General features: G+C 37.9%; 3 protein-coding genes and 2 long non-coding RNA genes across 5 annotated transcripts; 3 read left to right on the plus strand and 2 right to left on the minus strand.

Moving 5' to 3' along the window:
- The first annotated feature begins 16,812 nt into the window (after nucleotides 1–16,812).
- On the plus strand, nucleotides 16,813–18,072 carry LOC110882362. Its single transcript, XM_022130403.1, has 3 exons — nucleotides 16,813–17,368; nucleotides 17,423–17,550; nucleotides 17,692–18,072. The coding sequence occupies exons 1-3, from the start codon at nucleotides 16,813–16,815 to the stop codon at nucleotides 18,070–18,072; spliced, it is 1,065 nt and encodes a 354-aa protein (XP_021986095.1).
- A 6,041-nt stretch (nucleotides 18,073–24,113) lies between these two features.
- Nucleotides 24,114–24,634, plus strand: LOC110882383. Its single transcript, XR_002560078.2, has 3 exons — nucleotides 24,114–24,309; nucleotides 24,400–24,475; nucleotides 24,552–24,634. It is a non-coding gene; the product is annotated as an uncharacterized LOC110882383 (long non-coding RNA).
- A 3,100-nt stretch (nucleotides 24,635–27,734) lies between these two features.
- Nucleotides 27,735–30,793, plus strand: LOC110885560. Its single transcript, XM_022133262.2, has 2 exons — nucleotides 27,735–28,187; nucleotides 30,286–30,793. The coding sequence occupies exons 1-2, from the start codon at nucleotides 27,833–27,835 to the stop codon at nucleotides 30,606–30,608; spliced, it is 678 nt and encodes a 225-aa protein (XP_021988954.1). The 5' UTR covers nucleotides 27,735–27,832; the 3' UTR covers nucleotides 30,609–30,793.
- A 537-nt stretch (nucleotides 30,794–31,330) lies between these two features.
- On the minus strand, nucleotides 31,331–33,138 carry LOC118483073. Its single transcript, XR_004869543.1, has 2 exons — nucleotides 32,370–33,138; nucleotides 31,331–31,740 (listed from the first exon to the last, which is right to left on the minus strand). It is a non-coding gene; the product is annotated as an uncharacterized LOC118483073 (long non-coding RNA).
- A 276-nt stretch (nucleotides 33,139–33,414) lies between these two features.
- On the minus strand, nucleotides 33,415–36,090 carry LOC110885561. Its single transcript, XM_022133263.2, has 4 exons — nucleotides 35,944–36,090; nucleotides 35,041–35,496; nucleotides 34,666–34,975; nucleotides 33,415–34,581 (listed from the first exon to the last, which is right to left on the minus strand). The coding sequence occupies exons 2-4, from the start codon at nucleotides 35,484–35,486 to the stop codon at nucleotides 33,958–33,960; spliced, it is 1,380 nt and encodes a 459-aa protein (XP_021988955.1). The 5' UTR covers nucleotides 35,487–35,496; nucleotides 35,944–36,090; the 3' UTR covers nucleotides 33,415–33,957.
- Between the last annotated feature and the right edge of the window lie 35,999 nt (nucleotides 36,091–72,089).

Consider the following 72,089-nt stretch of genomic DNA (forward strand, 5'->3'; position numbering starts at 1 on the left):
ATTCTTGCTTCTCCTCCTATGGTGCCAATCGTCGCACAAAGGGAGTGGAATGTTGTGCCGGAAGTCATTATTCCGACCGAGTGGTATGTCATGCCCCCGGAACCCCCTCTAGACATATTACACTGGGTCTCGGTAGCCGTCGCACCTCCTCCACAGACCATCGTGGAGAATGAGCCCGCGGTCTTCCTTCCTAAGGAGATAGAGGAATGGCTCAATGACATTTAAAAGACATCCCTCGGTTCCAAGTTCTACAAAACCCTTAAGTACCGAAAAGCTATTTCCGGGTTTTTGACATTCCTACAATAAGGGTAGAACTCCTTAAAATGATTTTCTGCATTACTTGGCCTATCTATCCTAGGAGCTTTTTAGTTTTTCATTTTTAACTTTATTTTAGGATCCTTTGTAATTGTCGTTTTAATGATGATGGTTTTTAAGTATTAAATGGTATTTGAATGATGTTGTAATGGTTGAACGCACTCAAAATGGTGGATGTTACCAAGTGAACCTTGAACCCACACCCCATGCACAAAAACAGAGCCTCCCGACAATTCTTCTTCATTACAGCAAGTTCAGCACGGGGCCGTGCTCAGCCCAACACGCCCACGTGCCCGAGGTTCTGCAGAAAATGCCCAGTTCAGGTAACTGGACACGGGGCCATGCTCACTGAACACGCCCTCGTGCCCAACCTTCTGTTTAATATGGTACTGGCGATCTGAGCACGGGGCCGTGCCCGGACCAACACGGGCCTGTGGCCAGACGCCCAGTAACAAAAATTTTGTTTTTCAACACCTTTTTACACATTTAATCAACCTAAAAACTTATTTTTGGGACACATTGAGGACAATGTGTAATTTAAGTATGGGGGGATGCTAAAACCTTGAATTTTGCAAGTCCTAATAACAAGCCTTACACAAAACTCTATTGGAACCACTAATTACCCCAAATTTTTTCGAAAACTTTTCAATTTTTTTTACTTGTCTTGGTTTAATTTGGGAATAACAAGTTCTAAAAAGGTTATATTTTTACAAATTTACAACCGATAGCGTCGTGATAAAAAGAACCAACATAAGAAAATTATGAAACGGCATAACAAATCTAGTTAAAATTTGATTATACATACTTGATCACATTATAAACCCATTCCCACAATAAGTGAGTTTTGAGCCTTTATTGAGCATACAAGCATACATCTTTAAATTAAATGCTTAATATTCGTTTCTTGTGTGAATAGCCGCTTGGTTCTTACGACTCTAGAACTTGCCACGACGATATATTCCCGGTCCTTACCAAGTTAAACCCAAGTAAGTAAACGATAGAGGCATTAGGACTAACCCTTTTCCTTTCAACACCATTATTTTTTATTTTTCTTTATCACCTACCCAAAATCCCCCTAGTTAAACCCTTTAAGCCTAAACATTTTCGTTTCTAAACCCACAAAACAAACACCCTTTACCCACCAAAACCTTTTTCTTTTCAACCCTTTATTTTAGTAAAAAGCTCAGTTCTCTCGTGACATTTCTTTATCAAAAAAAAAAAAAGAAGTCTAGCAATAAACAAACAAATTCCTTAAAGAAACTTTGTTTGAAAATGCTTAGTTTGAATAAAAGTCACAAAAACAAAAGGTTTTATGACGATCGACGCTTTTTACGCTTTTAGCCCTTTTAACTAACCACTAACCCAAAACCACCTACCTTTAACCCAAGTCCTCTTGATATTTACAAAGGTTTATAGTTAAAAAGGAGGAGGATTGATTGCTTGGCAAGCATATGGTAGAAGTAAGTTCCATACCGGTCTCGAGTGTTTCATAAAAATACATCTTCAGCCGAGTATTGAGTGATCTCCCGTGAGGTATGTGAACTTGTATAAATGGAATTTTAAAGAGGCATGTTATGCCCAAATAAGTAATTTCTCTTATGAAAAGTTGTAAATATATCATAACGAATAGGATTGTAAATATTATAAAAATAAAACCCAATAAAGATCTTGGATTCTCGACACTCAAGACAAGCCCAAAACACTTCTCTTCTACCCATTCCATTTGGGTGTGTAAGCCACATAATAAAGAGTTTTGCCTGAGGACAAGCAAAGATTCAAGTGTGGGAGTATTTGATGTGTGTAAAATGAAACATATAAATTACATCAAATGAGGCACAAAAGTAACCCTTTTTTTAGTACTAATGTTGGAAAAATGTGCTTTTGTCTTCCTTTTGTATTTTCAGGACCAAATGAGCTTAAATGAAAAAAAGGAACAAATATGCAGCAAAAACTAACATAAATACAAAGAAAAGGAATAAACGTGGCATGCCCAACCCCTTGACAGCATCTCCCCAAGCAAAAACAAGAAACAGAAGGATGAACACGGCCCGTGCCCAGCGGACACGGGGGCGTGGCCAGGTGTCTACAGAAATGGACAAAGCTGTAGAAGCTTATATTCCTACCACGGGGGCGTGCCCAGCTTAGCACGGAGCGTGGTCAACGCTAAGATTTGCAGAATCTTGCAAATCTTGATAGTACAGATACGCTTCTGCACACGGGGACGTGCCCAGCGAACATGGGGTCGTGTGGAGCCTAATGCAGATAATTGAAATTAATAAAGAAAGAGAAAGAGGATGGCCACGGGGGCGTGTCCAGCGGACACGGGGCCATGGCCGGGCTTATGTTCAGGCTATAAATAGAGGTGCTTGGCTCACTTCAAAGGCATCCCTTGGCAAACCACCTCTCTCCCACTTCACCACCACTCCACCACCACTACAACACCCACATCCACCACCATCATCCATCATCCACCTTAGAGTGTGTGTAGTTGTCTCGAGATTCAAGATTGATCGTAAGAGTTCTTGTCAATCAAAGGTCATGTTTGGCTAAGTCTCTTACATCACTTGGTGAAGACAAGCATTTAATGTATTATTTTGATTTTTTAAATTTTCGCACTTTTTTGGTTTTCTAAATTCTTGGAGTTGATGTGCTGGTTTGTTGGTTTGTTGTTCGTTTTCAAGCCGAGGGTCTCTCTAGAAGCAGCCTCTCTATCCCTATGGATAGAGGCAAGGTCTGTCTACATCCCACCCTCCCCAAACCCTATAAGTAGCTTTGCTATTTGTGGGACTTACTGGGTATGGTTGTTGTTGTTGTTGTTATTGCACTTTTTTGGTTTTGTATTAATGACTTTAATAACTAGTTTCTTATGTTGAAGGTGAAACTTCCTTATCATTTGTCCGTGGTGTCTTGACATTACTTTACTGTCTATATAAAGTAAAAGATTTTCACCATTCATATCTCTACGGTCTATATAGAGATATGTTGGCTTCCTGGTCGGGGGTTAAAGGAATGGTTTGGTAAGGTTCTTTCCTTGTTCAGTGTATAGATCCTGCAAGGACCTGGGTCAAGCTTACTAGGACCTCCTTAATACCCACTGGTATTGGATGGCGAGGGGGTGCGAATGGCTTGATCCCCTCATATGTAAACTACTATTAATACATTAAACTGGCTACTTGGGATTGTATCCCTGCTGACTCAAACCACTTAGCCGAGGGTAACGTCACCTTCAAAAGAGGGGCCTAGCACTAATTAATTATCCTTCAATATTCCGACCCTTTGGGATTGTATCCTTGCTGACTCAAACCACTGGGTTGAGGGTAACGTCACCTTCAAAAGAGTGGCCTACTACTATAACTAAGATAATCTCTTAAAAAGTGCAAAAGTGCGGAAATCATCAAAGGTTACATTAAAGGCGAGTCGGATCCAAGTGATTTATCTTGTCTATCTGTTTTTATTTTATTTTTATTTTCTGCATTTTAGTTTTTATTTTTCATCTTTCAAACATTTTCTAAAAATTTTGATTTGATTACGTTGAGAATAAACCAGTACTAAAAGCTCTTGTGTCCTTGGACGACCTCGGTATCTTACCAACGCTATACAACGCTCACGATGGGTGCACTTGCCCATGTGTGTGTTTAGTGTTAGTAGAATATCGTGTTTTATAAATTTAAAACTTGACTAATGTGTAAAATGGGCTTAAAATATCAATAAAAATATAACACACCTTACACACACCAAGAGTCTGCCAAACAGGTCCTTGCGGACCGTAAGACCTAAAAAACAGAAGTTTCAAAATTGTCACTTTTAGTCCCTGTAGTTGGGTTGTTTGTCATTTTATGCAATTTCTTCAACATGTTGAGTGTTAAAGTATTCTAAGCCTTGTATGAGTATGTGTATTGTATGAATGTGTATGAACATTATCCTAAACATGAATAAACGTCAATTATGATTCGGTTTCATATACAAAAGGTGCATTTAACGATTGATTGCATATTTAACGATTGAATGTAAATGTAACACGTATGTATAAAAGTATGAATTCCATTATGATCATAGCCCCAGATTACAATATGGGAAATGAAATACGAATACAAGTTTCCAGAAATAGAAATACGATTATATCTTTCTAAAAATAGAAATACGAGAATATGAGGCGTTACAAAGATCTTAAAGAAGAAGTTTATATGGAAGCGCCACATGGGTTCTTAGAAAATTTCAAGGATGGTGAAGTATGTCATCTGAAAAAGGTCTGTCTATGGCTAAACAGTCCCCTAGAGCCTTGTTTGGAAGGTTCACCTTTGCCACGAAGAATTATGGGTTCAAACAAAGTAATCCGGACCATACTTTGTTCCTCAAACAACGGTAGGGTCACACGCTGTAACAACTGCCACTAAAATCCATAATTAGGATGGTAATTAGCTATTAAGAAAACCCTAATTGAGAAACCCAAGTAATTCTGCACTAACCCTAAAATTTCCAGAACAATCAGAATCAGGATCAGGGCCCCTAAAACTCAGGGGGGGCAAAACCCTAGTTACGATTATCTAAATAACTTGCTGGCCGTTTTGAATTTTACAAATTTATCAACTCAGCTAAGTTACTTAGACACGAAGCTACCTATAGAAAATAGGTGACCACTCGCGTAGCGCGACACCTATAGGGGTTACCCCTCGCGCTACGCTACAGGGACAAATTTCGCGTAACATAGGTTACCACTCGCGTAGCGCCACGCCTATAGTGATACCCCTCGCGCTACGCGACGGTGTCAAATTTCAGGTATAAATAGAGGAGTCTGGGACTTGATTTCTAGCACAAAAACGACGAAGAAATTCGTTGTACACGCTAAGTTATAGCTAAAATACTACACAAACACACACTAAATCTCGAAACGCTGCCGCAATCAGGGTAATAACTCGATCGCTATTACGATTCAACGTCCGATCGATTATAACTATCCAACGATGGTCCAGGTGCTGCTCAATTGAGCTTATACTTTGATTATTCGTCATGATTTCGACTTGAATATTAGAGTGCTGTTCGAATTCGGACTATGCTCTGTTATTCGTTGTGAATCCGATTGAATTATCGAGTATTGCACTGATTAATCGCTGTGAAGGTTTAATCTCGTGAATTGACGTAACTGCTGTATTAAGTTACCTACCTAGTTGTGTGCACTAGATTACAAAGCTAACTCAATAGGCTAAGCTCTACCTGTATAAATCTGCAATATATCAAGGCTTATCTGTAGACTAAACTTTGGCCGTATGAATCTGCATGATTATAATGTGAGTCATTCTTCTTTTTAAACTGTTTTCTCACCGTTTGTGAGTAAGTATTACAATACCTCAAATTATTTTCAAGGTTATAATTACAGGGATTAAGTCTTTGTAATCACCAAATTACAGTTGGTATGTGGGGTATTGTGCACATTACTGTTATTATCACTCTATGTGAGTGAATATTACTCTATGTGAGTTATTATTACTCTGTGTGAGTACACCGTCACTATTTGGGCAACGGGACCCAATAGTGGTATGACCACAGTCACAGAAATGAATCGAGTGACAAATACCCATTCTTGATAATTGGTTGATAGAAACATTGTAATCGCTCTTAATACTGTAAATTATAACTAACGGGTCGTTTTAGAAAATAGGATGAACTCACTCAGTATTTCCCGCTGACAAAAACCTTTTTAAAACACGTTTCAGGTAATTACAGTATATTGGAGTAAGAATTGGATCCGGCACCGAAGGCATCAAGAAGTGGCTTATTTTATTAATTAAATCAAATTAAGAAATATTGTTTTTATTAAAAGCTACCTTTGAAACAATGGAATTTATTCCATCTATTTAAATAAAATCCGGTGTTTTCTAAACTCTGATATTTTTCCTAACTCACGGTCCTGATGAAATTTCCGCTGCAATGTTTTTCAAAATAAAAATAATCACCGGTACCACGGGACTGCTCGCGGCTCCCGATTCCGTCCAGGGTGGGTCGGGGGTCGTGACACACGCCCTGTCTGATTATCTACGTCGATGACATAAACGTTAATGGGGATGATAAAGAAGAGATAGCTAGACTAAAACAGAACCTTTTCAAAGAATTCGAGACGAAAGACCTTGGCAAACTCAAGTACTTTCTTGGGTTAGAAGTACTAAGATCAAAGAAAGGTATCTTCATGTGTCAAAAAAAGTATGTTCTCGGTTTGTTGACTGAAACAGGAATGATTGACTGCAAACCAGTTAGCACACCTGTGGTTGTAAATCATAAACTCCAGATAGAAGAAAGTGGAAAGCTAGCAGACAAAGAAAGATACCAGCGAATGGTGGGAAAGTTGATATATCTCTCCCGTACCCGACCAGAGATAGCATTTTTTATACGGTAGTAAGTCGGTTTATGCATCAGCCTCAAACCGCCACATGGAGATAGTCTTAAGAATTATAAGATATCTCAAGGGAACGGCAGGTCATGGAGTCTTGTTCAAACTAGACGGGCATCTAGCAACACATGTATATACCGACGCAGACTGGGCGGGTGACAAAATGAGCTATAGGTCAACATCAAGCTACTTTGCATTAGTAGGAGGAAATCTTGTCACTTGAAGGAGTAAAAAGCAATAGGTGGTTGCACTTTCAAGTGCCAAAGCTGAGTTTTGAGGTGTAGCACGAGGATTAACTGAAGTATTATGGATATGAAAGTTATTGTTAAAAATTGGGTTCCCTCAAGAGAAAACAAGTGGTATTGTGTGTGATAATAAAGCAACCATTCAGATCTCATAAACTCCAGTCCATTTCCAACATGATCGAACAAAACATCTTTAGGTGGATCAACACTTCATCAAAGAAAAACTTGAAGACGGAACTATTAATGTACAGTTCGTTCGGTCAGAAGATCAGCTCGCTGATATCTTGACAAAGGCGACCAACGAAAAAATATTGTGCACATGCTTAGACAAGTTGAATTTTGGAGATCCCACTATTCAATTTGAGGAAGAGTATTGAAAAGAAAAGAATATTACGGGATCAGCACAAATCAAGGACATCGTTTCCCGTTTATTTAGTTTCCTTGGTTAACCGATTCTGTAGTAATTTCCCATTAATGTATTTCCTTTCTTGACCAATGTATTCAACTTTAATAAGGGGATACGGAGTGGGTGCGGCAAAGCAGCGGCAAACGAGTTTGCCGAGCGGCAAACACCGCCGCCGACCAACATGGGTCGCGGCAAAACTTGAAAAGCGGTAACCCTTTGCCGACTCGGGAAAACGAAATGGAACAAGGGGGGGGGCCACCTCCAACGGTAATATTACCGTTTAAAAAATAATAATTTTTTTTTAAAAATTAAACTATATATATATCACAAACCATTTAACCATATACTTTCTAGTTTATACTCATACAAACCAAAAAATACCACCAATTCCTTCTAAAAGTTTACCATACAAAATGGCGGATGAACTCCCGTTATGGTTCCCACCCATGAGTAGCGACGATTCATCCGATAGTAGCATTCTTTTTTTTCAAAATCTCATCGAAGAAGCCGAACTTCAAGATACCGGCACATCTAACCGAAGGAGATATATTGAACGTCAACGTGAGGAGGGGCATGAGACACTCATGGCGGATTATTTTGTCGAAGACCCGAAGTACAACGAAGATATCTTTCGGCATAGGTTCCGTATGTCGAAACGTTTGTTTCTAAAAATTGTGTCCGATGTGGAAGAGAACGACCCATGGTTTGTAGAGGCCCCCGATGCGCGAGGTAGGAAGGGCTTTACGCCCTTGCAAAAGGTGACATCGGCTATTAAACAGCTCGCAACTGGAAACACTCCAGACGAGAACGACGAGTACTTGCATATGGCCGAAAGAACTTCCCGCGAGTGCCTAGAATATTTTTGTGACACGGTTTGCAAAATATATGGTCCAGAGTTCTTACGTAGACCGACAAGCCACGACATGGCACTTTTATACCAAGCTCATGAGGAAAAACATCACCTTCCAGGTATGTTCGGTAGCCTTGATTGCACCCATTTCGTTTGGCGTTTTTGTCCGACAGAGTATCGAGGCCAATATATGCGAGGAGATCATAGATACCCGACTATTATGCTCGAAGCGGTTGCTTCTCAAGACTTATGGTTTTGGCATGCTTTTGCCGGTCCACCGGGTTCTCAAAACGATATCAATGTTCTACAACAATCTCCGTTATTTTTAACGGAACGAAATGGAACCGCGCCAAAATATATCAAGGCTTATCTGTAGACTAAACTTTGGCCGTATGAATCTGCATGATTATAATGTGAGTCATTCTTCTTTTTAAACTGTTTTCTCACCGTTTGTGAGTAAGTATTACAATACCTCAAATTATTTTCAAGGTTATAATTACAGGGATTAAGTCTTTGTAATCACCAAATTACAGCTGGTATGTGGGGTATTGTGCACATTACTGTTATTATCACTCTATGTGAGTGAATATTACTCTATGTGAGTTATTATTACTCTGTGTGAGTACACCGTTACTATTTGGGCAACGGGACCCAATAGTGGTATGACCACAGTCACAGAAATGAATCGAGTGACAAATACCCATTCTTGATAATTGGTTGATAGAAACATTGTAATCGCTCTTAATACTGTAAATTATAACTAACGGGTCATTTTAGAAAATAGGATGAACTCACTCAGTATTTCCCGCTGACAAAAACCTTTTTAAAACACGTTTCAGGTAATTACAGTATATTGGAGTAAGAATTGGATCCGGCACCGAAGGCATCAAGAAGTGGCTTATTTTATTAATTAAATCAAATTAAGAAATATTGTTTTTATTAAAAGCTACCTTTGAAACAATGGAATTTATTCCATCTATTTAAATAAAATCCGGTGTTTTCTAAACTCTGATATTTTTCCTAACTCACGGTCCTGATGAAATTTCCGCTGCAATGTTTTTCAAAATAAAAATAATCACCGGTACCACGGGACTGCTCGCGGCTCCCGATTCCGTCCAGGGTGGGTCGGGGGTCGTGACAGAAGGTGGTATCAGAGCCACTGCTTTAAGCGTATAAGTGTTGTGATAATAATACTTAAGCTTAAATAAAAAGAGTTAGGAGATTTCTATTAAATGGTAGCACAGCTGATAGCAGTTAGACTTGAACATGAGAAAAGATGCCTTAGTATAAGCTAAGCCACTGGTTTACACAATTAGGTATTATAATAATACCTAAGTGAAACGGAGAATTAGAAACTTAATATTATCTGATGGCACTCTGGATGGTATTTAGACTTGAATTTAAGAATTTTGCCTTAAAATAAATTTTAAGGTAAATTACTTATATAAGTATAATGTAATGGATACTGGTATGACGGTTAGTAGGCAATAGCACTTAATTGCTATTTATTCTTGCTTATTGATATTATTTGGTCTAGAATAAGATATGTTATGGGAATACAAATTTCCTTGATTCTGGATAAAAGCCCTAATGAAAAAGGCACTTTTTGAAAAGATACTATTTATGGGAAATAGAAAATTTTCTCCGGCAAAAACTGGGTATAGAGTAGCAGACTCTCCAGCTTGTCCGGACATATTGAGATTACCGCTCCGGCGCGAACCGGATAAGACGGGGTAAATGATATGTCAAATCAGTGACAAGATTTCCCTAAAATAGTATCATGACCAAATACCTGAGTGGTTCTTGGAAATATGAATCTGTTAAATACATTGACCTGATAAATGGTATGTTTATTTCAGCATGTGAAATATGTGATTATATAGATAGGTATATCTATAAGCAAATTTCAAAAACCCATAAGGATTGACAAATTGAAATAAAGCACAAGTATCCGTGTCTAGAATTCTCTATCAGGAATCTCTTTTCCAATATCAAACGTTATTTTGTTTGATCATTTACCTCGTAACTCATATAAAGAGAACCCTTTAAAGAAGGGATATCATCGAAAGTATAAAAATTTACAATGCACAAGTAAGAAACATATAAAGTTGTGCTAACGCACAAGAAAACACATGAAACTTAAAATATACGTCCACAGACGTTGAAATATATCACACACGACTTTCCAAGACAAGAACTTTGAAAAGTGTAAATTGGGCACGATGACACCAATACTAATTCTGTCAGTAGAAAACTACTAATTAGGAAGAAACACTCTTGCCATATGATTCTACCAACGACACAGATCTCGCTAAGGTACGTTCCATAATCACACTGCAAAAAGGAATCACATACCTTTGTAAATTCTCTATTTTATTTTTTTCGACATTCCATAATAACATCACACTAGTATCACACGAAATCCAAGTAAAGTTTTTATATTATTAAAACTCTGACTTCTGCCTATAGTAAGTTAACTCTCGTGTTTCTACTCCTTCTAATAGGCATCATACCATGAGGATTTCTTCCATAGTAGCAAATTTTTACATTTCTTGGTAAAACCACACGTTCATTGTACGTATGGTTCATTCAAATTAGGAAGACCATAGGAGGACATTATACCAATTGTTGTTTAAATCAAAAGTTCAAATATCATTTCACTATAGTTGATCTTTGCATAGTAAAACCTCGTTTTACAAAGCAATGACTCTTTAATATCAAATCAATGAATTTCTTGAAAAACTCAATTTTCCATGGTTTCTGTTATAAAGATGTCCGAATTTCCTTATTACCACTCATTTTGTTCAAACCCAGTTAAATTGCTCACAATTCATATTCAATTCCAGGTCCCATATGATATTTTAAGCCATCATATTCAAATTCAAAATAATCCCAATAAGCACTTTGATTCTCTTGAAACTATAACATGTTTTTGGCCTTCGATTTCATTAAAATATTTCTTTAATCACGATCACCCTCTGGTGACATCTCCACAAAATCTGAAGATTACGCTAATCTCGGATTTAATTATTTATTTATTTAAAATTATTTTAAGTTTGCCTTATTTATTTATTCAATATAAGCAATCTTAAAACAATCATATACTCAGATAATGATACACAAATTCACCTCCTATTCCGATTTAAGTTTATGATAATATATCAGTATTTTAAATACCCTGGTTATTGTCAGGAGCAGATATTGAGTAGCCTAGCCTTAGTTAGGCATGGACTGATCACCTATGCTTAAACAAGGCAGCACTAACCAATATCCAACCATAATAATAACCATTTAATGTATATAAATTAAGTTATCATACTTATTTATTCCAACAGTCAAAAAGAACATTGTAAGCATTTGCATGCACTCTTAACTTTGTTAAGAAAAAGAAAAATTGTACGCCAAATTCTCGAAGTATGAATTCTGGCTACAGGAAGTGCAATTCTTAGGTCATGTGGAAAATCACGAAGGTATCCATGTGAATCCTTCTAAACTAGAAACAATTACTAAAAATAGAGGGTTCCGCAAACAGCCATAAAAGTTTGAAGTTTTCTAGGTTTAACTGGATACTATAGACAATTTATTAAAGATTGTTCCAAGATAACTAAACCCTTAACTAAGCTAAACCTGTAAAATAGTTAAGTTTGAGTGAGGACCTAGACAAGAAGAAGCTCTTAAGATATTAAATCAAAGGCTTTAATTTTAGCATTGCCAAAAGAAACTAAAGTATAAGGTGATACTTCAAAATTAGGAATAGAATGTGTGTTGATGCAACGCAAAAAGGTAATTGCGTATGCCTTCAGGCACTTAAAAGCACGAGGAAAATTTTACAACTCATGATTGAGAACTAGGAACTATAATTTTGCCCTTAAGATTTAGAGACATTATCTGTAGATACAGATCACAAAAAGATAAAGATACGTATTTGGACAAAACAAACTAAACATTAGGCAAAGAAGATGGATGGAAATCCTAAATGAGTACAACTGTGATATCCAGTATCACAAAGAAAAGCAAATGTAGTTGCAGATGCTTTAAGTCATAAGTATCATAAAAAGCAAGAGTGAGTCCATGCTCTTAGATTAAGATCTACGGTTAGATTTAATAGCACAAATTAAAGAAAGTTCAAGAAACAGCAATCGAAGACGATGCTGAAAGAATGAAAGGACAAGCCAAAGAATTAAAACAAGGAAGTAATAAAAATTTGGAGATTCCCTAAGAAAACAATTGGGTACCTAAGCAGGGTAAATTAAGAAATAAGATTCTAGATAGATCTAGGTATACCATGTACCCAGGTAACAATCAGATATACCAAGATTTAAGAAATAACTTTTGGTGGATAGGAATAAAAATAGACATAGCCAGTCATATATCTAAGTGTCTCACATGTTCACAAGTTTAGGCAGAGCACTAGAAACTTTTAGGATTACTCCAACAATTAGAAATGCCTATATGAAAATAGGAACTCTTAACAATAGATTTTGTTACTAAGTTACCCAAAACCAGAAAAGGTAATAAAGCGATTTGAGTAATCATGGATCGATTTACCCAAATTAGCTCATCTTCTAAACTATGAAAGAAACCTTTAGCATAGAAAGGTTAACCAAGTTGTACATAGATAAAACAGTATCCTTACATAGAGTTCCACTCTCCGTTGTATCGGACAGAGATAGTCGTTTCACTTTTCATTTCTGAAACAAGTTTCCAAATAGCAATGAAAACACGACTAAATTTAAGTACAGCTTATCATCCCCAAACAGACGGACAAAGTAAAAGAACCATTCAAAACCTTGGAAGACATGCTGTGAGCATGTGTGATAACCATTCAAGTAGGATAACCACTTACCCTTAATTAAATTCTCCTATAGCAATAATTATCATTCAAGTATCAAAACTGTCCCATTCGAAGCACTGTACAGACGCAAGTGCAAAAACCCCAGTTTGTTAAGCAGAAATAGGAGAAAATTAATTATCAGATCCTAAAATTTTACAAGAAACCCCTGACAAAATAACTCAAATCAATGAAAGACTGAAAACAGCTCGAGATCGTCAGAAGAGCTATACAGATAATCATCATAAACCTTTAGAATTTCATATAGGAAATAAGGTACTTTTAAAAGTTTCTCCTTGGAAAGGTATAGTGCGATTCGGTAAGAAAGGAAAGCTAAGTCCGAGATACGTTGGACCATTCCCTATGATTCAACGAATAGGACCAGTAGCTTATCAGTTACAACTACCAGAAGAATTGGCTGGAGTACATGATGTATTTCAATCTCAAGAAATGTCTATCAGACAAATCCCTGGTAGTACCTCTTCAAAATATAGAGATAAATGAAAAAAATTAAAATTCATAGAGAAACCATTGGCTATCGAAGATCGAAAAGTCAAATTCCTCAAAACATAAACGACTGGGTTGGTCAAAATCAAGTGGAATTCAAAGAGAGGGCCAGAATACAATTAGGAGCTGGAGTCCGAAATAAAGCGAAAATATCCACATCCCTTCCAGTAAATCTCAAGGACGAGATTTTTCTTAAGGTGGGGAGGATGTAACAACTGCCACTAAAATCCATAATTAGGATGGTAATTAGCTATTAAGAAAACCCTAATTGAGAAACCCAAGTAATTCTGCACTAACCCTAAAATTTCCAGAACAATCAGAATCAGGATCAGGGCCCCTAAAACTCAGGGGGGGCAAAACCCTAGTTACGATTATCTAAATAACTTGCTGGCCGTTTTGAATTTTACAAATTTATCAACTCAGCTAAGTTACTTAGACACGAAGCTACCTATAGAAAATAGGTGACCACTCGCGTAGCGCGACACCTATAGGGGTTACCCCTCGCGCTACGCTACAGGGACAAATTTCGCGTAACATAGGTTACCACTCGCGTAGCGCCACGCCTATAGTGATACCCCTCGCGCTACGCGACGGTGTCAAATTTCAGGTATAAATAGAGGAGTCTGGGACTTGATTTCTAGCACAAAAACGACGAAGAAATTCGTTGTACACGCTAAGTTATAGCTAAAATACTACACAAACACACACTAAATCTCGAAACGCTGCCGCAATCAGGGTAATAACTCGATCGCTATTACGATTCAACGTCCGATCGATTATAACTATCCAACGATGGTCCAGGTGCTGCTCAATTGAGCTTATACTTTGATTATTCGTCATGATTTCGACTTGAATATTAGAGTGCTGTTCGAATTCGGACTATGCTCTGTTATTCGTTGTGAATCCGATTGAATTATCGAGTATTGCACTGATTAATCGCTGTGAAGGTTTAATCTCGTGAATTGACGTAACTGCTGTATTAAGTTACCTACCTAGTTGTGTGCACTAGATTACAAAGCTAACTCAATAGGCTAAGCTCTACCTGTATAAATCTGCAATATATCAAGGCTTATCTGTAGACTAAACTTTGGCCGTATGAATCTGCATGATTATAATGTGAGTCATTCTTCTTTTTAAACTGTTTTCTCACCGTTTGTGAGTAAGTATTACAATACCTCAAATTATTTTCAAGGTTATAATTACAGGGATTAAGTCTTTGTAATCACCAAATTACAGTTGGTATGTGGGGTATTGTGCACATTACTGTTATTATCACTCTATGTGAGTGAATATTACTCTATGTGAGTTATTATTACTCTGTGTGAGTACACCGTCACTATTTGGGCAACGGGACCCAATAGTGGTATGACCACAGTCACAGAAATGAATCGAGTGACAAATACCCATTCTTGATAATTGGTTGATAGAAACATTGTAATCGCTCTTAATACTGTAAATTATAACTAACGGGTCGTTTTAGAAAATAGGATGAACTCACTCAGTATTTCCCGCTGACAAAAACCTTTTTAAAACACGTTTCAGGTAATTACAGTATATTGGAGTAAGAATTGGATCCGGCACCGAAGGCATCAAGAAGTGGCTTATTTTATTAATTAAATCAAATTAAGAAATATTGTTTTTATTAAAAGCTACCTTTGAAACAATGGAATTTATTCCATCTATTTAAATAAAATCCGGTGTTTTCTAAACTCTGATATTTTTCCTAACTCACGGTCCTGATGAAATTTCCGCTGCAATGTTTTTCAAAATAAAAATAATCACCGGTACCACGGGACTGCTCGCGGCTCCCGATTCCGTCCAGGGTGGGTCGGGGGTCGTGACACACGCCCTGTCTGATTATCTACGTCGATGACATAAACGTTAATGGGGATGATAAAGAAGAGATAGCTAGACTAAAACAGAACCTTTTCAAAGAATTCGAGACGAAAGACCTTGGCAAACTCAAGTACTTTCTTGGGTTAGAAGTACTAAGATCAAAGAAAGGTATCTTCATGTGTCAAAAAAAGTATGTTCTCGGTTTGTTGACTGAAACAGGAATGATTGACTGCAAACCAGTTAGCACACCTGTGGTTGTAAATCATAAACTCCAGATAGAAGAAAGTGGAAAGCTAGCAGACAAAGAAAGATACCAGCGAATGGTGGGAAAGTTGATATATCTCTCCCGTACCCGACCAGAGATAGCATTTTTTATACGGTAGTAAGTCGGTTTATGCATCAGCCTCAAACCGCCACATGGAGATAGTCTTAAGAATTATAAGATATCTCAAGGGAACGGCAGGTCATGGAGTCTTGTTCAAACTAGACGGGCATCTAGCAACACATGTATATACCGACGCAGACTGGGCGGGTGACAAAATGAGCTATAGGTCAACATCAAGCTACTTTGCATTAGTAGGAGGAAATCTTGTCACTTGAAGGAGTAAAAAGCAATAGGTGGTTGCACTTTCAAGTGCCAAAGCTGAGTTTTGAGGTGTAGCACGAGGATTAACTGAAGTATTATGGATATGAAAGTTATTGTTAAAAATTGGGTTCCCTCAAGAGAAAACAAGTGGTATTGTGTGTGATAATAAAGCAACCATTCAGATCTCATAAACTCCAGTCCATTTCCAACATGATCGAACAAAACATCTTTAGGTGGATCAACACTTCATCAAAGAAAAACTTGAAGACGGAACTATTAATGTACAGTTCGTTCGGTCAGAAGATCAGCTCGCTGATATCTTGACAAAGGCGACCAACGAAAAAATATTGTGCACATGCTTAGACAAGTTGAATTTTGGAGATCCCACTATTCAATTTGAGGAAGAGTATTGAAAAGAAAAGAATATTACGGGATCAGCACAAATCAAGGACATCGTTTCCCGTTTATTTAGTTTCCTTGGTTAACCGATTCTGTAGTAATTTCCCATTAATGTATTTCCTTTCTTGACCAATGTATTCAACTTTAATAAGGGGATACGGAGTGGGTGCGGCAAAGCAGCGGCAAACGAGTTTGCCGAGCGGCAAACACCGCCGCCGACCAACATGGGTCGCGGCAAAACTTGAAAAGCGGTAACCCTTTGCCGACTCGGGAAAACGAAATGGAACAAGGGGGGGGCCACCTCCAACGGTAATATTACCGTTTAAAAAAAAATAATTTTTTTTTAAAAATTAAACTATATATATATCACAAACCATTTAACCATATACTTTCTAGTTTATACTCATACAAACCAAAAAATACCACCAATTCCTTCTAAAAGTTTACCATACAAAATGGCGGATGAACTCCCGTTATGGTTCCCACCCATGAGTAGCGACGATTCATCCGATAGTAGCATTCTTTTTTTTCAAAATCTCATCGAAGAAGCCGAACTTCAAGATACCGGCACATCTAACCGAAGGAGATATATTGAACGTCAACGTGAGGAGGGGCATGAGACACTCATGGCGGATTATTTTGTCGAAGACCCGAAGTACAACGAAGATATCTTTCGGCATAGGTTCCGTATGTCGAAACGTTTGTTTCTAAAAATTGTGTCCGATGTGGAAGAGAACGACCCATGGTTTGTAGAGGCCCCCGATGCGCGAGGTAGGAAGGGCTTTACGCCCTTGCAAAAGGTGACATCGGCTATTAAACAGCTCGCAACTGGAAACACTCCAGACGAGAACGACGAGTACTTGCATATGGCCGAAAGAACTTCCCGCGAGTGCCTAGAATATTTTTGTGACACGGTTTGCAAAATATATGGTCCAGAGTTCTTACGTAGACCGACAAGCCACGACATGGCACTTTTATACCAAGCTCATGAGGAAAAACATCACCTTCCAGGTATGTTCGGTAGCCTTGATTGCACCCATTTCGTTTGGCGTTTTTGTCCGACAGAGTATCGAGGCCAATATATGCGAGGAGATCATAGATACCCGACTATTATGCTCGAAGCGGTTGCTTCTCAAGACTTATGGTTTTGGCATGCTTTTGCCGGTCCACCGGGTTCTCAAAACGATATCAATGTTCTACAACAATCTCCGTTATTTTTAACGGAACGAAATGGAACCGCGCCAAAATGTCCATTTTACGTTAACAACCATTTATACAAACGTGGTTATTTGCTCGTGGATGGAATCTACCCTTCGTGGTCCGTGTTTGTGAAGTCGATCCCTTACCCTCACGAAGTAAACGAAAAGAAATTCAAGAGGCAACATGAGGCGGCAAGAAAAGACGTCGAACGGGCTTTTGGTGTTTTGAAGGGGAAATGGGGTGTATTGAGTCGACCGATGCGAGCAAGATCGGTTAAAAAAATTAGGAATGTCGTGTACACGTGTATTATTTTACACAACATGATTTTGAAAGACGATGGAAAGGCGATAGCACCGGTGCACATTCGGGATCCTCCGGTCGAGCCGGCTCTAGACGATACGGTGCTGGGCGAGTTGTTGAATGAAGACACCCATTGGAGACTCAAACACGATCTCATAGATCATCTCGCAAGTCAAGATTTACCCCATCTTTTGGCCGATTCCGACGAAGACTAGTTTAAATTGTTTCATGCTAATGTAATTTTATTGTTTTTTAATTTAGTGTAACTTTGATGTTTTTAATTTAATTTATGAAACTTTATTGTTTTTTAATTTAATGTATATATCCTAAATTTATTTATATTAAATAAATTATTGCAAAAAAAAAATAATAATAAAAGTTTACCACTTCAGCAAGTGTTTAAACCATTGCCAACACTTTTCAGCAAATTTTAAACACTTTTGCCTAATTGACATGGCGCGCTCTGATTGGTCGGTTATTTGTTTTGCCACTTTAAAGTGTTTAACCACTCCTTATACCCTAAGCCCTTTGGTACTTGTTATGAGTTTATGTTGACTCTATTGCCTCTATCAGTTGACTTAGGATTAGTTATATATCGTGAAATGATCTTTCATGTCTCAAACTTTCGTTGTGGACTTGGTCAATAGACCTACTTACATCTTCAGGATATTTTTGCCTTGTATATATATAACATACTAACGGTTACAATTATAAAATGTTGACCACTTGATGTAATCTTATGTAAATAGTTATATACTTGTATCTATATATTTCCTAATAAAAACATGTTTTACGTAACTCTCCTTGTTTAATTTGTTTTTGCAGGAAGAGATTAATTATCCTTGTTTGCTTTAACACATAATCACAAGCTAAGGGCAGATTTCAAGGCTTTTTTTGCTCACATTGAAAATAATCACTTGTAACCATTACAAATAATGATTAATTTCACGCTTTTAAGAAACAATAATTTTACCACTAATTTATATCCACCTTGTAAAAATTTAACGAGAATCTTAGTAGATAGCAGATTATGGGTTAATTTATTCTATAAAAGCTCTTAAAATTAAAAAGTGGAAGAAGACATTATAGAGTGATAAGTGTACAAAAACCAAAAACCTAAACCCACTACACCACCACCCAAAACCTAAACACTCACCCCATCACCACCCAAAAACCTAAACCTCACGCCGCAAAAAAAAAAAAAAAAAAAAAAAAAAAAAAAAAAAAGAAACCTATAACTCACCAAAAAGCCCCCCAAAAATCTAAAAAAAAAAAACCTAAACCTGCACCCCCGAAAACCTAAAAAAAACCTAACCCCCCCCCCCCTCCCAAAATCTAAAAAAAAAACAAGCTAAACACCCATCACCACCTAAAAACCTAAACAACCCCCCCCCCCCTCAAAAAAGGGGGGGGGGGGGTGGGTGTTTAGATTTTTGGGTGGTGGTGGTGGGTGTTTAGGTATTTTTTTTTGGCGTAGTGGGTTTATTTTTAGAAGCGTTTGTACACTTCTTATTTTTAGTAGCCGTTGTATTTGATCCTAAACCGTGAGATTATATATTATGTACGTTGTGTATTTCAATAATTTGTTGCCGTTGAAACTAATCTGAAATAATGCCTGGAAAAGTAGAAAGCATTTGATAAGGAATTTATGGAGAAAGAATAAGGTTGGTATATGGTGATGAATTAACTAGGGCACATGACATCGACAATGGTTTGTAAGTTGGGCAATTGCTTTACTCAACCATCCAAATCTGTGACTCCTAAAAACAAAATATGAAAGTTGGTTGTACCATAAATATTGTACATCTTGTTAAACCCTGCATGTCACATGCAATGTCTCAAATGCAAACTACGGTTTTATGGTAAAAGAAACGATGATAATGTATAAAGGGGTCATCCAATAATTCATCCTTATTAATTAAGATCATTAATTAGACTACTAAAATTAGTTAGTTGATCAAATTATATATCAAGTTTTAATTATACCATGATTGACAAAAAAAAAAAAAAAAAAAAAAAAAAAAAAAAGACCGTTATGATAGACATTTCTTTTAAATATATTTGATTGTTCCATATTTCTTTGTTTTGGGAGTGTGAGAAAGTAACAAAGGTAAGCTGTATTAGATATAAATGAAAGAGGAATTTATGAAAAATAGCCAAGAATTATGTTGACTTATTAAATTGGCCAACTCATGTGTCCTTCGAACGAGGCATCACGGATCCAAATGCACGAGATGCGTCTTAAAACTTGAAGCGTCTGAGATGAAGATGGGATGCGTCTAATATGAAGATGGGATGCGTCTTGGAGCGGGATGCGTACTTCAAGCACGGGATGCGTCCTTCAAGCTCGGGATGCGTCCTTCAAGCACGGGATGCGTCTTTGGAGCAAACCCCAATAAAAAATGGACACGTGGCCACGGGATGCGTCCTTGGAGCGAGGCATCATGCACGGGATGTGTCAGGCAAGTTTCCAGCGATGTTTTCTGGCGAGTTGCAGGTTTCCGCCAAGTTTTCCGGCGAGTTTTCCTGAATATTAGTTTCCAGCAAGTTACGTAGGATACAAGATGATAAAATGTTGGTTAAAGAAACTATAACTTGGTTCACTGCGATGCTGAATGCTCCTGAGGCATTTGTTGTGTTTGAGGTTACCACAATTCCACCACATACTAGTTGGACACTAGCATCTATGAACAAGGAAATAAGTGGGTGGTGGTGCGGAGGACGGCGATGTGGAGGTAGGAAGTGGTGGGTTTTGAGAGGGTGAATTTTGAGGGTGAGAGCCGATGAGGTTCCTCGTGGTTTTATTGAGAATGATTGTGGGTATGCATGCCTTTATAAAAAGCTGCAGACAAGAAAAGGCTACAAGCCTCAATTATTGAAATGCCACTTGTCCATTTTCTATTGGGTTTCAGTGACACTCTGCAAAAAGACGCATCAAATACTTGAGGAGTCTGTATATGGACGCTTCAGGTGGCTATTTTCGTAATTGGTGTGAGTCAATGGCTATTTTCATAAATAGCTCTAAATCAAATCTCCATCTTTATACTTATGAAAGAAAATGATAGTACACTTGGTAGGATTTCAGCCCATCTCTTTAATTTTCTCCTACCTATATATCATAACCCGCTGCCATGTAACAATTTTTTACACGTGTCATGTTTACTTCTTTCACCATTATTCTACGCATATCCTTGTTCTAATTAGGTTACGGCTAACCACAGCCCTCCCCACACTTCTCCTACCTTCAGCCGCTGCTCCATAAAGAAAAACCTAAATCGATGTTCTTTCCATCTTTATCTCGATCCCTTCAGTCAATGACAATGATTCCACCCTTTTCTTTTCATCTGAATCTCGATCTCTATTTCTACAAATTCGCACCCTATCTGTTTTTTTATTTTTAACGATCTGTTGAAACTCATTAATATTGTATTAATAGGTATTAGTGCTTATCAAGTTGCCTCTAGTATGAATGTAGTATTGTTCAAATTTGGTAAGAAGTCAAAGTGCTTGAAACTGTAAGTTGATTCAATATGGTTTTATCACAGTTTTGAAAGAACAATGAGCCCTAATTCTGGTGGAATAATGTATGTTTATATTTTGAAGTCAAAGTGCTTGAAATTATAAATTGATTCAGTAATGTAATAATGTATGATCAAAATTTTGAAGGAACTAATCGCCCTAAATTTGATGAGGTAGTGTATGTTTATATTACGAATGCTAAATCGGAGGTTCAAATCATCTTTCTCGAACCAAACAGAGGTGCCCATTGAATTACACCCATTGAACCAAACAGAGGTTCAAAGAATTTTGCAGACCTTTTGTCTAAAGAACTAAAGCTAGGAGAAGCCGAAGCTTTAGAAAGCCAACAACGTGCTGACATGGCACTTCTCGAGGCCAAGAAGCTGACATCACAGTACCAGAAAGAAGCTGACAAGTGTAACTTAGATATGGAAACTTGTGAAGAGGCTCGCGAAAAGGCCGAATAAGCTCTAATTGCACAAAAGAAACTAAGTGAATTGTGGGAGTCGAGGGCCCAACAACCAGGGTGGAAAGATGGTTGCAAGAAGGCCGTAAACACGGCCTAAAATTAGAAAATTTGGTGACAGATATAGCCGAAGAAGTAGAAGCTCTGATAGGGACAAAGAATGTGTTTATTTTTACACTTGTATAGCAACATAGTGTAAATACATCACGAGTGTGATCATACAATACTGAATTAATGACTTGAAGTATTTTATGTGTTATCCATACATACATTGATATACCACTTTATTTTATCACATAGCTGAATAAATTTGTCTTACAAGTAGAACTGTGCTTTTCAGGCGAACTTGAAGCACTATTATAACAAGAACTAAATATTTTCATTTTCAAAAGTAGAGGGAAGTATTGTGCATATTCGGAAGTCATTGGCAAGTAATCTTGTAGCTATTCGGAGTATAATCAAAGACAACTCACTTCAATTTCTCTTTCAAATGGTTGCCAATGGATCTTCAGTTTTATTTTTAATATATAAAGAGGTCATATACCCTGCACAATATTCAACTCTATAGACATGTAATGCATGTTATCTTTCAACTTAATAATTTCTTGTATATAAATTTTATGTTATACAAGAGGAACTGTCCGTGCTATTCGATTATTTTAACATTATTGGTTGTTTTGCGATAGTGTCACCATCATTAAGTGAATCTTATATAGTTTTCTTGCAATATATCGTCCTTGTTCTTCTTTTGTGTTACTGTCATGAATAAAACAATAAATGTTGTATACAATGAAGTATTTAGAGAGTTATAAATTACTATTACATTTGTTCTATTTGTAAATACTAATTATTATGAAAAATAGAAGTTTGTATTGAATCAAGGATGCTTTCTCAATAATTTACAACACAATATACAGTGGTACAAAGATAAATACAATGATACACAATAAATACAGTAGCATGATTCTTGGGCAAGAATAATGTGCAGACAATCATCTTGATTGATTTGGCAATCATCTTGATTGACTAATTAAATGAGGAGAATAATATTCAATTAATGGGACTTAATTTGTGGTGTTGATACGCCCCCGTAAGATGGAGGATCCATTGGAGACTCCGATCTTGGACCGAAAAGACAGGAAAGGTGCCCGTGAAAGCGGTTTGGTAAGAACATCTGCAAGTTGGTCCTTTGAGCTGACATGAAGAACTTTAAGTTGCCCAGAGTTAACTTGTTCCCGTACAAAGTGATAGTCCAGGGCGCGATGTGTTTCATGCGTGAATGGTAAACAGGATTGGCACATACATAAGTAGCTTCTGTGTTATCACAGTAAAGCAAAGGAGTGCTCACATTTGGTAGACCCAGTTCACTGAGTAAATTTTTAATCCATGAAAGTTCAGCTGCGGCATTAGCAAGAGCTTTGTACTCAGCTTCGGTGGATGATCTAGAGACCGTTTTTTGTTTTGTAGATTTCCAAGAGATGATATTGGACCCAAGGTATAAGATGTATGCTGTAGTGGACCGTCCCCCGTCATTAGTACCACCCCAGTCCGAGTCCGAGAAGGCTTGTAAGGTAAGGTTGGTATTGCGCTTCGAGAACAACCCGTGATGTACCGTTCCTTTCAAATATCGGAGTACCCGTTTGAGAGCTTGCCAGTGTGATTGTTTGGGTGAATGCGTGAATTGAGATAATTTATTGATGGCCTGAAGTTTATTTATTGAAGTTTATTTATTGTTGTAACATATTTGTTATTTTGTGAAGTTGGAAACTTTTGATATCAATGCCATCGGGTGAAAATTTGGATACACCTCAGGCCATGTGTAGTCATAAAGCCCTTTTGTGGGCGTTATGCGACACGTGTCGTGCTACATCATACAGGGGCTTTATGGGGCGTTATGTCACTAGAGCCCGTAGTCATAAAGCCACTACCTCATCATTACTCAATTAATTAATTTTCGTTTTTTAAATTAATTTCTAACTTTATAAAATTAAAAACCATTTCATTAAATAAAAAAAAAGATTACAATAAAATAAAAAAAAAAAGCCTTAAAATAAAATAAATAAAAAAACCTTACACTAAATTAAAATAATTAACTCAAATTTTGGTGGAAAACCAGAGCCCATAAAAACAAAACACAAAACCATCCCAAAACCAGCCCAAAGCCCATAAATTAAAAACCCTAAAATTCCTCTTCTTCCTTGTCTTCCTTCTTCTTCGATATATACCTGCAACACAAAATAAAAACAAAGCATTATATATATGAGGGGAACAACCAGAAAATAAAAAAAAATCAAAAAAAACACACAGATCACGCCGCTAAAATCATCGCGCCACACCCCATTTTTCGTTTGATAGCGCCCGGAGTTTTGGTGTTCTGGGCGTTTTGCCGGCGCCATGCAAGGGCATACCGCCCCACTACGTATGCTCTCATTCTTTGAAGCAAACAGAGGAGGTTGTTCTTGATCAGGTTTGTAAAATATAATTTCCTTGATTAGTTATAAAATTTTTCAGGGTTTGTGTTAATTAACCGTTATATGTACGTTTTTTCTTTTGGCAGGATGTAGATATTCAAGGGAAGTTAGCTGAGAAAGTTTCATGCTATCAAGTAGTGTTCTATTATTATTTCAGCAAAGGTATTTTATTTTATTCGCTTTGGGGATTAATACATATTATATATTTAAATTTAATTATTATTCAATCTGTTTTTAGGAATCAATGCTCAAGTGGCTTATGGTTTCCATCATTTAAGGAACGAGAAACATTACCTTGCTCAAGATCCCATTTCAAACAAGGTTTGATCTTTAGTTGACTTCTCAAGAAACATCATACATTCTTCTTGTGTCATCTTGTTTTGAACATTTTCTTTTAAGATGGGAAAATGGGCCCGTTATATGTGTTGTAACGGGCTCGGGTTAAAATGGGTCATTTAATACCGATCCAAACGGGTTAGGTCATCTCAGGTTATGCAATTAGAGAAGTTACAAGTGTTTTACTACACTTAGGTTCATTTTCGACCCATTCGACCCATTTCATTTTTAGTTATGTTTTTAAACTTTAGCTATTTGGACTGTGATTGATAAAATGCAAACCAAATTAACCATTTAAAAGAAAATGGGTCAAAGTGCCCACCTCTGATCTTTCTATGCTATATGGTCGTCAGCTACGTACATGATTAGTTTGTGCCTTGTGGTATATTTATTATTTATGTTGGTGTTTTTGTTGTCGCAGATAATATACTATGGTTTCTTAAGTCATCTGCTATATTTATGAAACGTGTGGCCTGTAGAGGGTTACTTGCGGGTTTCTTAAGTCATCTGCTATATTATACTCCTCTACGAGGCAGCCGCAACGAGCGTAACTGCAACGATTGTTTTCAGCCGTTCATCTCGGAATGGGTACTCCAATGTCACACTTCTTGCTGAACAGGTGACTAAATTAAATGATGTAACTTTATTATTTCTGCAAGATTAGTTTGACCTAATAAACAGTTTAGGGGTATATGCAATAAAAGTGGTTCTGATTATTAGGGGTCATTTGCATGTAATATTTTTTAATGATTAGCTGATTTTGATTATTCTATTACATGAATACTTTCTAAACACAAATTAAAACACCATTAAAAGCTAAGATCTAGAAGTGTCATTAGGTTCTATGTTATAAGAACCTGCTGCTTAATATTTTAAATTTTTATATTATAATCATGGTTGTAAAAGTCCCGCCTAGGCTCGGAGTACTCCCCGAGTACTCGCTACTAGGTAGGTTGCCGAGGCCCGAGTACTGTTCATCTAGGCCAATTATTCCCCGAGTAATCTCCGCCTAGGCCGAGTACTTCCCGAGTACACCCGAATCCGACTAGGGAGCGCCTAGCGACTTTTGCAACCATGATTATAATAATATAAGATTTATATAGCAGGTGGTGTATTTTGTCAATTCTGGAACTGAAGTAAAAGAGCTGGCTATGTTGATGGCACGACTGTACAGTGGTAATCTTGCGATGGTTGCTTTGAGAAACGCTTATCATGGTGGAAATGCTGGTACTATTGGAGCCGCAACGAGCGTAGCCACAAGATAATAATAAGAGTGAATTGCAAGTTTTGTCCTTTATCTTTAGGCCATTTTGCAAGTTTTGTCCTTTATGTTTAAATTTGACGAGTTTTGTCCTTTATGTTTAAAAATCAAGCACGTTTTACCCTTTGGGCCTTAAAAATCAAGCACGTTTTGTCCTTTATGTGTAAAAATCAAGCACGTTTTGTCCTTTATGTTTAAAAAATCAAGCACGTTTTGTCCTAAAAAATCAAGCACGTTTTGCCCCAAAGGGTAAAACGTGCTTGATTTTCAAACATAAAGGACAAAACTCGTCAAATTTAAACATAAAGGACAAAACTTGCAAAATGGCCTAAAGATAAAGGACAAAACTTGCAATTCACTCTAATAATAACAAATAAGATCATCCTGTCCGGTTCTGCGTAGAAGAATGAAACAACATTAAAGCAGCACCCATTCCGAGATGAACGGCTGAAAACGAGCGCAGCCGCAGCGATGGTTTTCAACCGTTCATCTCAGAATGGATGCTGTTTTAATGCTGTTTGATTCTTCGACGCAAAGCCGGACAGGATGATTTTATCGTCCCAATGGTAAATACGTGATCTTTTCCTTATGTTCTTGTTTATTTTTGTCTATTTTATACATTAATTTATATCTTTTTTTATTCTTATGTGGAATCTTTATTGTAGATTGATTTCGATATCTCGAAGAACTGGTCAGATCCTATAACATACGGCGCTCAAGAGGACTGGTTGTCTAACTTAAAGAAAATTCTTGAATGGTCACCCTTCGCTTCAATAGATGACCTGATCCAACATGTTTGTTTTCGTCCTATACTGAATTTGTTCGATGACGTATACTATATCAACTTGCTATGCAACACTTGTTTGCTTGTATTTTCACTTTGAAGACATCGGTTCACATGGGACAAAGATAATAATATACAACTTATGGCTCAATGACAAAGGCCTTCTTCATACCGCCTTCTTCATTTGTTAAGGGTGATTATTTTTTTAAAAAACTTACATCTGTTCAACATGTTTTTAATTTGGTGTAATCACGATATATAATGATTCTTTTCTGGCATATGCTTCTATGTTGTACCTTAGAAAGTTCAACAACTTCAAAATCATCTTGAGGAGGAAGGTCGTAGAGAAGTATACTATAGAAGATGGCTTAAGAAACCCGCAAGTAACCCTCTATAGGCCACACGTTTCACCTTTGTAAGGGAAAGATAGGTGCTTCTCTCCTAGGGCATACAATATTGGCAGCAGCTCGCCATATTTAATGTATAAAAGAAAACTTTATATGTTAAACATGGAGAACTCCCGCCAATAACCTGTGTCTTGTATGCCCTATGGAGAGAAGCACCCATCTTCCTCCTACAAAGTAAATAAAAATATAAAAAAACATTATCATGAGATTAACAAAGAAACAAATCGTTGTAATTATTGTTACAAATTTATAATGTTTATTTTTTATCGATTAATATTTATCGTTGTAATTTTGTTAGTAATTTTATAATGTTCAGCATATTGCATTTCGTATTTGTATCGATTAATGAATTATGGTTAAAGCATTATATACATATGATTGATTTGATGCAAAGATTGATAAACTAACAGCTAAAAAAAATTAACAATAGTATATCACCAAAAAATCGATAAACTAACAGAAAAACGAGTGCCAACATATCACGAATAAAAAGACTAACTTAAATACTATACAATATATCACGAGACGACTGATAAACTAACGGTAAACGAGTATTTTATTGTAAATCGCCACTCACGTTGCATCGCACAGGTAAATAGCTACTAACTTATAAGTTTGATCTCTCATACGAGTCCCGTTATATTATTGAACCTAAATAGATAGATATAAACGAGAAGGGACCAAAACTAAGCATAATCCAAACTACCTTTCCAGATCCAACACACACACACATGAGCACAAGAGAATCAGCGACGGTGGAATCCGTCAACGGAATCACCCTCGACGCTCGAATCTACAAACCACCGACCGACGACAACAATTCAACTTCAAATCAGCAACAAATTGTAGTGGTGTTAGTCCACCCTTATTCAGTATTAGGCGGCTGTCAAGGCCTAATGAAAGGCATCGCTCGCAATCTTGCCGAACACGGTTTCCCCGCCGTCACGTTTGATATGCGAGGCGTCGGTAAATCAACCGGCAGACCCTCTCTCACTGGGTTTGCTGAAGTTGCTGATGTGGTTGCTGTTTGTAAGTGGAGTGCCGAAAATTTGTGTAATCGGGTTCTGCTTGTTGGATCGTCTGCAGGTATCGTCATATTTGTTGTTTGAAATAATTGTTACGGCTTCATTTGCAATTTTAGACCTAGGGTTTCTGATTTAGTAACTGCCACATGAGAATTTGTGTAACCTGTTTGTTCGAGTTCGAAAAAACGTGTCTTTAGGCTTTAATGAAATTGGGTATTGGGCTCACACTAAAGTAAAAGTAAAGGTGTACAAAAAAACCGGTTTTAGAACCGAAACCGAGAAAAAAACCAAAACCTCTCTTTTTAACCAGTTTTAGAATCGAACCGATTTTAAAACCGGTTAGGGATATTTATCTTCAAAACCGGTTTTAAAACCGAAACCGGTTATAAAAAAAACCTGTTTAAACCGGTAAAAACCGATTTTTTTTAGGAATAAACCGGTAAAAAACCGACCCTAACCGGTTGGACCGGTTATTGTTTTGAGTAAAAGAAACTGGTTAGTAACCGAAACCGGTTACAAAAAAAAAAAAAAAAAAAAAAAAAACGGTTTTTGTTTTTGATGAAAAAAACCGGTCCTGTTAATAACCGGAACCCGTTTTTGAAAAAAACCATTTTGTACACCTCTACACTAAAGGTCTAAACCTAATGCCATTGGCTAATAACTAATCTAAACCATAATAATAATTTTGTAAGTGTGCCTATGTCGGTGTTTGTATGGGTATAACATGCCCTTCGAAATATCGGGCCCTGGCCGGTGGTCGTCCCCACCCACCCTCAGGGCCGCCCATGCTGCCACTGTTTTAGCTTTATCTAACGCCTGTTGAATAGCCCGGAAAGTTTTGGAAACTTGGTGTAGCGGCCATAGTTGTCAATAGCGGCTATAGCGCGCTATGTGGCAAGGCGACCAAGTGTCGCTATTTGGGTCATAGCGACCAATAGCGTGAATAGCTACCGTTGTTTTTTTTTTTTTGATGTAAATAGCAATTAGATATAGCTATAAAATAGCTTGATTTGTAGGTTTTTTGTTAAATATACATGTAAAATAGCATATATACCAAGGTATTTGATATATATAACATACATATAAAAATTTTCAAAATTCTTTTTCTAGTGTATCGCTATTTATAAAATAGCGGCGCGGTCGCTATCTGTCGCTATTCGCTATTAACAACTATGGTAGTGACTTGTAATTTAGGCAGAACATGACATTACGCTTGCTGTAGCCTGTAATTTATTTATATATATATTCTTTTATATTTCTCGTAAGTTTATAGCATTATTTACCTAAAAATTTGGGTTTGATATCTAAATAACCAGTATGTAAAAACTAAAAAGCTTGTACGACATTTTGACGCAAAATCATCTCATGGTACAAAAAGCGTGCATCAAGACAGTGCCCCATGCCTTTTTTCGGTGTGAAAACCTTGGTTTTAAAATGTGTGCATAATGCACGCATCACATGATGCGTACGTGTGCATCAAATGATGCGGTCTAATGTGGCGCCTTATACAGTTGAACAGTATTTGAATATGATGGACCTTGATTGCAATGGGTTTAAGTATCTGAGCATGTTAGACCATCGGTTGAACAAATTTGACGAGAGATGTTGAGAATATCGTGCACATTAGCGTTTTGTGATACGCTCGCTTCGTGCATCCTATGCAGTTATAGCGGTTCAAAATCGAATAGCGATCAAGGTCCGCCATATGATATATAGGTTATAGCGGTAATTTTATACCATACATAATTTATGTATTTTTATATATATATATATATATATATAAATATATCTTTGAAAAATATTAATAGTAATATCAAAATTCATAGTAATATCATTCCATTATCAAAAACCTGTTGCAAATCTAACATAATTTAAGAATTAACACAATCAACCACCTACCTGTGTTACTGTGTTGCCTCATTCTACTGCGTTACTGCTATAACTGCTATATAGGTTTCCAAATAGCGGTATTTAGCGCAGCTAATAGCGGAACCGTTATAGGCCACCGCTATTTGGACCGCTACACACCCTGAGGTCCGCTAACCGCTATAGCACCGCTATTGACTGCTTAGCGTGCATCACACTTTTTAAAACCCAGGAGCTGAATATAACAAATTAGACCAATGATCAAATCTCTAACCGTTTCATCCAAAATACAGGTGCACCGATTGCAGGGTCTGCAGTTGATCAGGTGGATGAAATTGTGGGCTATGTGAGCCTGGGTTACCCTTTCGGCTGGACAGCTTCCATTCTGTTTGGAAGACACCACAAGGCCATATTGCAATCTCCGAAGCCGAAACTGTTTGTCATGGGGACGAAAGATGGGTTTACAAGCGTCAAACAGTTGGCGAACAAGCTCAAAAGTGCAACAGGCCGTGCAGAAACACATCTGATTGAAGGAGCTAGCCATTTTCAGATGGAAGGTCCTGCTTATGATACTGAAATGGCTAATCTTATTGTCACATTCATTTCTTCATTGTAGTATAGTTGAATCATCTTAAACTTATAGCATGTGTGGCTATGATTTCTTAATGTTGTTTGTATCTTGTTGTATTGTTGAATAGTATTGTTTTAAATCCAATCATCATGGGTAGAACTAGAGGATTGTTGCAGTTCGTGGTGACATTTTCTACTAATATGGGCGGTGGTTGTCGTCGTTTTCTTGTAGTTTGACCGCGCAAGCTGTTACAGTGGTTGAAGTGAATGTAAAAAGGAATTCTATTTTTGCCCTGTAGTTGAATCCGTTGCCAATTTTATGCATCTGGAAAATGAAAAAAAAATACAAGTTGCACTTCTAAAAATTCATTTTATGGATTTATTCATTTTCTTTGTATTCCGGATGTCTATCAACTCGATTTACAAACTTATCAGTAGCCAAGTTGGGTCGCAAAAAGTAAGTTGATAAATAACATAACTAGAAAGTACAGTTTTGTTAGAAATGAAAAGAATAAAAGGTCTATAATTATTCTCCACATGTTTTATCTTTTGAAATCGACTTGTTACATCTGCACTTTAAACATTGTTGTGTAGTTCGTCTTTTAACAGACTAGACAATAGTTCAAAATTGATCTATTGCACAAATCTAACTGCACAAGCTTCAATGAGAAAAGGTTATGTTAAGATTTGTCGTTGCAAGCAGTGCAACTGTGATACATGTGAATCGAGAATTTAGATAGAACAGAGAGATAGGGAAGAACACAGAAGTTAAGATCAATCAACGGTAGTTTGTTATTCACTAACAACGGTATTTAACAGGAACTAACAACCACCTAACTAACTATTAGTTACAATTACAACCTTAGTCCCTATATTACACAAGATATCCCCCTAAGTCCCTGTCTCACTCGCTTTGACCATTTGACCGTATCAATACTTCCCTCTTCCAAAAGAATTTTGACCTCAAAATTGAAAGTCAAAATCAGGAAATCGAACTTGCATTTCCTCCAAATCCTCCCACGTTGCATCAAATACAGGTAAGCCACTCCATTTAATCAACACTTCAGCTCGTGCCTTATTTCTTTTCTTCACAGTCTGTTTCTCAATTACAGAAGCTGGAATAAACTAGAATCTTGGCTGCTTTGGCAAAGGAATGACCTCATGATGATCTCCTTTGGCTAATTTCAACAAACATACGTGAAACGTTGGATGTAACTGAGCATCATCAGGTAAGTCTAATCTATATGCCACTTTTCCAACTTTTTCAATTATCAAAATGAGTGATATAAAGCCATTAACAGGAAAAAGAGGTGAAATTCGCTACAGTTAATTCTCTATATTAATAGTTTATGGATTGGGTTAAGTTGTTTTACGATAATCTAGCATATTTAGGCATTGTTTTCACTAATCCTGGCTTTAATCACAACTTTGTTTGTTCTATTACTATATATTTGCAATTATCCAAGTTGTTACATAAACAAACCCTTAAACAAACAGTATCCGTAAATCAAATTCATTATTTTTCAATGTAAAGAAACATGTATCCCTAATCAAATTTAATCTTTTACCAATGATAGATAAATCTTGAGATGAAATTTGTGGAATCTACCATTCATGATATATGCTTTCTTAACCCAGGCCTTCGGTACCTTAAATCTAATTTATTTTTAAGCATCTATTAATAACAAACAAATATTGGAATAAAATTTTGGTTTCGATTGCTGAGTCAAGAAGTGATATTGACGACATATAGGAAATACACAATCACTCTATGTATTCAAGAAGGAAAACATATGGAACCCAATACCTTTAGGATGTGCGACCTGTATGATGGATGGTTTAGACTTATGAATAGAATTTGAAATAGTGGATGTGGCAGTTTATATGTCAAAAGAAGATAAAGAACAAAACATCGAATCCGAATGTTTGTTACACAAAATTAAAAGATACAACTCACTCCCAATGAATCAACAATACTACTCTCAACCTAAGCAGATCACCAACACGATAATCTATATTAGGTGTCGGTACCGGTACCCACTTTTAGGTATTTTCGGTACCGGTATTTTCGGTACCAGTACCGGTTAGCACCCGGCCCATCCTTACTCTATACCCATTCACCCGGTTTCCACCACTTTTATGATGCGCCGCCTGCAATGGACAGTTTCCATTAGGGATGGGCTTTTTTTCCCAAATACCCGTACCGATTTTAGGTATTCGGCACATGTATCGGTACACAGTTTTATTGATTTTGGTTTTCGGGAGTTTCGGTATTGGTACGGGTAAAAACGGGTACTGGTACCGAATTTTGTATAGACCTTCAAAAGTTTTTTTTATATTATGTTTTATTTTGTATCATGGTATTTTTATAAGTTACAATATTTTTATTATACTTATGTTTTATTGGAAAAGTATTTTTATAAGTTACTGTGACTTTTGGGTTATTGAAACGATAAGAAATCGGCAAGGAGATCAACTTACGCGATTGAAACACGCAGCGCGAGTGCGCGCGACATTTAATGCCATATTAGCAAAATATTAATATTTCAAGTATAAAAATAACTATTTTCATTTGTAAAATTATTTGCATTGAAATCTACGCGAGAAAACGAGAATTTTGAGGCAAGAACGAGCGAAACGGAACTATGTGTGCGAGATAGTGGACTGAAGAAGGATGGACTTTGACTGATGGACTTGAGGCCCACTTCAGTGGAAGCCCAAACCCAAGTCCATCAGCCATAAACAATCTATAAATAGCCTCTTCCTCCTCCTCATTTGTGACAACTGGCACCCAACCGGTAATTTCTGTACACTTTAATTATTAGTTAAGGGTTTTTTACATATTTCCCCCTCCTAAGCTGCTTTATTACATATTTACCCAAACCATAAAATCAATTACATATTTCCCCTCCCTAACTGATATATATTACATATTTCCCCTTTTCATTAAAATGACTCTTATTTATGACAATTTTACCCTTAATGAACTAGTAAATGAATATTTACATATTTCCCCATTCTGATATGTAAAATCAATTACATATTTACCCAATTTATATAACTTTATTATTAAAATCATGACTAATTTTAGGTCTTTTTTATCTTCATATTATGCACATTTCTAAAACATGGTCTGTATGTAGGAATTGTATGTTAAATGGCACAATATCCATCCAAAATAGTTATCAAAACATTAAAATAATAGGTAAAACTATAAATCTATATGTGCATGTACATGCACAGTACATGTGCGTGTTTGGCAACCTATTTGCCTGAGTGCCTGCCATGTCATGTCCATATAGTAATCAAATCCAAAGTTGACTAAAACCAAAAATTACAAACTGTAACTAGATTCCGTTCAAAAATAATTTCCGTTCAAAAAACATAAATTCCGTTCAAAAAACATAAATTCCATGCATATCTGATGATATAACTAGTCCATTAGGTGTACCGATTGCTTTCTTAAGTAACTCAAGAAACCATATCCATGAGTTCTTGTTTTCAGATTCAAGTACACCATAAGCCACCGGAAAAATAGAATTGTTACCATCAACACTATTAGCAGCGACTAGTACCCCATTAAACTTGCCTTTTAGATGGCATGCATCTAGAGAAATATAGGGACGACAACCAACAAGAAACCCCTTCCAACAAGCTAGTAGTGAAACAAAAAAGCGTAAAAATAGTTTCTTATTACCTTTAGTCTCAATGTCAACTTCGACAACGCTTCCCGGGTTTCGCCTTAATAGTTCCTCTTTAAAAGCATTCGTCTTTATGAATGAGTCTTCCCAATTCCCGTACAAATCACTATAAGCTTGTTCTTTACCTCGAAAGATTTTCATGTAGGGTAGATCAACATTGAAATTTATCTTAACCCACTTGTGGAGTTCTTTAATTGAGACATCCCCATGGCACTTCAACTTATCTCTAACCACACTTGCAACCCATCCTTGTGTTGCCACCTTATTAGCACCTTTGTTGCTTCTAGTACAAGAATGTGGTTCGACCAATTTCTTAACCTATAGAATTTTAATAAAACGTACATTTTATTAAAAAAATATTACTAGATTCTAATTTAAAATTAGTTAAATCAATACACTTACTTCAAATGAAATTCCGTCTTGCATAACAGAAGCATGTATCCTCCATTTGCATTGTAAGTCACTACACCTTGCTGTGACCCGTGTAGGTTCACTTTTCTCACTAAAGTATGCAAATTCATTCATGATTGCATAATGGGACAACGCTCTTCTAAACTCTACCACATTTTCAAACGTGGAGTTAACTTTAATAGTTCCATTCTTGCTGCTAACAGTTACCGGTTCGGAACTTGCACGCCCAACTTCATCATCTGTACTAAAAGTTACTGATTCATCCTCCTCATCTTCTTCATCATGAGCATCATCTGATTCCCTATAAAAAAAACATGTTTAAAATGTATCTAAACATATTTAAAATGTATGTAAACCAAAATTTACCTTTCTTGCACTGAGCTTGGCTCGACATTATTATTCATCGTCACATAAATGGTTAATTCTTTCTCAACTTCGTACATACTAAGCATCAATTTAAAGTTGTCATTCGAATCAACCTTCACAAATTTTTGCTTAGTAGCGTATTTGTCGATATAAAAAATTGAAAAGGATAGCTCCGGATCCGGAGGATAATGAGTGGCAACCTCTTCATTCAAATCATCAAAGTCGTATATGCAAGTGTCAATGTTAAGACATTTTTGAAAGCCAAAACAATAACGTTTTTTGTATGAGTTCTTAGCTAACCGAAAGTAACCTCCGTATTTTAATTTTATCTTGTACTTAGTTGATCCTTGGCCAACAACATTCTCAAGCAATATTGGTGATTCTGTCCCATTCTCCCAAGTTGGTGTAAATGAATTATTTTCCATATCATCCATATCATCTTCCATAAAAAAACACCTGATTCATATACAAGAACACATACCAGTTAAAGAGTCCCTACAATATGACTTTAAATTGACTGTGAATTTTTTAATAGCATAACAAACAATTTTTTAACTGGCATCCAAGAACCAAACGCATAACAAACAATTTCACATTCTTGTCCATTAGCATAACAAATAATTTTTTAATTACTATCAAACAGATTTTTTAATAGTATCTTTTTCACCCTTTTTTGCCGTTCAAAAAAAAAAAAAAAAAAAAAGCATAACAAACAAAGTCAATCCACATGGTCTGCATTCAAAGCAGCCATCAATAAAAACTCTAGTGATTTGCACATGGGTATGTCTTATCACAAGTATGGTCGTAGAATAGAATCAAGAATAAAATAGATGAAGAAAAAAAACTAACAAGCATAATCGATTGTAAAATACATCATCGTTTTTTCGATGAACAGATACATACCTGATAGTTGAAGACGTCGCTTTGGTGGGGGGGAGAAGAAAGGTCGCGTGCAGGGTTTGGAAGATGAACTGATTATACGAATGAGATTTACATTATACGCAGGAGTAATTGAGGATAGTTAGGTAATTTCTCAAAAAAGGGGAAATATGTAATTGATTTTATTTTTTTTTTGAACTGTGAACTTCATTAAAAAGCACGGGCAGGCCTCAAAACGAGGGCCGCCACAGAAAAACAACTTACATCATATATAAAGGATTACAGGCCCAATCTTTCCACTCAAGACTACCAAACTTGGACCTATTTTTTAACCATAAGAACGACCGCGATTTGATCAAAGCCACCGCCTCAATTACCTTAGGAGTGACACTATTGAACACCTTGGCATTTCTCATGTTCCAAATAACCCAACAGGAAGTATATACAATACCTCTTATGATTCTCTGTGCCCATTTATTACCAACCTGCTTGTGCAAACCCAACAGATCGTTGAAGTCGAACACCATTATAGTCATCACCCTGCACCAACTTCCCACTGCCGACCATACGCCATGAGCAAAAGGGCAGCCGGTGAATAAATGCATCACTGTTTCGTCAGCCGCATCGCACATCGGGCACAAACCATCATGCACATATATTTGTCTCTTACTCAACGCATCCTTCGTCGGAATACGATCCATTTCCGATCTCCATATAAAAAGGTTCACCTTAACAGGGATCCAAGACTCCCATCGCATGTCATGATCGCGCCGGACTTCCGCCACTTCCCTAATCCAATCTTTGACTTTAGCAACTGACATTGGCTCATTATCATTATCACCCCAATACCATCTATCTCGATAAGTTGAAAGAGTGATATTATTTAGAAGAAACTCTACGTCTTGTAGCTCCGAGAGTTCTTCTACAGTAGACAACCTTCGTTTCCAGTCCGGGACAAGCCTCCATCTACCACTATCCCACGCGAACCTCTCCGCCACTAAACAATGTTTTTTCCGTTCCAATGCAAAAAGCCTTGGCCATCGATCCTTTAACACAGTCAAACCGACCCAGCGATCAGCCCAAAACTTCACTGTCAAACCATTTCCCACCTTAGCCGAAAGCATGCTATTAAAATTCTTGCCGTTAAATGTTTTCTTTCCCATCTCACTAACTAAAGTGTACCAGCATCCTCTAAACCGACGATTAGACGGATAATCTAACCAACGACCTTTCCCCCCATGCACCGTCTCCACAATTTTCCTCCAAATACTCTCCGGTTGATGCTTGAATCTCCAAATCCATTTGGCTAAAAGAGCATAGTTCACATCTCTAACCTTCGTGATCCCTAAACCGCCATTTTTCTTAGCCTTCGTCACCGTATCCCAAGCCACCCAACTCATCTTTTTATCTTCCCCCGACCCGGCCCACAAAAAATTCCTCATTAGTTTTTCAATATGATCTGTAATTGTAACCGGGGCCTTATAAATCGATAAATAATACACCGGGAGACTAGCCAAAACAGATTTAATTAGAGTGAGTCTCCCGCCCATAGACAACGTTTTGGCCTTCCAAGAGGCTAAGCGTCTTTTGATGGTGTCTATGACCGAATCCCAATGGCAGCATCTATTCATGTTCGCCCCCACTTTCACCCCCAAATAATCAAAAGGAAAATCTCCCATACGACATCCCAAGATCTCGGCCATATCTAAAGCTTCTTCCTTACTAACTCCAATCCCGAACAAATAAGATTTCTTCAAATTAATTTTCAAACCCGAACAAATATGAAAGATTCTAAGCAACCGAGCCGTTTTCAGAATATTTTCTCTAGACCATTCCCCCAAAATCAAAGCATCGTCCGCGTAAAGAAGATGCGAAAAGGTAGTACCCCCGCCAAACACCCGCAAATCCTTAAACTCTCCCAGATCACAAGCCTTTCTTAGAATACAAGAGAAAGCCTCCATGGCAATTAGAAAGAGAAACGGAGAGAGAGGGTCTCCCTGCCTAACCCCCTTTTGACATTGAAAATCATATGTGGGCGACCCATTTACCAGCACAGACGATCTAGCCGAATGAAGAATTCCTTTCACCCAAATACACCATTTACTAGGAAACCCCATCTGATCTAAAGTAGATAGCAGGAATTCCCAGTTCACATTATCGTACGCTTTTTCGAAATCAATTTTTAATAAGAAACCTTTCCTTCCTGTCTTTTTTATCCATCCATACAATTCGTTTATAATAAAAGGACCATCCAAGATGAACCTATCCTTGAGAAAAGCCGTCTGAGTTTCAGATATTATTCTTCCCATCGTCTGCTTCACCCTATCCGCCAACACTTTTGAGATAACTTTACTGATTACTCCAATTAACGTGATAGGCCTGTAATCTTTCAACCCGATTGGAGAATTAGACTTTGGAATAAGCGTTATGAACGAGGTACTACAACCTCTACTAATCTCTCCGTTTTCGTAAAAAGTGCTGAACATCGTGAAAAAATCATTTTCCAATTCATTCCAAAAATACTTTATAAACCTGAAATTGAAGCCGTCCGGACCCGGCGCTCTATCCGACCCGCAACTGAACACCGCCTTCCTTATTTCTTCTTTTGTAAACGGCCGCACCAGCAAACTAGCTTCCTCATCTGAAACTAAAGTAAAATTATCACAAAATAAAGGTGGCCGAAACATATACTCTTCTGAGAATTGCCTTCTAAAAAACTTGAACACTTCTCTCTTGACTAAAGCAGGCTTTGAAATCCATTGACCATCAATATTAAGACCTGGGATGTCGTTTGCCGCTTTCCTCCCATTCATCACCCTATGGAAATAAGCAGAATTATCATCACCCTTTGAGGCCCATCTAACTCGAGCTTTCTCTTGCAAATCCCTACTTTTCCATTGATTCAACTGCTCAATACCCTTCTTACATTCCTCCCACACCCACACCTCCTCTTCCTGGAGCTCCCTATCCTCCATAATTAATTCTAAATCATGAAGATCAGATTTATAGCCTTCAATCACGTTCCTTTCTTTCTGAACTTCCTCCTCCCACCATGTTCTAATAGCTACCCTAACACTTTTCAACTTACTGGTTATCACGATATCAGGCCGCCCCTTAACTGAACATTCTTTGATCGCCTTTAGCACCACCTCCTTACAACCTTCTCTGTACAGCCAAGAATTGAACCATCTGAATGGTTTATACCCAAAATTAGCATCCACCAGCGTTAGTAATAATGGAGTATGATCCGAAAGCTCTCTCGGGAGAGCTCTCAGACACGCACGCGGCCATTTGTTGAAAAAATTCTGACACACCAACATCCTATCGATCTTGCTGAGCTTAAAAGACCCTTTATTTTCAGCCCTGTACGTAAACCTATTCCCCCTCATATCGTATTCATGTAGATCTGACTCATCAATGAATGAATTAAAATCCGATGCACTCGTCTGATTGAATGCTGAATTTTTCCTTTCGTCTGCATTCCGCACAGTATTGAAGTCTCCCACCACAACCCACATGCCTTGGTAATTATTGATAATATCTTTTAGTCTCTCCCATAGATCCCTTTTAGCAACTACAGATTGAGGGGCATATACGTTTAACAAATTCATCAGAGCCCCATCTTCGACCATGTACCCCGAAATCAAAACAAAATTAGGGTCTTGAACTACAGCATTCTTTTTAAAAATCTTAGTATTCCACATACTGATGATGCCTCCTGATCTACCCATAGCTTCAACCAAAACAAAATCAACAACCCCCCTCCCCCAACAAAGGCTACTATTAAAATTCACTGAATCAGTAATCTTTGTTTCCTGAAGCGCCAAAAAATCAACCCCATTCTTTTCCCGCAACTCCTTAACCCACCTTTTTTTCCCCTGATCCCCCAAGCCCCTAACGTTAATTGACATAACATTCATATCTTACCTTTTTGTACACCCTCTTCCTCCACCGTCCGAGCCACAAAATTCCTAAATTCCTCCAAATTTGCACCAACGGCCGCCCCTAACCTGATTGTTCTGTCTACCTCTTCCGTGACATCATTAGCCTCCTCCGTGATTTCCTTGTTTACCTCCACGTTCACCGGTCGGACTTCCTGTTGGTTCTGCGATTGAAAATCGGCGTCACCAATAACTTCCGATTCCAGATTGACTTCCTGCTCTTCCGCCTCTAGGACACCGTCGCCAAACTTATTCTCCGACTCCATTACATTCTGGGTTGGAATATCTGCTTTACCAATCCCTTTACTGTTAACTGTTTCTTCACTCCAATCTTGCTCCCACTGTTGTCCCTTGTCAAGCCCCAAAAGAGCATTAAGCCCAAATGGGTCTAATCCATTTGGGTCTACATCCAGCCTTGGTCTTTTTCTAGATTTGGGCCTAGAATCCACAGATATCCACTTACCCTGTGTATGGCCCACCCGACCAGCTCCTCGATTATTATTAGAAAGCCTATTTTTGCAAACTGTGGGGCCCCCCTCTCTTTCCCCATAATGTCTTCCCAAAAATACTTCCTTAAAATTCAACTCGTTTCCATTAACCACCCCCCCAGAATCTCCCCTATTATTGGAAACTTCACAATCACCAAAGTTTTGAGAAAGATCCTTCTCTATCGTTTCCAAATTTACTATTCTTTCCGGAAATTTAGTCGGGGAATTAGCGAACAGATTTCCGGCCACACTGTGAGAATTCCGATCATCCTGCTGTTCGTTTTCCGGTGGCTGAAGATCTTTATTCTGAATTGCCCTCTCCCTCCTGTCTTTCTCCATGAACTCCGGCTCCCAATCTCCGATTTGTTCCTCCACCCATACCCGATATCTTCTACCCTTCCACTGAATTATGACTTCCTCTTGCACCCTCTTCCCTTCTGTCACCAAGACTCCGACATAATCATAAGATAGATCAGAATCCCAATTATCGTGCTGCCCACCCTGTATCACCTTACCAAACCTTTCCCCAATTCTATTGATAACCTCGTTTTCCAAAAGGTGGAGTGGGATGCCTTGTATCCTTAACCATGCCAGTCTCTCAAACGGAAGAGTTTGTCCGGTCCACTTTTCAACCGACTGAAACAAATCCCCCTTCTCTTTTGCCAATACATAAAACTGCTCCGCCTGCTCTCCACTGTTAAATGATACCATAATGAACCTTCCCCCCACATATTGTACTACACCTGCTCCTGCCATCATACCTCTAATCGTGCTTCCTGCTTCCTTCAATGTGTTGAAGTCCTTCATTACCACTATCACCGCCTTGCCAATACCATGTTCGTTCACCTTAAAATCATCTTGAATTAAAACCCTCTTTTCCTCCTTAGTCTCTATACTTCTTCCCAACATCACATCCTTAAAAGACCTTATTCCAGTCACTTGAGTTCTACTTCCTTCCCTTACTCCTGCATTAAAACTACCCCCCTCGTTCACAGTCTTCGGCATTGGTCTCGCTGGTTTTCTTTCGTTAATTTCCCCGTCCTCCAGTGTGAATCTCGCTACATTGAAACTAAGCTTGTAGTCTCCAAGTCTAATTTCAGACAGCGATCTTCCCAACTCCCCCGTATTCTTAACGTCCAGCAACGAAACGAATCCGAACCGGTTCCCCTTCTTATCCCTCTTCCTTGCTATGTAGATATCATAAATCTCCGCATGCCTACGAACAACCCCGGCTAAGTCATTCCCACTACATCTGTCAGGAAGGTTTGATACATAAAACTTCGTCAGTCTTCTTTGTATGTTGACCGGAATAGTTTTCCGGTGATCGCCCACCATGCCTTCTTATAACGAATGTAATAATAATAATAATAATAATAATAATAATAATAATAATAATAATAATGTAATTGGGGAAATATGTAATAAGGAGGCTTAGGAGGGGGAAATATGTAAAAATCCCATTATTTAATGGCTGCAATTATGTGCTTAAATGTCAACACTGTCTGATTACATACTATACAAGTGAATTCATGCACCTTTTTATACTACAAAATATTGCTTTATGTATTAATGAATAGCGTTGCGTCAGAAATACTAGTAAACTCACTGGTAAGACACATTGTGTCAACAAATCTGCAGAAAGCAGTCAGACAAAGAATTGGGGCCTAGGTGTAGGTCCAACGTCAAGAATACATTAAAACCCAAGAGTACATACAAGGGTTAACATATAGACTTTCCGGAAGCTAAAATACGCACTGATAGGCACCCGAAATACACTTTAAATGCTGAATTTTATACATTTCAGCAAAATTCAGCAAAATAACAAGATTTTACCATGCAAAAACATGACTAAATGGTCCTGAATACTTTCCTAAGTGTCGGGAATTGAAAGGGGCACAAAAGGATACTTAAAGGACACTAAACGGTGCAATTTAGCAATTTAACGAACCGGTATCTAACCGAACAACCGGTCATTACCCGGAACATCAAAAATATTACTAGAAGCATTGTTTATTTATTTCTGAGCTAGTTATGGTCCCCGAACATCATAACACCCCTTATACCACAATAACACATTAAATCCTTAAACTTTATACTTGAAACTTAACTTATTATTATAATTAGAGATTGGAAGTTTCACTTTACACCCCCCCCCATATTGTTTACGGTTGCAAAGGTGTGGCCCCACCACAATCTTGACAATATCCTACAAAATTCCTTTTAATCTTTCTTGGATTCACTTTGATTTCCCTTGGATACACTTAGATATTATGTGATCTTGAAGATTTGATTTAGATCTTGGAAGTACTATATAATATCACAAGCTCTCATATCTTCACACCACATTCACCTTCTTCTCTCCCTCCTCCCCACTTACGGCCGATCTGTAGGATCGATTTGTGACCCGAACGAGTCAATCAGAAGAGCTCTTGTCTGTTTCAGAGGCGGAAACTAAGAAACATACTATGAAAACAGCTTGTTTCACTATTAAACGTCTTGTTTTATTAATATCACAGCTTTACAGATCAAACGACGCGTCGGCAGCAGTTCGGTACCGGAAACAAGGAAGATACTACTGATTTCGCTTGGGTTGATATATATAGGGGATGTGATTTCGCTTGAAAGTGACATGTGATCATTTCAAGCGAAATCACTAATGTTCTGATTTCGCTTGAAAGTGTCATATGTCATTTTCAAGCGGAATCACCCACTCAAGCGGAATTAGATCAATTTCACCCTAAAAAACTCCTATTTTTTTGTACAACGTGCACTGATCTAACAATTCTAATACTAGACTCGATACAAGACGAAGTCGACAGACGTATGGACCAACAGACTCCCCCTCGGATGTTGACGAGTCTTAAGTGTCGAGTCTTCAATGTCTTCAGTCTTTATCAGTCTACGGGCTTCCAGAAACTCTATCTGGCTCTTATCACACTCTGATTCTCTTGATCAAATCTCTTGATTCCTTAAGTTCATCAGCATCAGCAATCTCAGGATCAGAACCTGGCTCTTTGTCATTTCGACTCCCCCTCAACTTGTGCTGGGATCGTAGTCTAGCTATTTTCAGGTTCAAGCATCGCAACCAGGCTCTCCTGCAAATCCTCTACCCAAAACATAAATTTTCATAAAAATAAGATATAACAAAAATAGAAACCCTGCTAACCACTTATAGACACAAATTTAACACATCATTTTTCAAGAATCAATCAATAATGATTTACTGTGTAAGTCACTGATGAACCACTTGTATGAATATCATTTTCTTTCCAAAACACACACTCCCAAACCTGTTCGTCATGTTTAGCACTCGGGATTTTGAAAATCAGCTTTCTAGCATCAGTTGTCTAAAATCTTTTTGTATTTTCAAGAATTTATGCTAAAACACACCTAAAATCTTTTTGGATTTTTTATATAACAGAAATGAAATGCAGTAAAGAAATATTTAGATACAATATTTTTGTGAGTTTGTGTAAGAGGATCATATCAGTTTATGAGACAAATCACCAACACCGTTAAGCTTTAAACATTTTAAGTTCTAAACGATTCACTTAGATTGTCAGTATAGTGGTCCACTTAAATTTTCACACAAAGTTCAACTGTTTCGAGATATGATATTAATGTTTTAAGCACTTAAACTTATCCAAGTGTCCCACCTCTTTAATATACTCCCGTATCCAGATCCCAATATTCAGTCTTACAGGTGAGTATACCTAGATGATATCTGTAAGGGGTTAGATGCGAAACCGTGAGAGCTCAGGTCAGAACTTCCGTTCAGCAGAGAGATGACGGCTCGACTTTTGGTGGTCCCCTTTAGAGGATCTTTTTTACAACAGCACATGATTTGCATTTTGCAATGTTTTATGATTTTTTATGCTGAGGGTGGGCTATATTTCAAGCAAGCGAAAAGTATTCTCCGGGGACTAGGCCATTGCTTCCGCATTATCAGAAGTCCCGGGATAATACCCCAGATATCACTAAGCATAAAGACCTAGTATCTCAGAAAGAGGGATCCTTCAAACAAGATTTCAGGGGTTACCCATATATCTGAGAGATGTTACCCACGAATTAAGCAAGTTTGAATTTAGGTTTATATCTCGAGACAATCTACTAAATGTGTAAAAACCTACTGGCATATCCACAGTGAGATTGTTTATCACATTTTTAACTTTCCATTTCTTTAGCATGTTGTGATAGTCCACTGATGTACTATCATTTCCTCTTTTCACAACAAAACTCGTTTTTGATTCTATCATGTTTTTGTCTTTTTCAAATTTTCTAATGTTTTTGGATTTTCTGAAATTTTTACTCCCCCTAAAATGCAAACACATTTAAAGAAAACTTGAAAACAAACTGTACAAGCAATGCGACAACTGATATCAAATCATTTCAGATCGCCATCCTCTTAGCATAAACAATCAGAACTCCCCCTCACAACAAACTATTTTCCCATTGTGATTTCAAAACACTTAAGTTTGTTTTAATCAAAATGGTTTTTCCGGAAAATTAGTTTTGTTGATTTTATCACATGTAGGATCGGGGTCATCACATCACTTTGTTTTTAATCACTTGAATGAGGATTGCATCAAGTTCAAATTAATGACCTTGATTAATCACTTTGACAGAATAAACCTCTATACCACTTGTAAGATTACCAACCAAACATATACAAAGAATGATGCCGATTCATGCTCCACGATTACCAACTTGGGAGCTCCGGCAAGTCAGGTGTTTAATCAAACATTATGTCCACCCAAGCCTGACCAGCCTTTGGTGATTTTGGTACACATCTATCCCACCAACATTTTGATTTGTAAAACTCTTTTGCACCCTTTACCTTCCTATCAACCATCTTCCCGAAAATATGTTTGACTTTCCCGTTGAAAGCCTTTTCAACATCAAATTCTCCCTTACCAGTGAAGAATTGATTTGAGATCTTAACCTTTCCAACTTTTGACTTCAAAATTTCCTTTGACAATGGAGGAAAATTCTCATTGTTCACTTCTGGAACGGAATCCACAATCTTTTTCTCAACCAAAGACTCCTCTGATTTTATGGAATCAGATTCATTGTCAGATTTCTCTCAGATTTAACCACCCATTTTTGCTTATTCAAATCACCTTTTCTTTTGTAAAATCGTTTTGAACTTTCACCCTTTTCAGAACTAGAATTTTCAAACATTTTATCATTTTTCAAAGATAGTTCTGTCTTATCAACAAATTTTCTTCTCGAATCAAAGTTAGAAGAAACTCCCTGTTCTTTGTAGTTGGACTTGGGACAATTCCAAGCTATGTGTCCAACTTCTTGGCATTTGAAACAGGTTCTTCTATTAACTCTTTGAGCAAACTTTTTCACATTCTTCTTCACTTCAGCAAGAAACTCCTGGTTTGACTGTTTCCAGAAAGGTTTCTTATGTTCATCCTCTGAACTTCCACCTACAACAAATTTTGTATTTGGTTTACAAGTTTTCTGATTTTTATAATTTTCTGAAGAAATGAAACCAAGACCTTTCTTTTTGAAGTTACCATTATGGTTTGGTTTCTTTTGAAAACCATAACCACAACCGTAACCCATTTTCCTGTTTACTCTTTGTTGAATTCTTGAAGAAGTGTATTTGTTAGGTTTTCTCTCAAGAGTTAAATCTTTTATTTCAGAAATGTTAATTTCTGTTAATTTGAAAACCTGTTTAATCATTTCTGTTTTAACACTTCTTATTGGAAATTCATTATCAGAATATAATTTGTCTGAATCATTCAAAATATAAGCCACTTTGATTGATTCATCATTCAAATTAGATTTTGATAGTAAAAATTCCTTATTGTAAACCCTTTTAACCGGTGAACTCGGACTCTTCTCAGACGAACTCGAACTATCTGACTTAGACTCCGACTTTGACCCTTCATCCATATCCAACACCTGATCGACAACTTTCTTTACTAACTCAGACTCATGATCAGTGTCAGACGTTGTGAATGTAACATCAATATTGTCTGGTAATTCATCAATGATTTCAGACTTTAACTTGATGTTGAGTGCCTTATTAACACGTTCCTCATTTCGATTTCTGTGAGAATAACTTTCAAAGATTGGGGGCGGACATCTGTTACACTTGACACTTGGTTTCTTAGCAGTATCAGTATCTTCAGTCTTTTCCTTCTTGAAAGCTTCAAGACCTGCAACAGTAGGATAAACACAATCAATCAAATAATCACATGTTGTATAACTCAACAGTAATCGTTTGATCCTTTCACTCTCAATCTTCTCAAGTTCCAACTCCTGCTTCAGCTTAGCACAGTCTTCAATATACTCATTTATGACGCTCTGTCTTGTCATTAATGTTGCGCTCATCTTTTCCATTGCTTTTTCAATTTCTGTATTCGTCTTTTTCAGACCATCAATTGTTCTATTCAGTACATTGTGTGACTCTTTCACATACTTCACATCAGACAGTAAATCTTCTTTTATCTTCTCTAATTCATCAATCTTCTTGTCTTTCTCCTCACAAGCTTTGCAAGATTCTGAACATTTCAAACATGGTTTTTCAACTTCAACCATTTTTTCAACTATCTTTTCAACCTCGACAATCTTTTCAATTTCAACGAGTTTCTCAACTTCAACAATTTTTTCTATTTCAACAACTTTTTCGACTTCGACTATTTTCTCTATCACTTTCTCCACTTCAACAATTTTCTCTATTACTTTCTTAGTAACTGGTTCATCATTTACTTCTCCAGCTTCTGTCTTTGCCTTTTCATCAGCGTGTAACTTTGCTGCTTCCAGCTCTCTCTTCAATCTGTCAATCTTCTTTTGATTCAGCATCTCAACTTTATCTGCATAGAAAAAATTAAAGCTGTTAGGATCAAAGCTTTTTCTACATTTGTTAAGATATTCTTCCTCATCATCAGTATCAACATCACTTCCTAGACCGGGAAAAATTGGGATTCTTTTCTGATTAGCCTCATCTTCACCCAGAATTCTAGCAACAAGAGCTGAACCAGGTATGTATTTGTCCCAACTAAAACCCTCGGCAACTTTTTCATCATCTTAATGGATAACTAAATCTTTCTTCTTTCCATCGTCAATGGCACGAGATGATGATGGTTGTTGCTCAATCTGATGAAAAATTGATTTCTGATAATAATTGTTCTTATCTTGATTCCCAGTTGCTTCTTGGTTTTTACACTCTCGCTTAAAGTGTCCTTTTCCTTTGCAATGGAAACGGGTAACTTTAGACTTGTCAAAACCTAACGGAGAAGTAGCCAATCCCCGAAACTCATCTCTGCCGGTGATTTGCTGAAATTTTTCAGCTCTTCTAACAGCACTGGCCATGCACCATTTTACATCCATCAACTCAAGTTCCTCTGCATCAATTTGGTCATAATCTTCTTTTGTAAGAATCGAATTTCCAATTTTTCCAACAATCAAACTCTCATATGATTCCAACATAGCAACAAGTGATGCCATGTGTTGCTTAGCCATTTCAGGAGACAGATTTTGACCATTCTGAATGTTCAAAGTCACATTGCATTGAAGATTTGTAGAATTCTGCTGTTGAGGACTTGATGTTGTGCTATTTGGATTAAAACTTGAAAATGATGAAGAATATCCACCACTTTGAGTTGTAGTGCTAACATTTGGACTAGACGAACCATCCGCACTAAAAGCAGTACTAATCTTTGGGCTTTGGCTGGGGGTAGCCTCAAACTTGTTCCCTCGGTAATACAGACTGACATCCTGTTTAGCATTTGGATTTGTCATGATAGCCGTCTTCTGGATATCCAGCTCATGCTCCTCAATTCTCTGAATAAATTGTGCCAAATTCATATCCTGAGACTTCCTCATGTGTTTCAAAATCATCAAATAAGTTCCCCACTTCTGCTGTGGTAGTGATTCAGCAAGTTTATCAACCCATTCATCATCATCTTTCTTAATGTCCAATCTTCCCATTTCCAATACCAGATGACAATATCTACCAATTGTCTGCTTTGTTGTTTCATGATCAAAGGCTGCAAACATATCAAACGATTTCTTCAATAACGCCTTTTTGTTTTTGATCATATCTGCACTTCCTTTGAATTTCTGAATCAGTGCTTCCCAAATAGACCTAGCTGAACCATTATGTTGGAGCAAAATGAAGATATCTTCTTTAATCGCTTGTTGAAGAATACTGATCATCATTTTCTCACTTGTAAATTTCAATTTGTCACTCTCTGAATAATCACAAATAGCTTTTTCAATCCCACGTTCATTCTTTGGTTTCTCATAATCTTTCAATAATGAACACCATGCGTCAAATTTATAGGCTTGTACCCAGTTCTCAAATCGATTTTTCCATCCCTAAAAGTCTTCAATGTACATGAGTTTTGGCGGTTTCTGATAAGTTCCGGTCTCATTTTCATTGTACACAGTTTCAGCAGCTGTAACGGGTGCAACGGGTGTAGCGAATGCATTGTAGAATTCCTCAGCCATGTTTCGGTAAATTTCTCACAAAAACACAGATTCAAGCGGAATACCAATTCAAGCGAGATTACATTTTGAAGCGGAATAGCTGATTTGAGCGAAATAACTAATTTCGCTTGGAATGTCTCAAGCGGAAATACAAGTTGAAGTGGAATAACACCTTGAAGCGAAAACAACTAATTTCGCTTGAATCAACTCAAGCGGAATCACACCTTGAAGCGGAATCAAGTATACTATTCAAGCGGAATAACCAGTTTCAAGCGGAATCAGGTGATTGTTCAAGCGGAATAACGGGTTCAAGCGAAATCAAACTTCTTATCTCGCTTGAAATGCTGCTGATGTCATCTTATGCGATCGTGTATTCAAGCGGAATTATGAATTTTAATACTTTTTAGATCGATTTTAGGTCCAATTCTTTCCAGGATTAGTTAAAACACTGTTTCGCTTATAATACGTGAAATTCAGACCATTTTGACCGTAAAATTTTGTGAATTTTGTAAAGAAGGTGTAGAAGTCAGAAAAATGGCTGTTTTTGGCAAGAACTCTTCTTCCTGAGCTCTGATACCACTTGTAGGATCGATTTGTGACCCGAACGAGTCAATCAGAAGAGCTCTTGTCTGTTTCAGAGGCGGAAACTAAGAAACAGACTATGAAAACAACTTGTTTCACTATTAAACGTCTTGTTTTATTAATATCACAGCTTTACAGATCAAACGACGCATCGGCAGCAGTTCGGTACCGGAAACAAGGAAGATACTACTGATTTCGCTTGGGTTGATATATATAGGGGATGTGATTTCGCTTGAAAGTGACATGTGATCATTTCAAGCGAAATCACTAATGTTCTGATTTCGCTTGAAAGTGTCATATGTCATTTTCAAGCGGAATCACCCACTCAAGCAGAATTAGATCAATTTCACCCTAAAAACTCCTATTTTTTCGTACAACGCGCCCTGATCTAACAATTCTAATACTAGACTCGATACAAGACGAAGTCGACAGACGTATGCACCAACACGATCCTAGTCCCACACACCTCCACCATTTTCAATTCAAGCTCATGCAATCCAAGGTTATCTCAAGGTGTTACAAGGTGTTTTAGGAAGCTCGGTGCTTACGAAACTTGAAGGACCTCCCTCGTTTGCCTTTATCCACTTCATTTTCATCATTGTTCTTCCCTAGAACCATAAAAGACATAAACTTGAATCTTGAACATAAAGCTTTCATATGATGAAATCTTGTTAAAATGGTGTTACTTAGTATGTGTATGATGATTGCTTGTTGTTTACTAGAGATATTGATGTTGATCACTACATGGAGCTTGCTAGATTGTGATTGAACACATAATCTAGCAAGTTAGAGGATGATTATGTGTTAACACAAGAAGATCATCCTCATACATAGACATGAACTTGAAAACAAAATGATTTCTTGAAAAGTAATAAACAAAGTGAGCTAGTAAACTTATAGATCCAAGATTTATGAATGATTTTCCAAGAAAACCAAGTTCAAAATATGATTTTTGAAAGATCATGGTCTTTACTAAACTTACACTATTTTTGGTGATGAAATAAGTGTAAAAACACTAGAGAAACAAGAAGATGTTATGAATAAACATTTTTATAAAATGTGATTACAAGTTGTAAACACTTAGTTTCTTTAAGAATGAAATTTTTAAAAGGAATAAACATACTTTTAAGGGTAACTAAACCTACTAAATAACATGGTAAGTTACTACAAGTTTTTACAAAAACTTCAAGTTCATGATGTAGTGAAATTTACTTGATTTTGACACTCGGTAAGTGTAGAATGAGTTGTTGATGTTTGATGATGATTTAAAAGAAAATAAACACATGTTAAACCTCCATTTTTAGGGGAAACTATGTCAAAATTTTTATAAATTTTGACACTTAGAAAAATATAAGTTTTTGAGAAACTTATTCCCTAAAAATGTATCTAAAAATATTTACCAAGGTTTCCCTAATTTTTGTATTAAGAAATGATGATTTCTTCAAGATTAAAACTGATATTAAGTATGTATATTTTTGAGAAAAATATATATATTTATTGATCACCAAATTTTGTGCTAATTGTATGTAGTATGTATTATACGTGATAGTGTATTAGGACATTGAAAATACACTAAATACTCCTAAAGAGTAAAGATACAAAAATACACATACAACATGCTTAGACAAATACAAGAAAATATATTTATGAAAATATATTACTTGATAGATTATATAACTTGGACAAGTTATGGACATGAAATGAAGTTTTGGACAAAATACATAATTCGGGTGAAAAATACAAAATACTTATATTTATTTTTGAGAAAATAATATAAGTAAGACACATAGTTAAAAATATAAATTATTTTTAACACAAGAACAAATACATAAAAGATGGTGACTTGTACTTGTGTGATACAAGTCTAGTGACTAACGTTAATAAAACACGTATAGGTCACGACGCTATATAAGCAAACCCGGTGAACTTTACGGCGCAAGAAACGCAAAGTTGTGAGTTCATGCTCCCCTTTTTCTTTTAACTGTTTTCAGTTTTATAACTTCGGGGGTGAAATACATGTTACAAATATTACAATGTTTACAAATGGTATGATGGATACAAGAATTGAGGAATGATACGAGAAATCGTGTCACGAATAGGGTACCATAAGCACCATTAATTGTGTACATACTAAGACCGCAGAACAAAAGGTTAGATCTAATGGGTTTTCGGGCAGCCACACTCTTGGTGAAAACTAGTACCAAGTAGTGCTTTTGTGTCTCAGTCGTGAATCGACAACTAGAAAAATGCCTATGGTTTGGATGCTTCCTATGTCGTGTCACATGTTAATGGCCTTGCAACCCATTAACAGCCTAGATACATACAGAAATACTTGATTTATACAAGATACATACCATGTTTTTCATACGAAGTATACAAACGTTCAATACAAGAACTGCATGAATTCACACCAACATTATGTTGACGTTTTTGCAAAAACTCACATGTATTTTAGGTGACTAAAGTGGATGTGCGCGCGGTCTTACTCTTGCTCATGGATGTTGTTTATGTTTACTTTTGAATAAAGTTGTAAACTTTTCAGACAATTTGTTGTCTCGTGATGTAAACACTTAAACTATGATTTAAGTTATGTAATGTGTGGCATTTGAAGTCATTTTTACGAGCATGTAGTATGTTTACCAATCGTATGCAATGAAAACCTTTCATGATCACACCTCGTGCTTCCGCCTTAGAAAGGGGTATGCCAGATTGGTATCGGAGCTGCGATTGTAGTGAACCAGGATTCCTTCTCGAGTCTAGACTACAATCTTTAGGATCCTTTCATGAAAACAATTTTTCAAAAAGTTTTCATTGCATAAAACTTTCCGTGACATCCACTACCTGAAACTGTTTACAAGAGTCAAGAAAAGACACTACCAGACTTAGGGTGCACTAGAGTAGCACTTGTCTGTGATTAAGAATCACTTGCAATTATGTGTGATAATTGATATATACATATACTAGAAGTAGAATGTCACAGGTATACGTGACTTCGTCTGAAAACAATGGCCTATCTGAAGGAAGAGATACGAGGATGAAACGAACTGTGCGGACTATGCAAGGAGTTACGTAATTATGGATGCATACATAATTATGGAATTCAATGCACAGAAACCACAACAAGTCTTGTCACGTATAGATTCCCTCAGGGTATAAAGACAAGAACCGCCAACGTGAATATCTTATTCCACATCAGTATTTATCTATTTATGCATGCTTGTTGCTGTATGAATTGATTTATACGTTCGGCGGATTGTTTGATATCACTTATGTGGGTATATGTCTGTGTATATATGCTACTACTGTCTCGTAGGATGATGTCAAACAAATGTCTAACCCTGTTATGTTATGTTCCGACAGAACATGGCACCCAGAAGAGAGCTGTGAACGCTCGTGATCAACCTCCTCCTCCCCCACTGCCAAGGACTGCTGAAGAGCTAAATGCCCTACTGGAAGAAAGGACCTCCGCAGCTATCGCCCAGTACGAGGCGAACCGTACTGAAGACAGTGGCGGACCAAGCAATGCAAGACGCAATGGGAATGGGAATGGAGATTAATCTGGAGGAAACGCAGCTCAGTGTTAGTGCATTTATGTCTATCGTCGTCAATCCAGTCCGTAGCAGAAACTGAAGAAAACTTGCTTTATATTGTAATATTAGTAGAGAAAAGGCAAGGTGGCATATTTGTAAATAAGGAGAGTCTCCTTATATCCTTTGCCTATAAATAGAACCATTAGGGTTCTCATTTAGAACTTTTGAGACTTTTGCCATTTGGAGCTTTGGAGAGCTAGAGAGAGAAAGTCTAGAGAGAGAAAGTATTGTTCACGTGATTCAGGTGCTGTACGTTATCAGATCTTTCAATAGAATCACAGTTATATTACGTTCTCGTGTGTTCGGTCACGTTCGTGTACGGATTCCGCACATCACACGTTCAGTTCGCAATCGTTTCGGAGTCAAAACCGGTCCTAACACTCAGGGCTGCACTTTCAAGCAGTTCCTCGACTGCAAACCGCTGAACTACGACGGCACTGGAGGTGCAGTGGCGTTTGTACGCTAGACGGAGAAGACTGATGCTACTATTCGTATGAGCAAGTGCACCGCGGATCAGCAAGTCACTTTTGCTAACGGATTGTTTGTTGATGAAGCATTGACTTGGTGGAATTTGCAAGTCCAGACTCTGGGTGATGATGCCGCATTTGGCATGTCTTGGGATGAGCTAAAGGAGAAAATGAGAGAGAAGTATTGCTCTCGTGTTGAACTCCAAAGGTTGGAGACTGAGTTCTGGCACTTAACCATGGAAGGTGCTGATATTACTGGTTATACCTGAAGGTTCCACGATCTGTCGAGGGTGATCCCCTACATGGTGACTCTCGAATTTAAGCGCGTTGAACGCTACATTTGGGGATTGGCCTCAGAATTTCACAGCATGGTAACTTCGGCCAAACCTGCAACAATCACTGAGGCTGTAACTCTGGCTGTTAGCCTTACTGAAGATGCTGTCCGAATGAAGAAGTTATCGCTGAATCCTACTGAGAAGACCGAGACGCATGCTGAGTCATTCGGTGACAAGAAGAGAAAGCATTCGAATCTGAACCAAGCAACCCGCAACAACAACAAGGGTTTCAACAACAAGAAGCGTGACCCCAACCAGCCTCAGGAGGCGAAAACTCTCACAACCATGAATGACGCTCCTGCCAAAAGATACCTGGGCACTCTGCCCATTTGCAACAATTGCAAGCGTCATCACGAAGGGGTTTGTCGCATTCCAAAGTGCGACAAGTGTGGAAAGCTGGGTCACCACAATGAGGATTATTGGGGAAAAGGAAAGAACGGGAATGGAAACCGCAACGGTGCCGGTAATAGGAATGGTGGAAATGGAAATGGCAATGGTAATCAGAATGGTAACGGAAATGGGCAGAACCAACGATGCTTCAGTTGTGGAAGCAAGGATCATTTCATGAAAGACTGCCCAAAGGGAAACAATGCTCAGGCTCGAGCATTTGTAATTGGAGCAAGGAACACAAGCGAGGACCGTAATGCGGTCACTGGTACGTTTCTCGTTAACAATCACTTTGCATCCATACTATTCGACACTGGTGCCGATTATAGTTTCATGTCAGTGAAATTTAAATGTATGCTTGGGATAGAATCTAGTAGATTAGATATTCCTTATTCCATAGAACTAGCCAATGGTAAACTTGTTGAATCAGGCGAAGTTGTTAGAGGTTGCTCGTTAGAACTTGGTGAACAAAATTTTAGCATCGACCTCTTACCTATTCAATTGGGTAGCTTTGATGTAGTGGTCGGAATGGACTGGTTGTCCAAGAACAAAGCTGAAGTGATTTGTCATGAGAAAATCATTCGCATCCCTTTGGCAAATGATGAAACTCTCATCGTGCATGGAGAAAAGCGAGACGTGCCTTTGCGAATCATCAGTTGTATGAAGGCACAAAAGTGCTTAAGGAAAGGATATGTTGCTTTCCTAGCGCACGTTGTAGATAAGAAGGCTAAGGAGCCGAAACTCGAAGACATTCCTGTGGTGAAGGAATTCCCTGATGTTTTTCCCAAAGATCTGCCAGGACTACCTCCGCAACGACAAGTCGAATTCCATATAGACTTGGTTCCAGGAGCCGGTCCTGTAACCAAGGCACCCTATCGGCTTGCACCATCCGGGATGCAAGAATTATCTACACAACTCCAGGAGTTGTTGGATAAAGGATTCATAAGGCCAAGCTTCTCACATTGGGGAGCTCCAGTATTGTTCGTAAAGAAGAAGGATGGAACTCTGCAGATGTGTATCGATTATAGAGAGTTGAACAAGCTCACAATCAAGAATCGGTACCCACTACCGAGGATTGATGACTTATTTGATCAGTTGCAAGGATCAAGCTACTATTCCAAGATCGATCTTCGATCTGGATACCATCAGTTAAGTATTCAAGAGGAAAGCGTACCAAAGACTACATTCAGAACACGTTACGGACATTATGAGTTCCTTGTGATGCCATTCGGACTGACGAACGCGCCATCGGTATTTATGGATCTGATGAACCGCGTTTGCAAACCATATCTCGATAAATTCGTGATTGTATTTATCAATGATATCCTGATTTATTCACGATCGAGAGAAGAGCATGAGCAACACCTCAGAACCATTTTGGAACTACTGAAGAAAGAGAAACTTATGCAAAGTTCTCAAAATGCGAATTCTGTATTCGCGAAGTACAGTTTCTTGGTCACGTTGTGAATGAGAAGGGCATTCATGTAGACCCATCCAAGATAGAAGCCATAAAGAATTGGGAAGCCCCCAAAACCCCAACTGAAGTTCGACAATTTTTAGGCTTAGCAGGCTATTACCGGCGATTCATCGAGAATTTCTCAAAGATAGCTCAGCCACTGACAACCCTCACGCAGAAAGATAAGAAGTACGACTGGGGTAATAAGCAGGAAAAAGCGTTCCAACTGCTCAAAAATAAGCTATGCGATGCACCGATACTATCCTTGCCCGAAGGCACTGAAGACTTCGTGGTATACTGCGACGCTTCACGCCAAGGTTTGGGTTGTGTGCTCATGCAACGCCAAAAAGTCATCGCTTACGCTTCAAGACAATTGAAGGTGCATGAAAGGAATTACACCACACACGACTTGGAACTCGGCGCGTTGGTATTCTCCTTGAAGATCTGGCGACACTATTTATATGGTACACGATGTACAATCTTCACAGATCACAAAAGCCTGCAACACATATTTGAGCAGAAAGAATTAAACATGCGTCAGCGTCGATGGGTCGAGCTGCTAAATGATTATGACTGTGAGATTAAGTACCATCCTGGAAAGGAAAACGTTGTAGCAGACGCATTAAGCCGAAAAGAAAGGGTTAAGACCCTAAGGGTTCGAGCATTGGAAATGACTATTCGAACGAACCTCACTACACGTATTCATGACGCACGACAAGAAGCCCTTAAGATGGAAAACCGTAAAGCTGAATACCCCCGGGGTATGTTGAAATATATGGTGCCAAATGAAGAGGGAACCTTAAACTTTAAGAAGCGTATTTGGGTTCCGCTCTATGGCAACATTCGAGAAGTCATCCTTGATGAAGCACACAAGTCGAGATACACAATCCATCCAGGATCGGACAAAATGTATCAAGACTTAAAGGTATATTATTGGTGGCCGAGACTCAAAAGCGATGTTGTTGTTTATGTTGGAATATGCCTAACCTGTGCTAAGGTTAAGGCTGAATATCAGAAACCGTCCGGCCTACTACAACAACCAGAGATACCCATGTGGAAGTGGGAGCAAATCTCGATGGACTTCATAACGAAATTACCAAGGACCCCGAGAAGGCACGATATGATATGGGTGATAGTTGATCGGTTAACGAAATTTGCGCATTTCCTACCAATCCGAGAAAAGGATAGCACTGGAAAGCTTGCTGAGATATACTTAAAGGAAATCGTGGCACGTCATGGAGTGCCTATCTCAATTATTTCAGACAGAGATGGACGCTTTGTCTCAAGAATCTAGCAATCCTTTCAGGAAGCCTTTGGATCTCAGCTAGATCTAAGCATGACCTTCCATCCGCAAACAGACGGTCAGAGTAAACGGACCATACAAACGCTAGAAGATATGCTTCGCGCATGTGTTATGGACTTAGGCGGCAGCTGGGATACTCATCTACCTTTAGTTGAGTTTTCCTACAATAACAGTTATCATACAAGTATAAAAGCCGCACCGTTTGAAGCTCTGTATGGCCGCAAGTGTCGCTCGCCTTTATGTTGGGCAGACGCTGGAGACAGAAGAATGGTTGGTCCTGAACTTGTGCAAGAAACAACCGACAAGATTATGCAAATCCGAGAGCGCATTAAGGCGGCTAGAGATCGACAAAAGAGTTACGCGGATCGAAGACGAAAACCATTACAATTCGAGGTGGGAGACAAAGTTTTGCTAAAGGTCTCACCTTGGAAGGGTGTAGTAAGATTCGGAAAATGTAGAAAGCAGAATCCACGATACATCGGACCATTCAAGATTTTGGAAAGAATTGGTACCATGGCATACAAGTTGGAATTACCGGAAGAACTTAATGGAGTACATCATAGGTTCCATGTATCCAACCTCAAGAAGAGTCCAACACAAGAAACCTTGATCATCCCAGCAGATGAAGTGCATATTGATAACACCCTCCGATTTACAGAACAACCCGTTGAGGTTACAGACTGGAAAGTCAACAAGACCAGGAGGAGCACTGTCAAACTTGTCAAAGTACGTTGGAACTCTAAGCACGGACCCGAGTACACGTGGGAACATGAAGACAAGTTTAAAGAAAAGTACCCCCACCTGTTCAAGAAAACTCCTGAGAGCTAGTTCAGCCTGAATTTCGGGACGAAATTCTTTTACCTGGGGGGAGACTGTGACAACTGGCACCCAACCGGTAATTTCCGTACACTTTAATTATTATTTAATGGCTGCAATTATGTGCTTAAATGTCAACACTGTCTGATTACATACTATACAAGTGAATTCATGCACGTTTTTATACTACAAAATATTGCTTTATGCATTAATGAATAACGTTGCGTTAGAAATACTAGTAATCTCACCGGTAAGACACATTGTGTCAACAAATCTGCAGAAAGCAGTCAGACAAAGAATTGGGGCCTAGGTGTAGGTCCAACGTCAAGAATACATTAAAACCCAAGAGTACATACAAGGGTTAACATATAGACTTTCCGGAAGCTAAAATACGCACTGAAAGGCACCCGAAATACACTTTAAATGCTGAATTTTATACATTTCAGCAAAATTCAGCAAAATAACAAGATTTTACCATGCAAAAACATGACTAAATTGTCCTGTATACTTTCCTAAGTGTCGGGAATTTAAAGGGGCACAAAAGGATACTTAAAGGACACTAAACGGTGCAATTTAGCAATTTAACGGACCGGTATCTAACCGAACAACCGGACATTACCCGGAACATCAAAAATATTACTAGAAGCTTTGTTTCTTTATTTCTGAGCTAGTTATGGTCCCCGAACACCATAACACCCCTTATAACACAATAACACATTAAATCCTTAAACTTTATACTTGAAACTTAACTTATTATTATAATTAGAGATTGGAAGTTTCACTTTATTGCCCCCCCCCCTCTATATTGTTTACGGTTGCAAAGGTGTGGCCCCACCACAGTCTTGACAATATACTACAAAATCCCTTTTAATCTTTCTTGGATTCACTTTGATTTCCCTTAGATACACTTAGATATTATGTGATCTTGAAGATTTGATTTAGATCTTGGAAGTACTATATAATATTACAAGCTCTCATATCTTCACACCACATTCACCTTCTTCTCTCCCTCCTCCCTACTTATGGCCGATCCTAGTCCCACACACCTCCACCATTTTCAATTCAAGCTCATGCAATCCAAGGTTATCTCAAGGTGTTACGAGGCGTTTTAGGAATCTCGGTGCTCACGAAACTTGAAGGACCTCCCTCACTTACCTTTATCCACTTCATTTTCATCATTGTTCTTCCCTAGCTTAAAGCTAGTAGTAAGATTCTTTTTAACCTTTGTTTACTTCCATTTTGATTGGTTAAAAGATATATTATGATGGAAATCACTAGAACCATAAAAGACATAAACTTGAATCTTGAACATAAAGCTTTCATATGATGAAATCTTGTCAAAATGGTGTTACTTAGTATGTGTATGATGATTGCTTGTTGTTTACTAGAGATATTGATGTTGATCACTACATGGAGCTTGCTAGATTGTGATTGAACACATAATCTAGCAAGTTAGAGGATGATTATGTGTTAACACAAGAAGATCATCCTCATACATAGACATGAACTTGAAAACAAAATGATTTCTTGAAAAGTAATAAACAAAGTGAGCTAGTAAACTTATAGATCCAAGATTTATGAATGATTTTCCAAGAAAACCAAGTTCAAAATATGAACTTTGAAAGATCATGGTTTTTACTAAACTTACACTATTTTTGGTGATGAAATAAGTGTAAAAACACTAGAGAAACAAGAAGATGTTATGAATAAACATTTTTATAGAATGTGATTACAAGTTGTGAACACTTAGTTTCTTTAAGAATGAAATTTTTAAAAGGAATAAACATACTTTTAAGGGTAACTAAAACTACTAAATAACATGGTAAGTTACTACAAGTTTTTACAAAAACTTCAAGTTCATGATGTAGTGAAATTTACTTGATTTTGACACTCGGTAAGTGTAGAATGAGTTGTTGATGTTTGATGATGATTTAAAAGAAAATAAACACATGTTTTGAAAGGAAACCTCCATTTTTAGGGGAAACTATGTCAAAATTTTTATAAATTTTGACACTTAGAAAAATATAAGTTTTTGAGAAACTTATTCCCTAAAAATGTATCTAAAAATATTTACCAAGGTTTCCCTAATTTTTGTGTTAAGAAATGATGATTTTTTCAAGATTAAAACTGATATTAAGTATGTATATTTTTGAGAAAAATATATATATTTATTGATCACCAAATTTTGTGCTAATTGTATGTAGTATGTATTATACGTAATAGTGTATTAGGACATTGAAAATACACTAAATACTCCTAAAGAGTAAAGATACAAAAATACACATACAACATGCTTAGACAAATACAAGAAAATATATTTATGAAAATATATTACTTGATAGATTATATAACTTGGACAAGTTATGAACATGAAATGAAGTTTTGGACAAAATACATAATTCGGGTGAAAAATACAAGATATTTATATTTATTTTTGAGAAAATAATATAAGTAAGACACATAGTTAAAATATAAATTATTTTTAACACAAGAACAAATACATAAAAGATGGTGACTTGTACTTGTGCGATACAAGTCTAGTGACTAACGTTAATAAAACACGTATAGGTCACGACGCTATATAAGCAAACCCGATGAAGTTTACGGCGCAAGAAACGCAAAGTTGTGAGTTCATGCTCCCCCTTTTCTTTTAACTGTTTTTAGTTTTATAACTTCAGGGGTGAAATACATGTTACAAATATTACAATGTTTACAAATGGTATGATGGATACAAGAATTGAGGAATGATACGAGAAATCGTGTCACGAATAGGGTACCATAAGTACCATTAATCGTGTACATACTAAGACCGCAGAACAAAAGGTTAGATCTAAGGGGTTTTCGGGCAGCCACACTCTTGGTGAAAACTAGTACCAAGTAGTGCTTTTGTGTCTCAGTCGTGAATCGACAACTAGAAAAATGCCTATGGATTGGATGCTTCCTATGTCGTGTCACATGTTAATGGCCTTACAACTCATTAACAACCTAGATACATACAGAAATACTTGATTTATACAAGATACATACCATGTTTTTCATACAAAGTATACAAACGTTCAATACAAGAACTACATGAATTCACACCAACATTATGTTGACGTTTTTCCAAAAACTCACATGTATTTCAGGTAACTAAAGTGGATGTGCTCATGGATGTTTACTTTTGCTCATGGATGTTGTTTATGTTTACTTTTGAATAAAGTTGTAAACTTTTCAGACAATTTGCTGTCTCGTGATGTAAACACTTAAACTATGATTTAAGTTACGTAATGTGTAGCATTTGAAGTTATTTTTACGAGCATATAGTATGTTTACCAATCGTATGCAATGAAAACCTTTCATGATCACACCTCGTGCTTCCGCCTTAGAAAGGGGTGTGACATCATTTCTCTTGATTCTTCCACTTCACTTTCTCTCTCTACACTCACTTCTTTCTCAAAACTCTCTCTACTCTCTCTCTCTCTCTCTAGATCAAGATCCTGCCAACCTCCGACAGATGTCCGACGGCGGTGCCATCTCAGGCAGCGGTGGTCCAGCGACTTGTCCGACGGTGATTTTCCGGTGAATTTTCCGGCGACCGTTTTCCCACCAAAGGTACTGGTACCGTACCCGTACCGATTTTAGTTCTTTGGTACATGTATCGGTACCCAGTTTTATTGATTTTGGTATTCGTTACTTTCGGTATTAGTACGGGTACGGGTAAAAACGGGTACCGGTACCGAATCTTGTACCGACCTTTAAAAGTTTTTTTGTATGTTATGTTTTATTCCGTATCATGGTATTTATAGTATTCGTATTGATTTTACCTATATGGTACCCGTATTATATTGGTACTTGTACCAATGTTACCTATTTGGTACTCATATTATATTGGTACTTATGTCAATTTTACGTATTTTGTACCTGTATGAGTGCTCAAAAACTAAACAAAAACAAAATGGTACCAATGCGGGTACCGTACCGAAATATCCATACGAATACCTGTACCCATACCGTACCAAATATTTTAGTTTATGAAAAATATCCTTAGCTAAATAAGGGATATTAGAAAGGGGTTGATTATTAAGACTATCAAACCCTTTTGTGCACTAAATTATCACATAAACCCTACTCAGGAAACCCTAGGTTAGGGTTTCTTTATATCCATAAACCCTGAAAAAGGGGTTGATTATTAGGTCTATCAAAATCATTTTGTGCACTAAATTATCACATAGCGAAAGAAAGAACAACTGCAACACTATCAATAGCTTTGTTATAAATGAGATTTTACCGGGTAAGTTTATTAAACATATGTATGTATGTATATGTATGTGCAGACTCACACAAAATTTGAAAAAAAAAACAGAGGAACTAAATCACTATTAAAACTTACAATAACTCCTGTAAATCAATAACAGTTGTTGAAATATTAGAAAACATACAAAAAAAAAACTTTCTAAAAACCTGTTGTAATCAACAACTTTGGACATGAAAATTTGGAAATACATAGTATACAATCAGAAAAAACAGAGTAGAAAACTATTGAAACAATCACAGAGGTAAAAAATGATTATTGTTTTGGGCTCTGCATTCCACAAGTACAAAGGGTTGAAACCCTAATTTCATCTTTTTCTTTTTATTCTACGCAGACAAGACGCAGAGAGAGAGAGAGAGAGAGAGAGCCACTGAATTGAGAGAGAGGTGGTTAATAATAATGTATGAAGGTTACACATTGGTTCTCCTTTCGACCTTTCCTGCAACAAGAATGACGATGATGGCGGTTCTTCTTTCCGGCAGGTGACGGGTATTCTCCGGCAACAATGATGACGATGGGATCTGAAAGCATCTTCGGTTCGAGGTTCAACATAGACGGTTCTCTGGTTGGATCGCTGGTCGCTGGCCAGGTCGGACAGCCCAAAAACAGACGGTTTAATACCCCCTAACCAGACCGGAAAAGGCAACAGTTGCCGGTCCGACCGGACGGTCCGGTCCGGCCTTAAAAAAACTACATACAAACAATTCTCATCGCCATTTTAACCAACACCAAAACATGCATTGATGGTTTACAATCTAATGCTGTCTCTTGGACCTCCAAAAACGATGTCGTATCCCCTATTAAAAATGATAATAAATTATATAGTGTCTCGTTAGCTCTTGTTAACAAAGGATAGGGGAGTAAAAAGGAAAAAAAATCAGGGTTTCACATAAACATAAAAGTTTGGAAGCTATATCCGAAACGGTTGGCCGGAGAAAGCTTCTTCAGGTAGATGGCACCGGTAATCGGGTGGTGGTTAGTCATGACGGTTCAGGGAAATTTACAACGATCACCGATGCAATTAACTTTGCTCCCAATAACACTAGTCCTTCTACGGCTAGATACTTTGTGGTTTATGTGAGTACAGGAATTTCTCGTCGTTTTTTCCGGTTTATGTGATCATGGGATATAAAAACTTTAAAGTTACTTGAAGACCGGAAGAACTACTATCAACCATGCAAAATCTTTTTTTATAAAAAAAAAATAATCTATGTTACTAGTCTTTGCAATTATTTTTAAATAATAAATGTACATCGACACGATTTTGTGCCAATGCATCCTGGACAGATACAAAACACGGCTGACTTTCAAGTGTGTGGTGGCGTTTTCTTTTAAGAACTTGGCGGATGGTTCCATGTTTGGAAAAAAGGTTGTGAAAAGAATGTTTCCACAAGGATGTTTGTGAAAAGAAGGTTAGTAGGAAAGAATATATAAAGGTAGGGATAAAAGAAAGTTGTGAAAAGAATGTTCCGTACGAATTCCGTACATTTGCATGGTTGGTTGGTTGGGGGTGATTTTGGGCACACTATCACTCTCACTCTCACCCCAGGAAACCACGCAACCTAACTAGCTTCCTCAGTAACCACGTGCTAAATTTCTGGACGAAATTCTCTTAACACGGAGAGAATGTGACAACCCTCATAATTACATGTATCTGTACTATTAATTTATGTTAGTTAAAGTGCTTGATGTCTGTGCTGAATTACTTAACTGCTTTCTGATTACTGTGTCATACTTACATGTGCTTGTCAACATACTAGTCTTACGCAGAAAATTGACTATATAGTCCTGTATGTCTTCCTAAGTGTTGGGAATTAAAAATGTTACAAAAAGATATATATAGGACACTATATGGAATAACTTAGCACTTTAACGGAATGGTATTCAACCGAACAACCGAACATTACCCGGAACACTAAAATATTGCAAGAAGCATTGTTTTTATTTTTCTGAGCTAGTCTTGGTTCCGAACACTTAAACATACTACATAATTCATGTTACACACTAGACACAACACTTACACTTAAACACCCTACTAAATCACCTACTTACCCGACAATTTTCATTTAACCCCCCCCCCCTTGCAAGCTTACAGCCCATAGGGGCCCCACTTCCCCAAATCTTGCATAATCTCCTAAGATTTGATGTGAAGATCATAATCCTGATATGCTTGTACTATTAGAAACATTCTACCCAATGGTTAATACTCTTAAATGGTTATAAGAGGATTAGAGGTCTTGCATCTCACACACACTACACACACCTTCACTCTTCCTCCTCCTCCCTCTCCTCTCGGCCGCCCCCTCATCACCACACCACCACCATTTTCTTGCAAGCTCCATCCATTCAAAGGTTACTACAAGGTGCACAAAGGCGAATAAGGAAGTGTGGAACTCACGGATCATCAAGGACCTATCTAGCGTGCTTTTATCCATCACTTTTTCACTTGTGATCTTCCCTAGCTTTAAGCTAGTTGTAAGCATCTTGTTAATCCTTATTTACTTCATGTTTTTAGTGGTTAATAGATATATTATTATGAAACATATGAACACTAAAAGACTTGAATCTTGAATCATGAAACATAAGCTTAAATAAGATGAAACATGATGTAATATTATTAGTATGATGTTGTTTGGTATATGTTGATGTTTGCTTCATGATTACTAGTGATATGATGATTGATCATCATATGGAACTTGTTAAATCATGATTAAAAACATGATTTAACAAGTTAGGAGGTGATTAGGGGTTTACCTAAAATGATCACCTCCATATTTAGACATGAACTTGAACATAAAAGGATTTCTTGTAAAATAACAAACAAAGTGAACTAGTAATCTTGTAGATCCAAGACTTGTGAATGATTTTTCTAAAGGAACCCAGTTTGAAAAGATGATTCTTGAAAGGTCATGATTTTTAGTAAACCTACACTATTTTTAGTGACAAAATGAGTGTAGAAATATTTTTGGAACAAGAAGATGTGGTAAATAAATATTTTTGTAAAATATGTTCACAAGTTGTGAACATCCAAAAATCCCAAGAATGAGATTTTAAATAAAGTAGACACACTGTGGAGGGTAACTAAACCCACTAAACGCCATACCATGTTACTACGCGTTTTTATGAAACATCAAGTTCATGTTGGTTTGTAAGTAGGATAGTTTGCTCTTGGTAAATTGTTGTTGATTGTTGAATGATTTTTGGAAAAGAAAATGATATGCTTATTAGCATGGACACCTCCATTTACAAAGGAAACTCTGGCGAAATTTTCTAAAAATTCCGACACTTAGAAATTATTTTTCTAACAAGTGTTCACATATACGTTTTAACTTTGTTTTTCAAAATAAACTTTGCCATGAGTTTTGTTACAAAAATACAAAGTATCGGAGGTTGATTTTTACAAGTAAAATGATTAAATATATATTTAGAATATATATTTTATACTAGAACACTTGTGTGGATACTTGTTTATTTTGTAAGATAATTATATTATTTTAGAATAAAATAATATAACTTAACAAAGTATCTTGACATTAGAATTGTGTGGTACGTGAAGTAATGAGTAGATAAACCGTACGTAGGATACGTGTTATGCGTGAGAAACTGATTGTTATCTGTACCTTATTAGGATGTGCCTGATTTCTGATTATTAGAGTAACTAATCTAACCGAGCAAACCAAGGTGAGTTCACAAACTTTCTAAGGCATGGGATTCCCGGTGGTTGGGAATGGGTTAAAGAATTAAAACGGAACCTACATATCCTCCTTGGGTAGGATATGTACCGCCATCCTCCATAGGTAGGATGCCAATATTAATCGGGTTAAAGAATTAAAACGGAACCTACATATCCTCCTTGGTAGGATATGTACCGCCATCCTCCATAGGTAGGATGCCAATATTAATCCTGCGTATTCTCCTTGGGTAGAATACGTACGTTCGTCCTCCTTGGGTAGGACAACAACCTTAAAACTTACTAGACAAAACTCTATCATTAAGTCCCTCATTTTATATCGACTTAATCGCCGAGGCCAATGGCGAGCGGGTCATTAGTTAATAGCGCTATTAGGTTTAACAAACCTCACACCGTGCTAGTCAGACGGGCGTGTACTAATGGACTATAGCAAACTGTCAATGATGATAGACATTGACGTAGGGCACAACTTACTTTCGTTAGTAGTTGATATGGTAACGGTCTAGTGGTTCACATGGGGAAGCCCCCACAAATTATGGATATGGTTTGGGTAATAAAGAAGGAACTGGTTAATCTTATTTTCAACTATGGGGTAACCCCCACGGCAAGTAAGCCAGCAAAAGACAAACCATGTTTTCAGAAACAACTTAAAACTAAACAACCAACTGTGAACTCACTCAACTTTGTTGTTGACTCGTTGTTACATGCCTTACAGGTCGTTAGATGCTTATGGAGCTTGCACGAGGAGGAGGTCGTTGTGGGATATGGACTGTTATGTCCCGTGCTTAATATTTGAACTTTATGAACTTATAAGACTTATGTTTTGGTTTCACGTTTTATGCTTCCGCTGTTAACTTAAAGTTGGTTACTTTCTTTTGGTCACCAATTGTATTGTGGTTGGTTTATTTACTTAATTACGTCGTTCAATATGATTGGTGGCTCGATCCTGGTCATGTCACGCCACCATGCGGTGATACTCCGATTGTGGATTTTGGGGGTGTGACAGATTGGTATCAGAGCCATTGGCTATAGTGAACTTGGTTTTAAAAAGGGAAAAGCTTTTTGACAAAACCAGACTATAACCTGTACAGTGCTCAACGATCCACAATGACACTTCGCTCCACGTGCAAGACTCGACGCAATAGGTGGTATGATTTATGTTTATATTGTCTGTTAGATAGTTCACATAGTGCATTAGTTAACGTGATAACTACTATTTGAACCTTGTGTGTTTACTCTCTTCTGCCATCCCACGCTTACGCACTTTCGCGTCACTTTTCTCACTTACATTGCTTCGTCGTGAAGATCATGAACGGATGCGAAGGACGTGGTGGTATCAACAGAACTCAAGCCCAGTTGACGGCTTTGATCAATGAACGAGTTGCTGAGGCACTCGCAGCAGCTCCTGCAGGAGGTATAACCTGCTATTTCGACCTATCCTAGGATGTTTAGATCCTACTCTCATAAACCAACCCTTGTGATAAACTTTGTCCTTCCTTACTCTCACGACCAGGTCAACCTGCACAACCTCCTGTGTGCACGTTCAAAACATTCATGTATTGCCGACCTAGTACTTTCAGCGGCACAGAAGGAGCTGTAGGCCTTCTTCACTGGTTCGAGAAGCTTGAGTCTGTTTTTGAGATGTGTGAATGCCCTGAAGATCGTAGGGTGAAATTTGCTACTGGAACACTCGTAGGTGCTGCGTTAACCTGGTGGAAAGCACAGGTTCAACTGCTAGGGCTGGCGGTTGCTAATGCCACCCCATGGAACGACTTCAAAGAACTGATCAAGGAAGAGTACTGTAGTCACGACGACATCCACAAGCTAGAGGTGGAATTTTTCAATTTGAAGATGACAGGGTCTGAAATCGAGGCATACACAAAGAGATCGAACGAATTAGCTATCTTGTGTCCTACGATGGTGGATCCTCCTATCAAGAATATCGAGCTATACCTTAAGGGTTTGGTGCCAGAAATTCAAAGCCACGTGACCTCAGCTAATCTCGGCACCATTCAGCAAATCATTCGGTTGGCTCATCGTCTCACTGATCAGGCAGTTGAGCAGAACAGGCTGCCCAAGCGTATTAGCGCTACTACTACTTCTGATGCTCCCAGTGATAACAAGCGCAAGTGGGATGGAAATTCGGGGAAAGGTTCTACTTCAGTTCAGTCTCAGTCCCAGCAGCGGAAGACAGATGAGTACAGGAGCCCGTCTTCTGGGAATCAAGGTCAGGGTGGATACAAGGGAAATCACCCTAAGTGCAATCGATGTAATTTGCACCACAGCGGGCCATGCCACAAGGGTCGTTGTCTGAGGTGTAACAAGTTTGGTCATGAAGCAAAGGATTGCAGGGGCGCACGACCAGCAAATCAGAATCACCAACAACAACAGCAAGCTCCACAGAACCACCAGCAGCGGCAACAACAGGGCAATAAAAGACGCTTTCAGTGTGGCGCTGAAGGCCACTTTAAGAGGAACTGTCCTCAGCTGAACCAGAATCAGAACAACTACCAAGGAAACGGGAACAACAATGGAGGCAACAACGGGGGTAACAATAATGGCAATGGCGCCCGAGGTCGTGCCTTCGTGATTGGTCAGGGTAATGCAAGGAACGATCCCAACGTTGTGATGGGTAAGTTTCTTCTGGACGACTTCTTTGTTACTATTTTATTTGATTCGGGTGCCGATACTAGTTATGTGTCCTTAAAAGTTAGCCAAATGCTTAAGCACACTCCAACACTTCTGAACACCAAACACATGGTAGAACTAGCAAACGGTAAAATCTTGAAGCCATACACATAGTTAAGGGCTGTAACCTCGTCCTAGCCGGTCAGACCTTCTCTATCGATCTTATTCCCATCATTCTGGGTAGTTTTGACGTTGTTATTGGGATGGATTGGTTGTCTCATCAGCAAGCGGAAATTCTTTGCAACAAGAAGATTGTACGCATCCCTCGTTCTGGTAAAGAACCCCTCGTAATTCATGGCGAAAAGAGTGGTGCTGTTATGGGCATCATCTCTTTCCTTAAGGCCCAGAAGTGGTTGCGAAAGGGCCACACTGCTATTCTAGCCCTCGTTTCTGATACATCCTCGGAAGAAAGGAAGATAGAAGACATACCAATTGTACGTGATTTTCCTGAGGTATTTCCTGAGGAATTACCTGGTCTTCCGCCTCATCGACAAGTCGAGTTTCAAATCGAGCTAGCTCTTGGAGCAGCGCCCATAGCTCGAGCACCTTATCGTCTAGCTCCATCAAAACTTGAAGAACTGTCCACGCAACTACAAGAACTCTTGGAAAAGGGTTTCATACGTCCTAGCTCTTCGCCTTGGGGAGCTCCAGTGTTATTCGTAAAGAAGAAAGACGGTACCTTCAGAATGTTTATTGACTACCGCGAACTCAAAAAGGTGACCGTGAAGAATCGTTATCCTCTCCCATGCATTGATGACTTATTCGACCATTTGCAAGGGTCGAGTTTCTATTTCAAGATTGACCTAAGGTCAGGCTACCATCAACTGAGAGTCCGAGACGAGGATGTCTCTAAAACAGCATTCAGGACTCGGTATGGGCATTACGAGTTTCTGGTTATGCCTTTTGGATTAACGAATGCACCTGCAGTCTTCATGGATCTCATGAACAGAGTGTGCAAGCATTACCTGGATAAGTTTGTCATTGTATTCATCGACGACATCCTGATCTATTCTAAGAGTCATGAGGAACACGAGCACCATCTACGGCTTATTTTGGAACTCCTCCGGACAGAACAGTTGTACGCTAAGTTTTCAAAATGCGACTTTTGGCTTCGTGAAGTCCACTTTCTAGGCCATGTGGTAAACAAGGATGGGATTCCTGTTGATCCATCCAAGGCTTATCTTGGAACTTCTTCGAACATAGCAGTTGTATGCCAAATTTTTGAAATATGACTTCTGGCTTCGCAAAGTCCATTTTCTAGGCCACGTTGTAAACAACGATGGGATTCATGTGGATCCATCCAAGGTTGACTCGATCAAGAACTGGCCTGCACCCCGTACACCAACAGAAATCCACCAATTCGTGGGTTTGGCAGGATATTACAGAAGGTTTATCAAGGATTTCTCAAAGATTGCGTAACCTCTCACTTCACTGACTCGGAAGGGTGTCACCTATCGTTGGGGTAATGCATAGGAGTCCGCATTTCAGCACTTAAAAGACAGACTTTGTAGCGCGCCTATCCTCTCATTTCCTGAAGGCACATATGATTTTGTGGTTTACTGCGACGCTTCCATCCAAGGACTTGGTTGCGTGTTGATGTAACGTGACAAGGCCATTGCCTACACATCGCGCCAACTTAAAATTCACGAAAGAAACTACACTACGCACGACTTGGAATTGGGAGCAGTTGTTTTCGCACTTAAGATATGGAGACATTACCTGTACGGTACCAAGTGCACCATATACACCGATCACAGGAGTCTCGAGCATATCTTCAAGCAAAAGGAATTAAACATGCGACCACGTCGATGGGTCAAACTCTTGAATGATTACAAATGTGCGATCAAATATCATCTGAGCAAAGCCAATGTTGTGGCCGACGCCCTCAGTCGAAAGGATACTATACCTAAGCGTGTACGTGCGTTACAGCTTACCATTCACTCTAGCCTTCCCGCTCAAATACGAGATGCTCAGGTTGAAGCATTGAAAACAGAAAACATCAGGGCTAAGTCCTTATGAGGACCGAGGCAGCAGCTAGAACAAAAGGAAGACGGGGCCTACTATGTAACAGGGCGCATCTGGGTCCCACTTTACGGAAACTTACGCGAACTTGTGGTGGATGAAGCGCACAAGTCTCGTTACTCAGTACATCCTTGTTCGGATAAGATGTATCACGACCTAAAGACTACATACTAGTGGCCTGGTATGAAAGCCAACATGTAGGATCGAATTCTGACCCGAACGAGTCTATCAGAGGAGTCTTGATCAGTTACAGGTGCGGAAAACAAGTAACCAACGTAGAAACAACTAGATCTTCACTTAAATCACACTTTTGATTGATATTATAGCGTTTACAACCAATCTCACACCGGCAGCACCTCGGTATGGAAAACAAGAACATGGATTTGTGATTTCGCTCATGGTGCCTATTTATAGCCCTGAGATTTCGCTCATATGGACATTATGTCCATAAAAGTGAAATCATCATGTTCATATAGGCGAAACCTCAGCCTAATGCCCTATGAGCAAAATCATCCACTTAATTACATACATTTATCAGTTTTCTCGTAAAACGTGCCCTAATCTAACAATCTAAGACTAAGACTCGATACAAGACGAAGTCGACAGATGCAGTGCACCAACAGACTCCCCCTCAGATGTTGACGAGTCTTAAGTGTCGAGTCTTCACATCTTCAGTCTTGATCTGTCTCTGGGCTTCACTCTCTCAATCTTTTCTTTCAGATCTTCAGACTCCCCCTAGCGATATGCTGGCATTTTTTCAGTTCATCAGCATCATCAGCTTTAGGAACATTGTCTGGCTTTCCATCTCACAGCTTTTCAGGATCAATCAGCCTGGCTCTTCATGTTCCAAGATCGTTGCCTGGCTACCTCTAATCAGAGTCCTCTGGTATCGGAACCTAGCTCTCATCTAGCTCAGATCTCAGGAACGAATAACCTGGCTCATCTTATCCTACAAAAACTCTACCTCAAAGTAAATTTCTCTCACATACATATTTCAAACATATAGGCTTGCACTAACTCAGACTCTCTTTCAAAAACAAAATGATTTTCCAATCTGATGAACCACTTTAAGGTTTGATAAAAAATAATTAGTTTTAAACACAAACTCCCCCTCAAATTATACTCATCATGTTTAGCACTCAGAATTTTGAAAATCAGCTTTCCAATACCAGTTGTCAAAAATCTTTTTGAGTTTTCTGAAACTTTATGCTAAAACACACTGAAAATCTTTTTGGATTTTGAAATAAAGAAAAATGTAATGCAGTAAAGAAATATTTACAAACAATATTTTTTTTGTGAGTTCGTGTAAGAGGATCATATCAGTTTTTGAGACAAGTCACCAACACCGTTAAGCTTCATTTCATTTTAAGTTCTAAACAATTCACCTAGATTGTCAGTATATTTGTCCACTTAAATTTTCACACAAAGTTCAACTGATCCGAGATACGATGTTAATGTTTTAAGCTCTTGAACTTATTCGTGTGTCCCACTACTTGAATATACTCCCGTATCCAGATCCCAATATTCAGTCTTACAGGTGAGTATACCACAGATGATATCTGTTCAGGGGTTAAATGCGAGGGCCGTGAGAGCTCAGGTCGATACTTCCGTATACACAGAGAGATGACGACTTCGACTTTTCGGTGTGTCCCCTTTAGAGGA

This window comes from Helianthus annuus, chromosome 10 (assembly GCF_002127325.2).
Source record: "Helianthus annuus cultivar XRQ/B chromosome 10, HanXRQr2.0-SUNRISE, whole genome shotgun sequence".
Classification (NCBI taxonomy): domain Eukaryota; kingdom Viridiplantae; phylum Streptophyta; class Magnoliopsida; order Asterales; family Asteraceae; genus Helianthus; species Helianthus annuus.

Bases quoted from the DNA above. Each gene is read 5' to 3' on its own strand.
- LOC110882362 (XM_022130403.1), top strand. From the start codon at position 16,813: ATGGCGGATGAACTCCCGTTATGGTTCCCACCCATGAGTAGCGACGAT. The intron at 17,369-17,422 runs GTATGTTCGGTA...TTTGTCCGACAG, and splicing joins GGAAAAACATCACCTTCCAG to AGTATCGAGGCCAATATATG. The intron at 17,551-17,691 runs GTTCTACAACAA...GTGTTTGTGAAG, and splicing joins GTTCTCAAAACGATATCAAT to TCGATCCCTTACCCTCACGA.
- LOC110885561 (XM_022133263.2), bottom strand. From the start codon at position 35,486: ATGGAAGATGATATGGATGATATGGAAAATAATTCATTTACACCAACT. The intron at 34,976-35,040 runs GTAAATTTTGGT...TTTTTTTTATAG, and splicing joins CCAAGCTCAGTGCAAGAAAG to GGAATCAGATGATGCTCATG. The intron at 34,582-34,665 runs GTAAGTGTATTG...AAAATTCTATAG, and splicing joins AAGACGGAATTTCATTTGAA to GTTAAGAAATTGGTCGAACC.
- LOC110885560 (XM_022133262.2), top strand. From the start codon at position 27,833: ATGAGCACAAGAGAATCAGCGACGGTGGAATCCGTCAACGGAATCACC. The intron at 28,188-30,285 runs GTATCGTCATAT...TCCAAAATACAG, and splicing joins GCTTGTTGGATCGTCTGCAG to GTGCACCGATTGCAGGGTCT.